Raw genomic sequence first — 72,089 nt, 5'->3', positions numbered from 1 at the left:
ACTATTACACCAGAAAACTAGGCTGTCACAGGTAGATGACACATTTTACCTCTGCAACATCTGTATATATCTAAATCAAAAATGACAATGTCAAATCTGAAAAAAAGCTATTTATTTCCAAATAAATTTGAATTGGAATTCACGGGGCATTTCACTTATCTTTACAGTAACTCGGTGTTGACAATGGTGAGTGATACTTTTTGAATCATTTAAATAATAGTGTTAGTGGAAACAGGAAATATCAAAAAGTGACAGAAGAGGACAGCATTGCAAGAGGGCCTTTAAAATGATAAATGTGACTTATGATCTTAACTGAATGATCAGCCTTTTTCCACGTGGAATATTACTGTAATTAGTGATTAAAAAGAGCTATTCTACCCAACGCTCTTTAAAATGTAAAAATCATATAATTCAAATATATTATATTACCACTGTGCCAACGAAGAAAGACTAATGTCTTTGGTTTTTTAAATAACACTGCTGTGTGTTTAAATAAAATTGACTTTTTCTTAAATCAGAGTTAACATTTTTTTTCATGTAACCGCTGCACTGTAACACTTGAAATATCACCAGAAATTCTGGTAGTAAAATCAACTATATTGCCTTTAAAACGTGAAAATATCAGATTCTCATTCCCGTGTCAAAGAACAATTTATAATATGGTTGATCATCGCCATCTAGTGGCTGTAGTTGACAATGTATTCCACAGTTATATTTGGGGTTTGTATAACGTGAATGATCGAACAAACGGTTATGGAGGCATTTACAATTCCATTCTAAACAGTAAGGCTGAAAATGAAACAATGTGGGTCATATCCAAGTATAACTGAGATCAAACAAGATATAAAAGAAAGCTATATAACCAAGGAATTTTCTTGTGACATCCAGCTAACTACCAGCATGGAATTCAGATAAAATAGTTTTCACTCCTATATAAACACACATAATGGAGATTTTGTACATCTCTCTTAAGATATCAAAAGACAAATTAGGAGTACAATCAAATACTTGAGCTGAGCAGACACAAAGAATGAAATCTGTATAGAACCATTAAGGAAAACAGCTGGACTGAGGCTCAGAGGGTTTTTTTGTTGATCAGATGAGGCTGGTTGGGGTCCCATTCAATGGTGATGATGCTATGCTCTGAAAAGCACGGTGGAATTAGATGATTGTCTCCTCATCTTTGTGCTTTGCATGTTATTGCTTGGGTAGATGCAAGTTCCTCACATCCATATGAACATTAGTCCAGAGGAGGATCTGATGCAGGTTTATGGATCCATGGGGTAGTAACCCCTGCATAAATACCTGATAACATATACAAGGTCACTATGTAGCTCTTATAAACAGTTGGTATGTGGTTTGCACTAAACAATACCACTTTCTTATAGGGAGTGAGGGTTAAGAATGAAAAATAAACTGTATGTTTCACAGTTTGTGTGTGTGTGTGTGTGTGTGTGTGCGTGCGCACGTGTGTGTGTGTTTCTTTTTTCTCTATCCATGCTAGCGTCCATGAGTGCAGACTTGCATGAGACTGCTACTTCAATGACTGTTTCCATTAGAGCAGGAAATTCAGCCATTGATTGGTTTCTCCACATCTTCCACTTGCACTGTGGTCATCTCCTCATGGGTGCCCTCTTCCCCAGGTACCTGGGAGAGAGAGAGAGAGAAAGAGAGAGAGAGAGAGAGAGAGTGTATAAAAAGAGAGAATAAAAAAACAGAAAGACGGAGAGCAACGCAGAAAGAGAAGCAGCGAGACAAAGCAAAGAGAAAAGGAGAAGGGGGATTGACAGAGATAGAGCAGAGATGGCAGACAGTATGGAGAGATGGGCATGTAGGTAAATTTAAATTATTTTATAAGTTAATTTAAGAATTAAAAGTAATATTAGGTTCCTGTGAATATAAAATAAATGGAAAATAGCTCATCCTCACACATTATGGAGTTGCTAATTCATATCTTGATGCGCAATGCATTCATTTCCCAGTCTGAATGTTAAAAACAGTGTTGCCCCATTCTGTTCTTAGCAGAGCCACAGTTCAACAAATAACTTACCTCAGCATTGACCAAAATCTGTTACATACATTTAATTAAGGTAGCAGTTGATTGAATTAAGTGCTCTAGCTTTCGAGTAGAAGACTTCTGTGGTGATGTTGGTATGTGAAGGAGATGGGCAATGAAGTTCAGAGCTAGTTGAAGCACTCTTCAACCTCAGACACCAGTACATATTGCAAAACCTGCTTAAGGTTTGCCAGCTGAACATACTTCTCAAACAAACCAATGGATCCATCAAATTCTCATTGCTCCTCTACTTGTGATCAGGACAGCAGCAGCATCTGCAGGTGGTATTTTACCTTTGTCATTCAATTCTACTAAACACTATCATGAACTTGAAGGTTCTGCTGTTCCTGTTGCTGTGGTCTGGTTACACCTGTGTAAATGCGCTTGACTCCAAGACCTCTGATAAAGCTGTTTTTGTATTAACATATTTGTGTTTATAGGATTCAGATATTGTAAATGTTATTTTTCCTTTTTTGGATATTTATTTGGGGCCTTTGTGAAATCCAGGTTGAGACAAGCTCATCTTTGATACCTGAATAGATAAATCAAAGGTATTGAAAAGGACACACCTCCCAGTAGATCGAATCCTCAAAGCAGTTGGTGTCCGGTGGAGCGCCATAGATGGGCAGCCTTAGAATGAACCCTGTGGAACAGAAATAGTAATAACAACATCAACAATAATAACAATGCAACAATTGGTTGTTTTTATATGGCACTGCTCAAAGATCTCAAAACTCCATATTGTGCAGCTGCCACCTGGGTGATGGACAGCAGCCATTTTCCATCAGAAGATTCACAAACACATCAGCTGAGGTTCAGAGGGAGGGACTCTTACTTTGCAGTAAGAGCCATGGGATTTTTAAAGGCCACAGTGAGTCTTAACGTTTCATCAAATCGACAGTGTCTCCTACTGCAGTGTATTTGCTCTAGCGCTGGACCATCAGCCTTCTGTTATGTTCAGAGATAAGACTGCCTCCTACTGGCCCAGCAATGTCCAGCAGCAACCTGGGCTTCCCAAGAGATATCTAACCCAAGTCCTGACAGAGCCAAGCCTAACTTACTTTCAACCATTGGGCAGGAGAAAGTTTTAGGGTGGTGTGGCTGAAGAGCATAGCTGAATAGCAGATAGCTGAATGCATACAACACAGGGGTATGTGGAGGCATGCACCACCTGTGTGTATTTTTGCATTCAAGAAAATACAACCAAAGGGCTGGAACCTTATTGCAAGGGGAAGGTTTTTATTGTGCATGAATTTTGTATGATGTAACTTTGTGTTCAGTCATGACCTCCGTACACTGATGATATGTTACCTTCCATTCACAGGTATGTCTTTGCTGGGTGACTTCCAATAATTAATGGGTCAATCCAGGAATCCACTGTATTTGATACCTACCTACAATCAGACCCCCTAACAGGGCAATGCCCAGGGTCACAGCCAGGGAGATGGCCTGACGCACTCCCTGGAAGGAAGCGGTGATATCGCCGGAGCTGACATCTGGGAACACATCCTTCATCCTGCAACAGAGCACATAGATCTGTCTTTACTCTACACACAGACATTTCTGATAGCCCTGACCAGCACTCTAGTCATTTTTAGATGTCATTTTACATTACGTTTTTAGATGTCAGTCCAAAGCTGTTCTGGTAGCTACCTGAAATTCATTTCCCTTCATGCTGGTTTGTCATAGCACAGAGTGGACGACAGTAATGAAGAACTATGAAGCAATACCCATTAAGATTTTGAAGAATGGAACATAGCTTTGGTGGCTATATTTAGTGTGTGCTTGCAATTTGTAGAGGGCTTACAGAAAGAACTTGAAAGATGACAAATAAAGGCTGTGGTGACAGCATGGAGTACTCACCCCTCTCCATAGACCTCCTCTGTAGCCAGAGCAGCAGTGATTGCACCCACAATGGCGCCCAGGACCCCTGGCATTCCATGCAGGTTGTGTACACCACAGGTGTCCTGAATATGGAGCTTGCTCTCAAGGATTGGCTGAACAGAGGAGGTGAGGGAAAAGCAGAGTTATACATTATGGTAGCAGTGTATACATGTGTGTGTATGTGCTTGGTGTGTGAGCCTGTGTGTTTCATGTTCTGAGACTCTAAGAAAATCAATATAAGATGATGCTTTGAGCACCTGTAAATGTACCATTCCTTTCGCTCGCTTTGACTGAGGTAGTTTTGCACAGTAATTGCACTGTGGTTGTGGTGAAGATCAGAGAAAAAGCGGGTTCATGCTGCTCACCGAGAGGTACTTGAAACCAAGGGTGGAGATGGTCCCGGCCAGAAAGCCCACAATCATGGAGCCAAAGGGAGTCAGCATCATCTCACCTGCTGTGCCCACTGCCACACCTCCTGCCAGAGCAGCATTCTGGATGTGCACCTGCATGGGCCAGAGTGGGATTTTCATTAGCATATTTCACCACTTAATTATGATGTTGAATCAATGCCCTAAACATGCCTGCAAAATCTTGCAGCACAACAGTCATTAACTCAATGAAAATGGCTATAAAACGTACAAATAATTAAGCTGTGTATATGTATGTAAGTATGACCCTTTTTTCTTTGTGTGCGGTGTAGGTTTTGATTTTTATGACTTTCTTACTGACATAGAATGCTCCAGGATGCACAACTTTTATGTCCTTTTCACAGTTCATATTACTCCTCTGTCGAAATACCATTAACTCACGTCTTTCAACAGTAAAAAATGTCACTGAACAAAAAAGTTATGGCTAATGTCAGCTCTCATATGGCTAATGTCAACTCTCATAAGTGATGGAAATTGGAAATCTGTGCCACGTGTGATATGCTGAGATAACTCTGGGAAAAGGGCTTTAATGTACAATCCTGACAAAAAAATGTTTAAATCATTCTGTTAACTGCTGTCTGGTAGACATGTCATTAAAACATTTGTTTTGTTCACCATGTTCTCATGTATTGGTCCATACAGAACGGCCACGACTGACAAACGGCACCCTCTGGAAGACTATGACGCAAGCCTCTCAACATACCAATCTTGCATTCTGTGATTACTAAATTCCACCCTCCACACCTCCTTACCATATCCAGCTTGCCATCATGGCTGACCAGGGAGGAGAAGGCGTAGGTGGCCAGTGTGCAGGCGGCCAGGGAGTAGTAGGTGTTCATGGCAGTGCGGTGCTGGTCGTCACCATGTTCTGTGATGGCCGAGTTGAAGCTGGGCCAGAACATCCACAGGTAGATTGTACCTGTGCAGAAATACGAACAATAACATCTGGATTTCAGAAATAATTTACTCCATCAAAGGCGGTTATCTGCAGGGAGTATGAAGGATCTGTATCAAGGCCAATTTGGAAGGACAAAATAAGAGGCACTTCAAATTCATAAAAAAACATATCAAGGTTCTCTCAGCACACATGTTAAATTGGTGGGGTTATATAGCATATCACAATGCTGTGCCGTGGGATAAACACTGATTATCCCACGGCACTGATTAACTGATTGTAATGATTTTTATAATTCAATAATTATTGACCATGACACAAATTATACCCTTACTCTAGCTTTGGTTACTAAAACTAAAGGTGACTCCAGACAAACAGCAAGCACAAGCGAGGGGAGCGGTCAGCTCCCATTCAAAATTTGCATCTTACCAATCATGGCGAAGAGATCAGAGTGATAGACGGAGCAGTTTTTGTGTTGGCTCTTGCTCAGCTGGGGACGGTAGAGCACACGGGCTACCACCAGCCCAAAGTAGGCCCCAAATGTGTGGATGGTCATGGAACCGCCTGCATCCCTTGCCTGGTGAAGAAACCCATTTAGCGATCCATAGTTTATTTAACAATATTTCAAATCTTTCACCCTGACTTCTACACGTGTTAGCTTAGGAGGAGGGAACACAACATAAACAGGTATTCTGAGAATGGCAGAGGTCCAGAAAAGGAATTAGTTAAGACTGTCAGTTACTTCACTAAGAAAGAGACAAAGCTGGTCAGCGTAGTGGCAATGCTAATTACTTTGTGCCAGCACTAAGTGATTCACAAGTATGCGCTGGTGTGTTCTGGTTGGTAATATGCATGTGCTCTCACACTCACCCCTAGGGCAGTGAGGAGGATGAACTCATTGACAGCAAACAGAGTCACTTCAAACACGGCCATCAACAGCAGCTGTACAGGGCTGGTCTTCCCCAGCACTGCCCCGAAGGAGATCAGAACAGAACCAGTGCAGAAATCTGCGTTGATCATGCTGCAAGAAAGACATATTGCTTCATTTCATTTATAACCTTCGCTCAGTATTCCCTCTGCTGTTCAGTATTTATCAGCTACAAAAAGATCAGGTTTCCTTTATATCCCCATTGCAGTCAATTCGTTTATGCAGTAATTTACGCAAAATTTAATCAGGTTGTTTCTTCTGCAGGCATGTATGTTAATGTTTTTTTGTGCATACTTCACTTCTTTCACTATCCTTAAAGCACCAGTGTATCCACTTCGACAAATACATGGTTGTCAACACACTGTTCAACACCACTGTGGGCTATAAAAAATGTGTGTACACCATGTACAGAATATCAGGGCTGACTAAATGCACAATGTATTGTTTTGTTGTTCCAGTCCCTTTGCACACAAATGAGTGCATATTTGTGCACTCATGCCAGTATCTCAGTTCTCGACTCCGACGTGGAGCATGTCTGTGTGAATGCATGTGTGGGTCGTTTGTGTGTGTGTGTGTGCGCGCGCGCGTGTGTGTATGTGTGTGTGTGTGTGTGTGTGTGTGTGTGTGTGTGTGTGTGTGTGTGTGTGTGTGTGCGCGCGTGTATGTATGTGCACGCGTGTGTGTGTGCGTGTGTGTGTGTGTGTATCTCACCTCTCCACACCAATATGGATCTTTCCCCCATGCATGCCATGGAAGAAGCCCTGCATCAGCGTGGCCCACTGTAGGGAGAAGGCCGCAATCAGGAAGTTGAATCCCACGCTGCTGAAACCATAACGCTGCAGGAACGTCATCAGGAAGCCGAAGCCAATGAAGATCATCACATGCACGTCCTGAAAGCCTGCGGACATGGGGGGGAGAGGGGACTTTAAGTATTCTTTAGTAAGGGACTTCAAGTAAGCATTCCTCCCAAAAATATGTCATTGTTTCACCTTACGATGTGTACTGTTTAAAGATGTATCACTTTACACTTCATACTTGCGCTGGGACCATTTAGTCAACTGGTTTTACTTAGAGCACCTTATCTGGAACACCTGTTAAAAGGTACAGCTATGATGTGTCATTAAATCTCATTACCACTGTGAATTTGGTGTCACAAACACTTCTCAACACTGCTGTTCTAAACTATTTGGAAATGATAATTTCATATTTTGCCATTTCTGTGATTTTGAGAGTCAAATCCAGCAGCTGATATGCTGTCATAATTGTACTGCATATGGTTAAATGGTTAGGGCTTGGGAACTTCACATGGCCTACATTGGGTGAAACAGAGGGGTGTGCTGTCGCATTGACTCTAGTCAGTTTTCCTGTCTCTTGTTCACTCAGGCAGTCAGTCTGTGGCTGGCCTATTAGATGCATTTATGCCCTCTCAATCCTGATAGTGAACAATCTCCCTCTGTGCTTAGGCCTGGCAACAGGCCGTTGGCACAAAGGCATAGAGGTTACCAGCCAGGCTCCCTGCTGACCAACTGTCCCAGATATCCTGTACCTTCCCTCTAACATACCTACGCTCAAAGACACTTATTACACACACACACACATGTGGATGCAAACACACACACACACAATCATACACATACACACACACGCATGCACACACGCACACACACGCACACACACACACACACACACACACACACACACACACACACACACACACATACACACACACACACACACACACACACATACACTCATTTATTTACATTAACAACACTTAAAACTTGGCCAAGATCCAATTAAGGGACTGTTGAGAAAATTAAATAATTAACCAAGCTAATAAATCATCTCTTGGAAAAAATCCAGGCACCAAATCAGGTTCTTGAGGGAAAAAAAACATACAAATATAAAAAATGTAGTCCATCATCTCCATGGAAATATATCTTTCTTCTTAATGACAACAACCCAGAAGCTAATCTGATATCTTCCAAATGCATAATGCCAATAAGGGCCCCTGAGACAGTACAGAAGTACACTATACTCTGAAGATTGTGTGTTCTGACTGCTATCTCATCTCAGTCCAACTTCCAGACATTATTTTACCCTCATGCCAGCCATGTGTGTAGATACAGAGTGACTCCATTTTATCAAATTGCATCTCAAAATCTGTTCATTTCCCATACATTTCACTATAAGACTTTTCATAATATCCAGTGCAGGTGCAGACCTCTTTTTTTTACAATGGAACATACATTATTGTTTAAAAGACACTATCTTCTTAAAATTCACAGTTCTGCAGTCATCAAAACATTCTAACATATGCAAAACTGCACATCAGAGTTATATCTGATACTGTACAGTTACTTAAGAACGAACCTAGACAGCCAGGTGGGTACAGCTTCACCACGGATGCCCAAGTTACATGTCAAGACTCATTTCAGCCTGTTTCTTGTCGGAACATTACATCAGTAGTTTATGGAGAGGATCTTTCTTTTCCTCTTTCGTGTCAGTGTTAGTGAGGGGAAGGGTTGTGGGGAGTTGGGGGGGGGGGAGGTGCTTAAGCAACCCCTCCGGGCATAAAACCAGTTCCATCCTGAACCACCTGCCCTGTGGTATTAAGTATGCTATTACAAAACACACTAATCAAAACCAAACCCTTCATGTCAGCACATCCTCATTAATGGAATGAATGCATTCGACTCTGACTAAATGATCATGTGCGTACTATATCCTATAACATTACTTTCTGCTAAAAGGTAGTAAAGTCGGGTTAAACATTACCAGAGTGGTTGCATCTTATAGACCTTTGACCTCCTTGCAGTGGTAGCAATGTGGTCTGAACTACCGTGTTTGGACTTGGCGTTGTACCATTCTGCATTTGATTTCTCCAAACCACAACAGCAGAGTTCACAATAAGTATTTTGGGCAAGAGCCAAATGAAAAATATATGAGCGTCATACATCCCCACTCATCCACTCCCAAGACTATACTGATAACGGAGTACCTTCTGTACATACAGGGCCTGAAGCAATCCCTATACAAATGATGACATAAACAACACTGCATTAGAAGAACAGGTACAGAGTGGGGGAAAAAAAAAACTTGTGTCACTGGTCAGGTTGTTTGGCTCAGTCTCATTTATTTTTCTTTCATTCAGATCTCGTTTGGCTCCCTCATTGCTCCCTGTTAGCCGTTCTCACACTGTCAGAGGGAGGGAAGCCCCTATTCTCAAACCAGGCTGTGCCAAGTGGACCGTGCTGATGCACACGCAAGCATTCCTCTCTCAGATTCCCATGCTGGGCCCACCGTTTCACCCCACGGGCTCTGCACAGCACCTGCGTGACAGCAGGGATGCCTGCAAGTAAAATCTCTCGGTGCAGGGAGGGATTCCAACAGGTAGGTGCAGAGCAGGTGGACTTTCAACAGGGATTGCAGGAAGACACACCCACTCATGCCTGGGCTCTGCATCTCATTTGAGCTTCTTCTTAAGGTGGAACTCCAATAATGCAGGGACCAAGTTCACACAGCAGCATTTTCATTTGTTTTACTATGTAGGACTTAATTAACCAGACATCAGTCAGAGAATATGTTCAGATCTTTTTTCCCCAGAGTAAACCTTGCACTCACAAAGGAGGCACGGTCACCTTGTCTTAATTAACCTGCAGTTATAGCTTGTGGCATTGACCATACAGCAACTGAAACTGCTTTCAAGTATTTTATTCTGATCACATCACAGCCAGCCACACTTCACTGCAACTGAGGTACTCTAGGCTATGTTCTAAAGAATGGATGCGAGTTTATTGTACAATCGTCATCTGTCATGTATTTCTAATTGGAGCTTGAAAAGAATAAAGCTATTGAAATGAACTCTAGTTAGGGAAGAAGTTTAGTTTTGATATATCAACTATGAACGAGCCCCTCTAGGGCTGATTTAGGGAGTCAAACTAAACTCTTTCCCAGGCTTTTGTTCAGTCATACAGTCGCCCGTGGTGCCTTTATAAGATGACAGTGTGGTGAAATTCATAGCAAGTGTAATTAGCTCCATTGAAAAGCCTTCAGTAAGTCTGCCTTGCAGCCACAGAAGCTGCATAAGTGAAAAAGAGAACAGCATCTGAGGAGGATAACTGAGTTCCTACAGAGCTCCTTCTGTCTAGGGGGTGTCGGTTTCGCCTCCTAGAAAGGTACCCCAGGTCATCCCTCACAATGTCAAATAGGAAAATCCTGCTCAACCGCTGTGCAAATCCATCACCGTGTGTTCAGGACAAGTTATTTGTGCCCATCCTGGACCTTTCCATAAAAGAAATGTCTGTGGTCTGAAGATTGCATCAAAAAACATTTTAGTAGGAAGTTTCATCTGATAGACAGGGGAGATGGCGCCGGAATATTTGAATTTCTGTTTAACACTAGCCATTCCCCCGGCTACAACAGGTTGAAGGCTATGACATATATTTGTACAGGAAAGAGACACACACATCATTACATTATTGCCTATGGGCTGTCAAACCTGTTCCTCTCCAACGCTGTCTTTTTGGATTAACTACCACACAGACACAATACGTCAGAAAGTGCATGTTAGTTCCTGCTTAAAACTATACTGTTGAGCTGTTCTGTGTGCAAGACTACATTAAAGAGTTGCTTACTCATCAAAGAACACTTCTAATCTTTTACAGTTTTAAAACTGGAAAAAAACTAGGGACAGAGGCACATTTTCAGAATCCCAATTCACAACTGCAGCATAGATCTAATATGATATTCACATGAATTAAAATGTTTCACATTTCTGTTTCTTGCGTCATCAAAACAACGTCCACACGATCATAAAGCCACCCAAATCCTCCTAACAGTTATTTAACTTCAAACATCATGTCCTTCTGCTAGATTTATGCTTCTGCCTTCAGAAAACTACAACTAAAATTAAAAAAAAAAATCACTGAATAAAGAAGAGAGAATCACTGAATAAAGAACTATTTCGTCCAGAAAACGGCCGTACAGGACAGGACTGAGCTATGTCTAAAACAACCTGTCAGCCCCATCTTTTGCCACTCCAAGTTACTGCAATGCAGTCACAGCCCACACCATAAAGCTTCTGGGGTCCCAGCCATGAAGACAGCCCAATCCCTCCACCCTCCCTCACCCAGCCCACCCTAGCAGACCCCCCCGGGTCACTCACTGGGGTAGCGGAAGTAGAATTCATTCTCGTAGTTGGATTCATTGTGCTTTTCCATATTCTCGTGCCAGTGCTTGGCATCGGTATCATCATCATACTGCACCAGGGTGGCAAACAGGATGATGAGGATAACCTCCAGAATGATGCAGGTTATGGGCAGCTTCAGCCGCAAGTTGGTCTTGTAGTCAGTCATGGTGTTCTCCTCTTCTCTGGCCTAGTTCTCGGAACCCAACTCAGCTCCAGGGAGCAGGAGACACTTCTCAACTCCGGAGAGTGTTTGTGCGTGGACCCCAGCAATCCGGTTCGTCTGTTGTTTTGTGTTGTGTTCCTCAAGTGCACACCCCACCCCTCCCTGCTCCACCAATCCATTGCAGCAAGTCCATCCGAACTCCTCCCCCCTAAAGCCTGTTTTCTTTAAGGTGGTCTGGAGATCACTGGAGGATTTTCAACTGGTTGAAAATGACAAACCCTCGTTTCTTAGCTTTGTAAAATCTAAATGTATCAGTCTTAGTTCTTAGCAGTACTTTTCATTATTTAATCAAATTCTCTGTTGATAGTAGTGTCTAAAATGTTCTAATAAAGAACCTGTCTGTACATTAAGGATCATGTTAATTTGGTCTTGCTCAGAACACTAAAGAGCACCACAGGTTAAGAGGCCAGAGGTCAAAGATCTATCTGCTGTGAACCTGGAAATGCTGTCTTCATTGATGCTGAAGCTTACGTTAAGTATAAATTCATATTAACAGCAAATGTGGTCTGTTTTGTTTTTGTCATAATTTAATTACCTTACTCTGTCATAACTACTACTGTTCAAAAGTAGTCTTATATGCATAGCATTCAATTGGAATCAAACTCCTAGTCAGGTATGTAATGTCTCTTCTATAAGGTCTCTGGTCATCTGGTCTCTGGTGTAAGTATGATTGACATCTAACCTCAGGCCAGTCCCATACAATACAACCCAGTGTCTTAATCATCAATTCATACGCTACATGCTGTTATAAAACCATTTCTTCTTTGACCACTTGTTCTTTAAGGTACATGTACATTTAAAGGTGCCGGGGGTCTTTTTTGCAAAAAATGTCTGCACTGTGGTATACCTAAGTATTTACTAAGTATTTAATTAAATGGAGGTATGAAACACTAAGAAAGTCAGTTTTCCTTACATTGCTAATACATGTTTACATGGGACAGTGCATTGACGAAAACACTTACCCTGGGATTATTTTTAATATATAAATTTGGGTGCCTTTTATGGGTAGGCCCACATATGCATAATTTACTGTAGCATGATGCATGTTGGGAAGTAATTGCTGACTCTGGATCTAAGGCTTGGCTCACTAATCAACTGGGCTGAAATTTTCTCCTTGAGTGGGCTGCTAGGTAATGCTGTTACTTATGTCTGACCTCTTTGACCTCTATTTTAAACAGTCTTTATTCATTGAAATGTGTTGCATTGCAAGTCTACGCAATGTTAACATGCACAGTGATAATCTCTAATACATTTTTCCCATACAATTACGATTTAAAATGTACTTCAAATGTACCTCAGATTAGAATTTTTGTTACACGAAAAGTCAATAAGTATTTGCAAATTATCTTCAAGGGAAGTTGCACAGAACACACAAAAAGTCAGTTACCCTGTATAGGATGGATTTATGAATCTTACATCCATCCAGACACTTTCTCTGGGTTATATTTTCTCACAGAACCACACTGTGTGCTTTTGAGATGTATGCTTTTATAGAATAGAATATGTTATAGAATAGAATATTGAACAACTGTTCCAGTAGATTTTACAGTGACATAACAGTACAATATTTACATATTACACACACACACACACATACACAGGCACACACACACGCACACACACTCACACACACACTCACGAATACGTGTGTTTGTTTATGATATCAGGCAACAGTAAAACAAACCTCAGCTACCCCTATGCACACCCAAGTAACTGCTTATTCATTCTGCTCATCGTACTGTATAAGAAACAAAAATGTAATACTTGCTTTCATTTTAACTCAGAGTTAAAGACAAAGCATGCTCCAGTTGAACTTAGGCCTTTGTCTGACCTTGAACTTTAAGTCCACTTTTGGGCCTCTAAACATGTAGTCATAGATTTTTCAAGATCTTTCTTTTGATTGGTTACTAAGACCACTAGGTACAAAGCATGAAATCTTCAAAAACATCACATTTGTTGTAGGATTCCTTGAATCAGGACGTGTAATAATGGCAGCAAACTGGTTGACGTCATCCGTAACCCCTGATAACTGTCAATAACCCCTTTATATATCATTATTAACTGGTTTCAAGATTCAAGATTCAAGAGATTTTGTTGCCATTTGCACAGGTACAGGACAGTACAAGTACATTGGAATTTTTTGTGCGTGGCTCCCTGAATCAGAAGAAAGGCAAATTAAACAAAAAAATAGCAGCAAAATATGAAATAAGTTATAAAAAAAGAAACACCTGTATATATATATATATATATATATATATATATATATATATATATATATATATATATATATATATATATATATAATACACACTATAATAAATAAATACGCACTGTACACACTATATACAAATACACACTATGCATTATTGCAGGGGAAAAAAATAGATTAAATTATTGCATTACTTGAATTGAGGAATGTTGCACAAACCAAGACAAAAAACAATAGAGAAAACAATTGAAAAAGAACAACAGACTTGGGGGACTCTGTCTGACAGAGACTCGGAGAGTGGGAGGGGGTGAGGTAGTTGAGTGTTCAAGAAACCCAGACCATGAGGTGCAAGTGGGTGAGGAGTTAATTGTCCATGGTGTGAGTAAGGTGGTATTTCCTTCCTGACTTCATGTCCTTAGCAATCAGTCTGACAATTGCTGGAAAAAGGCTGTTGTGGAGGCATGTCTTGTGAGTGGTGATGCTCTCTCAAGTTGTACCCTGAGTTCTTCCACCTGAGCAGAGAATGAGCTGGATGGTGATGATCACTGAGGATACTCTGTGCTTTTCCCCTGCAGCGCTGTGTGTAGAATGTGTCCATGGAGGGGAGGTCAGTGCCGATGATCCTCTCTGCAGTCTTGATGACTCGTTGAAGAGATTTCCTCTCAGCCTGGGTGGTATTTCCAAACCACACAGTGATGCCGCTGGTGAGAACACTCCCAACGAGTCCTCTGTAGGCCTGGATGAGGGGCTGACATCTGAGTCTGGCCTTCGTCAGCAGCCTTATGATGTAGAGCTGCTGCTGTGCTTTTTTCACTGTTGTCACAGTGTTTATGGCCCAGCTCAGGTTTTTTGACACATGAAGGCCTAGAAACTTGTGACTGTCAGCCTGCTCCACCTCAGTCCCTTTGATAGTGAGAGGCTGCAGAGGGGAGGCTCTCCTTCTGAAGTCCAGAATGAGTTCTCTGGTTTTCTGTATTTTGACAACAAGGTCATTGTCTTCTCCATAGATAATGATTTTGTTAACCTGCTCCCTGTATGATGACTCGTCCCCACCCTTGATGAGTCCAAGGATGGTTGTGTCATCTGCATATTTAAGAATGATGTGGTTGTTCTGAGTGAATACACAGTCATAGGTATACAGGGCATAGAGTTTGGGGCTGAGACAGCAGCATTGGGGGGTTCCTGTGCTGACTGTGAGCTCAGCAGAGACCTTGTTACCCATCCTTACCACCTGTGGTCTGTCTGTGAGGAAGTCCAAAATCCAGTTACAGGTGGGTGTTGGCACTCCAAGGTCTGCCAATTTCACAGTCAGCTTCATTGGCTGGATTGTGTTGAAGGCGGAGCTGTAATCCAGAAAGAGCATTTGTGCGTATGTTCCATTAGTGTCCAGGTGTTCCAGTGTAGAGTGAAGCGCCAGGGCCACCGCGTCGTCCGCTGATCTGTTTGGGCAGTAGGCAAACTGTAGGGGGTCCACCGTTTCTGGAACCACAGCATTTATGTATTGGAGAACCAGCTTCTCAAATGCCCTTTGTAACTGAATCACAGAGAATGATCTGAGAGTGAGAAATGAATAGGGAGATGTTTTGGTTTATGGTCTGCTCTAGTGACATCCATCAGCCATTCTCCTCACGCAGTATCTCCAGCGATCTGACAGCAGAGGCCCCCCGCTTGTTTTTCCTGGATCCCCAGCCAGATAGTGAATGTGTGGAATTTGCTTTTAAAGTATTTGACCGTAAACCTTCAGTTGAAATAGTGGCTTTGCCTGCGATCAGGGAAGGAGGCCAGCAGGACAGGTTCCGGCACATCTGCAGCCCTGTGAAGTGTGGAGAAAGACATCACTCACCATTACACCTTATCTACCTGTGCAGTAGGTCTCTACATTCAGAGGGACAGAAAATGCAAGAATCTTGCTATGGTTTGGGGAATCTCAACTATTGCTGCTTCGATCCATAGGTACCACACAATGCGTGAAGCTGCGGCTTGTTTAGGTGCCAGGTGGCCTTGAACCTTGAAATACTACACAGAGGCTTTTTTTAGTCATGAGTGGAGGGGATCTAGTTCTTTTCCATTTCGGGGAGCATGGAGGAAGTATTGGTCTGCCTGAAGTCCACATGATGAGAGAGGTCTATTATAGAGAGGCCAGTACTCCAGGGTTACTGCCGATGCCTAAGGGTGCAGAGTTATTGTGTGGCTATTTAACTGACAAATTCAAATATCTCACCCAGTTACACATAGTAGCACAACAGGTATGGAGGAAGCTGTGCAACAATACCAACACCCCAGCAATTAATCATGGTTACTGCTGGCCTTATTCCTTACTTTGTAAAAAGGCTTAAATATGATTTAGTGAAGACACACTCGTCTAACATATTACACCTGAAAGTGCATATAGGACGAAGGAATCTATAGTCAACATGGGGAACAATGTGCACATAAAGATCAACAAGATCTAAGCATCAGTTGACTGCAAGTACCCTTACAGTCCTAAAAGGCATGGAATTCATCTCACTGTGAGCAACATGTCCTGTCATGTTGCACATTCAGTGGGACTCTCTCACTCCTTCCCCTGATTGCAGAAGGAGGTCACAAAGGTAGTTTTAAGTCACAAGTTCATCGAGACTCATTGAGGTTTCAGCTACTACACTGATCACACTAGGGATAGTGCCATGAAGATAATCAGACATGTTGTAAAGCACAAGCCTCAGGACCAATCTCATCTAATTGACCGCAGGTGCCCAGATTCGTGACTTACACCGGCCAGCCTTCAAAATGGTGATTTATGGGTGCATTTTTTTTTAATCATACAGATATGAAACATGTACATAAAGCACAGTACAGTGTATAAAAGCACTGAACCTTCAACTGAACTTCACTTTTCATCTGAATAGTATTCACCAGTCATTTAATGATAAATGACTGAAATGTCCATATATCTATATATTTTAAAAGTAAACAGGCCATTTCTTGTCAAATAGCTCTCCTTTGAGAGATGTGAGTTGTGAGTTGCCCCAAGATACATCTGCCCTTAAGGTCAATATCACTGAATCTCTCAGACAAAAAGCCAGGGTGGCCTTGCTTATATCATATTCTCCAGAAAGAACAATTTTAGTAATAATTTTACACACAATTGATGCAATTCAATCCTGGTTCTTTACTTTTTTACCCATAAGGCTGAAGGTCTTCTTGGTACCAAATGGTTGTGAAGTTTACTGCTTCAAACCCTCTTTGGGGCACACACTAATCATTGTATGGCAACCTACAGTGAAAGCGTAACCAAAGATCAGAGCTGTCAGGTGTAATGTCTGTTTGTGCTCTGTCACCAGGTGATTGCTGTGGGAGGTATGTTGCATTATAACAGGTGCATTGTACACAGGAAGACTGATTGGTCTGTGATACAATGATTCTTAAAGACCTATGAGATGCCTTAAGTCTCTGTCATTCCACCTGAGACAGTCAGGCGTAGCATCAGCACACGCGGCACCATGTGCAAATATATCATGTGATGCTTAAACGCAATCTCTGTTGCCATCTCTGTTACCAAGATTCTTTCAAGAGATTTTATTTATCCTCCATACGAAGAGCTGTTGGCTGTTTGGGGTCCACTTCAGAAATTTTTGTAGCACAAAATTCCCAGAACAAAAGCTTTGATTTGGATTATGCCTTCAGTAATCTACAGAATCACCCACAGATTCATCCAGATTCATCCTTAAACACAAAAAATTTTCAAACCATGCTCATGCAATAAACATTGTATTGTCATATTATTATTACAGGATATTAGGAAGAGCCAGGAAATCAGAACAGACAAAAATATTTTGTCTGAAGGATTTTAATTGGAGGATATTATATTTATAAGCATAGTGCTGGAGTTAATCCCTCAGCACGGGCATCCACAGTGCACAGTTTACAGTAATGCTGAATTGTGGCCCAGGAGCCCAAAGTGTGACCCAAAGTGACCAAGTGCAAGTATCTAAGGTACTGTATTCACATTTCACAGTAATGATCACAGGTGACAATTCCTGTGCTGACTATGCACAAATAGAAGATGAAATATAAAATAGTTTCAAAAATGGTTAATGTTACAGATTTGGTATGATTTGTTATGAGATATGAATTATAATAATATATTATTAAACATGTAATTATTAAAAGTGCATTTGCTGCCAGCTAGAATTAACAAAACATTTGCAGAATACTGTGTAAACTGATCTCAACTCAAACAGCATAAACTGGAAAATACACATCCCAGAGATAAGAGGCAAAGGCGAGACTTTTATACGGGGGGTAGCACTTGAGACAGTGCCATCCTCAACTATCAGCCGTGAAATTTCTGCCTCGCAAATATGCGTGCAGAGGTTCAATGTGAAGGGCGTCCTTGTCACTTGATCTCCCCGCTGTCTCCTGGGCACCACAGATAAGACAATCTGGCAATCACATGGTGCTGCCGGGACATGAGGTGGCTGCCGTTGAGGGGGACGGGAGGTGGGGGGTAGGTTCAACTGTGGGACGCACCTTGAAACAGAAGCAGCTACTGGAGGTGCGGAACCTGATTCAAAGTGATAAGCACAAGCCAGGGCCTGTGTATTATGTAAGAAGAGATAACAAATCTCTGAAGACACTTCAAACTTGGCACAAGTACGTGAATATGTGGCTTCAATAGGGGGGGCAGTTGTGTTGAGTGATGTCAGTTTTTAATGTAAGCTTGTGCTACTGAAAAAAGGTGACTGACAAAATCTCTGAAGAGATTTTTCCAGGAATTTGGTTGTAGGGATGTCGTTGGTTTGTGAATGGGGTATTTGGAGGGATTAGGAGTTGTGTAGAGTTAATAGCATTGCATTCCTGACAGTGTGTTGGAGGGCTGGTCAGGTGTAGAGTGTGAACATGGCTGGTATGAAGAGTGGCCCAGTATGGCTGCAGGGAGGGAGATAAGTCTACATTCCGGGGGGGAAGATCGTTATCTAAGGCACGAATGTCACATGGGAGAGACATGTGACCCAATCACAATGACTGATAGATGAATGTGATTTTTGCCTCCCTTAAAATGGAAGAGTTAGAGATAAGTGTACTTGGAAATAACAGGCCATGAGTCATAAAATCTAGCAGTCTGAAAGAGTATACAGGCGGGTTACCATTTGCCTGTGATTTTCAGTCTGTTACAGTTCAAGGAAGTTCAAACTTTAAGCATTCTTATTTGTAAACCTTGAATTATACCCCAGCATTGACCCTGTGGTCATGATAACATTTCACACGTTTTCACGTCCATGCAAACTTTGGATAAAATTAAGTTACATATTACAACTCCAGATCCACATATATATGAGTGTGTGTGTGTGTGTGTGTGTGTGTGTGTGTATGTATAACTTCAGTTATCCATAATTTGTAGTGTCTTGTTCTCTACAATGTATTACCATGTAAAAAGCATGTAAAATTGAATTTGAATCAAGTCAAATACATGGAAGGACATAACTGGTTATTCAAAGTCACCCCTAGGCATTCTTAGCTCATGCAATAGCTACTGTTAAATCACAGGTGTCCTGAAGTCTGTTTTGTCATTATAGGTTTTTCAGTGTATTGAATCTGGAACTTGATTTCAAATTCCGTCAACCCTTTTGAAAAAAGTTTTGCCTGATAATACAACAACTGTTTACAGAGCTGCATAAAAGTAAACAAGCAACAAGAGAATTTCTCGAAAATCACAATGGGGAAGTAAAAGGGTTTTGAAATCATTTTATATGTTACATTTGAGAGGCAAAACATCTGACAAAACCTAAAAAACAATGAAAAAGACAATAGCATTGCAAAGAGATGGACTCTATAAGGTTCTTGTCAGGGTCTGGTGAAATTTTTCACCTATCCATTCACACAACAAGGCAAGTTCCTGTGGACACCAGGAGCTTTAGTAACAGCATTTCAAATGTATATTTCACGGTAGTTTGAGATTATTCAGTTTTCAAAAAATTGTAATATTATGAATAATGTCCAGCTAAAATGTTCCCTTAAAAGAAATGGAGGGTAAGATGTGATGACAAAGACAATACTAAATGTTCAGTCACGCAGAGAAAGCCACTGGCATGTTTAACAAAGTACCATGCCACCACTGACTACCTTGTAGCAGCAGCAGTCCTCGGCAAAAGGCAAAAAAGACTAATGGTAGGCAATTCACATATAGTGTGCCATATCTCTCTCATTCATTCTTCTGTATGTCTCTCTATGTACAATATACATGACAGAAAACACTATCATAATCTAGCTATGTAACAGAGTTTTGAAATAGTTCCACAACCTGGTCTAATTTCAAGAAACTAGCCTGCTCTTACCCTCAGAAACATTTGGCAGTCAGAGAGATTCACCCAGTCATTTTGCCACAGGTATGCGCAACACTGTAGAGGCCTAGCTATGTGTTCTAAGGGAAGTGTAGCAGTACAGTATTAGATATCCTGCTGCCAGGTGCCCAATTCATCAGCTTAGTCACAAGAGCACAGAAACAGATCTCTGTTGGTGTTATATCTGTACTGACAAACTGGTTAAACCACCTGGTTTCTCATGCGTCTATGTAGGTGTATGTGTATTTATTTGCATTAAACATTTCAAATTAATATTTGTTAAATAAAAAGATAATTAAAAGTAAATTAATTATTTTAAAAAAGAAGAGAGTATTGGATGGGGTATTCCTAGCTGTTGCACATTAGATGACAGTGTTTACTCATGTTAATAGAACTACTGTTCTAGCCGTCTCTGTTCATGCTTAACTGGTGGTGATCTGGTGCTGATCGTCATGCTTGTTTCCACCACAAACTCCCATATGATGATGGCCATGACACTGGGTACGCTGTATGCTGGGTGGACAGTTACAGTACCAGCAACTAATGATTTCGATTGAGTTTGCCACTCACTCTTCCTCTCACATTGCTCTAATGTGTGTCTTCATACTTTATTAGCTAACTAGTAAGCCAGCAAGCTTACTTTCAAAACTGCCACTTCTAGGCAGGGAGAGGTTGGTCTGGTCTTTACAAGCTCAGTCCAGTATTACAAGTCTCTACTTATCTATTACGCCCAAGGGCTCCAAGCCACTGTACCAGGGGATCGTTTTGCTAACACCTAATTGTTCCATGGGTTCTGTTATTCAGAGAAGTTGATTCCTCCAGTTGATACAGGAGTTCCCTTTGTAGCAGAGGTGTAGATGCTTGTGTTTTACCTGTGGGAGCAACCTTGACTCTGCTACCCAGCAAGCCCAGGCAAGGCTACCACAAGCAGATAATGTAGCTCTGATGAAGCTCCACATAGCTCCTGCTAATATATTTGGACCCTCAAAATGCTGAGATGCTGCACAGAAAGTAAAGCGAACTAGGTGGACTGGGACAAGTTTTTTCCCAAGGTGGTGAATCCAGCCCGAGTAGCGCCATATCTTGTATCAGATAAACTTGTGATGCCCTGTTTGTGAAATTCATAGCGATATGGACCAAACCACCAAACCAAAGTGTGTAGGTCAAAAGCTCTGCTCATTGTATGCTATGAGATTGAGCTCCAGGGTAAGATTCTTTCCTGGAAAGCAGTTACCCCCCCCCCCCCCCCGGATTGTGGTTGTGACCCAGTTCGCATACTAGTGGGCTGGCCTGGTTTGATTGCACATTTTGTCAAGAGTGTGGCAGCTTTGCTCTGCGTTGTACCATTCATATAGGTATGTGCTGCAGCTATGTGGTCCATGTCACCCACATTTTCCAGATTCTACTGTGTGAATATGGCCCCCTGCCTTGTGAGGATGCATTGTAAGGGCATATGTCAAGAACATGTCTGTTTCTATGTCTGTCCAGGTGAAGTAAAATTGTGAGCAGGCTGGGAGTCTTGGATAGTTCCTGTTTGACTTTCAGTCCCCTATCAGTCTGTGCAAAGTTTGTTTTCTCCAAGCAACAGCACCTCATGCCTCATGAATGTATGCTTCAGGGCATACCCGTTCCGTATGAAGCTGTTTATAGTACATATTTTATCTCAGGGGTCATGCCTAAGTACCAGAAATGTTCTAGTAATTACACTGCACTAATGGTTAAGCTATCAGAAATCACATCTAAACTTAAGTCAATGATCATTCCTTTTGTTTTAGAGATGCTGAGTGCACTATTCATGACAGTATGAGAAGGAGTCCTGGAAGTGAAGAATCTAGTGAACCAAAGCATTTTTACGTCATCAGGAGTTTATGAAAGCACAAACCTCTCCCCTTTTGGTCCTTCCTGTTCTCTCCAGCTCTGTCTGCATGAAAGATGCTCAGCCAGGATTCACAGAATGACATTATCCAAGCTTGCTTACACGTAAAACAGAATTTAGCATAAGGTCCATCCCACTTATTCTCAAGGGACTGTACATTTACCAGTACAATCAATGGCTAAGGGGGCTTCTAAGGACACCTCTTAAGTCTGCACCTCCCCCTCTTCTGGATGTATGCTGGCATGTTGAGTAAGGTTAAGCTTTGTATAAACAGTATATAAGTCCACCAGGTGAGCCATCAATGACCGTTCCAGCAATTATCATGATCAGAGTACTTTGCTGGTTGATCCAGGCAAGACTAACATATAACTAAACAAGCAAACCAATAAGGGAGACCAGGCATGTGGCAACAGGGTGAGCAGGTGAACTTAATTGTCACAAAAGAGCAACAGTTTGTTTGCACTTCACTTCAAAATATGTTGTGGCACACATTGTTCATGAACCTAGCTCAGTTCCTGAGAGCCCACACGTAGTTAATGGTCCATATATTATGCCACCTTTAACTCTGACATGTTAAGACAGCAGGTAATGGGTAGGCTAATATCCTCTTCCTCATTACATTCATGCACACACAATGTAAGGTTTCTCAAGTACCCTTGTCTTCTGTGTGAAAGACAGCCACTGGAGTCTCACGCCACAGAGCTTCGTCAAGAGCAATTGGAGGCAATATGCATGTCCAGGGTCATTTAAAGAATGATCACTTCTACACTGATCTGCATTGGATATTTCTGTTTTTAATTAACACTAGCAAAAGCCCTTAGAAATGATTATCAGTTTAATTTGTTGTTCTTCAATAGCAAAGTAGCACTGAATGCATCATACCAAGACAAGGCACCACTTTAGCCAACCTTTTTTTTTAATCTGAACAAAAGTAATAATGAGAAATTCACAGAGATGATACATATGAATAATAAAAGAATAAAACACAGTTTAAATACAGTTGATGAAGAAACTGTGGAAACAAAAATTCTAAACGCAGGGCACACTCCAGAGTAACCTTCATGTGGCCTGTCATGGTCCCGGCTCTCAGAGACAAACTGTCACTAACCTCAGGAAAATTTACAGAAGAAATATTTACAGATGCAATGACCAACAAGCCATTTACATTACATGGAAATGTTTACACATATCCGGGAGCAGTGTTTTGACCTGTTAATACAAATCCATGTAATAGACACAGATATTTAAAAAAATCTAATTCATCCCTAAAGAGACAGGAAGAAGAAACGCTTTGAGCCATGCAAGAAAGCAGTGACCTCTTTGACTAAACTACAAAACCATTTCTAGCAAGAACATTCATTCTGTACACCATCCAAGCCAGTTAGCACAGACTACTCAAAGGTAATCTTGATTGCAGTAAAAGATAATCTGGAGTGTAGCTGCAACTGGAATCCCAACACAACCTGTGGACAGTCTGTAATTAAAAATCAAAAATTAAAAGATTAAAAAGCTGTTACTTACACACTATAATTCTATAAGGCTTGCATAATTTTCTAATGGTATTTAGCTAATATAACAGGCACTAATTTCACATCCACCCAACCAACTTGGCAAGCCAAGTTTTCATTTAAATAGCTATGTTTTTATGTATCTTACTGAAAGTTCTTATTTCTTCTACTCTGTATTTGTTTCTTGTTTTCAAATTAGTATGTGTTAATCTTGATTAAATATACATTTTATATCACAGATTCTGATATTGTATCCCAGCTTATAAAAGTTAAAAAGCCCTTGTTAGCCCATCAGTACTGTACAAACATGAGCGTGGGATGAGGACAACATCTGAGTCCTTATTAGAAACCTAGTGTTGATACCACAAGCAGCGCTGTTTTTGTCTTTACCTGACCTTGGAATGCTGGAAAACAGTTTCTCTTTGTGGTTTGAAGACTTTGAGATATTTCATTATCCGTTGTCCACTGTCACTGTTGGCAAGCAAGTTTGTCAGAAAATATTACAAGCGCTATCTACCTGAGATCCACCTCAAGTTGCCTGAGGCCTTCACATAGCGTGACAGAGTGACCTTACCCCCCGTTGCACCTATGGAAATCTATCATTATCTGTCTGTCAGACTGACATGCGAAAGAATAAATCTACATACATTCAGGGTTCACCAGTAAGATCAGAGAGATTATTCATCTGGATTTATTGCACGTTAGATGTGACATATATCTGAATACATGTAGCTAGAGAGTGTAGCAGCTCAAGATCCAAATATAATGTTCTCATATTTTATTTCAGTTTACCTGCATTAAATATGTGTAAATATTAATCCAATGAATTTGTGTCATAACTTTTATTTTGAGGTGAACTTGTTCCTGACTTTGAAAATGGTCATTGGCCGGTGGCTAATGAGCCACACCCGCATAATTACCCTGTCATTAAATGCAGGTGTGTCGCTGCAGAGCTGACAGAGTTGAGTCTTGATGAGATGGTAATGTTCCCTTTTCTTCCGGGTTCACTGAAGTGAATGGCACACAGACCCTTTTCTTCCACTTCGGCATCAGTCTGTGGGGGAAACAACACACTAGAGGAACCCACATAGGTGGGTCCAGTGGCATACTGCCCAGAGTGGAAAAATGCATGAATTCCACAACGCATACCAGTGTTTTCAATAATGAACTTGACATGAACTATTTAACACCTGTTAGTTACTACAACTGGACATATGAACCATTTCAGAGAAAAAATATAAAACTTATCAACAAGAGAAAAAAATCTGAAACATATAGCGGTGGAAGTCTGACACTGGAGCACAAGGGGCTGGAGTTTTCTAACTAAAAAGGGGAGAAAACCTTGTGCACAACATGAATAAGGTTCTGATAATGGCAAGTAGAAGGTTCAAAATTAGAAAGCTACTTGAATGGAAGGCTAAGTGTTGCACACTCCTCAAACAAGAAAGATAGCCCTTTTTTGACCAGTAGATCTTCATTTTAAATGAAAAGAGACTTGTGGAGGTGCAAACAAAGTGTTTCACGTTGCACCTCGGCAGACATCAGTTTGGGTGTGGGATCTGTTATGCTTCCGTGAGATTTGATTGCATATTACTGCCATGAACAGAAATACAGGCATTGCATGCAAAAGCAAGCCTATAACTTGATATTGTTTTCTTTGGATGTAGCACATGTTCACATCTGCATAGTTACTCAGCAAGTAAGTAGCAAACTGGTCAGTAAACATTCACACAAAATAAGGCTTGAGGGAATCCCCTTCGAAATAATTTTGTTAACCCACAGAAATATTTTTGTGACAAGCTGTGTTTGCTGCAAACTGCATTGAGCAAATTCATTTTTGAAGTTGCCCTTTCCTTGCTTCACCTCAAAGATCTTAAGGTTGTTTTTTTTTCTTGCTCAGCCTACAGTCTGTCATGTCATAAATATTCCATTTTAACCACAAGTAGGGGGTCACAGACAGCTGAAAAGCTTATAAAAGATAAGAATTGAAATATCCTTAAACATGAAGTCGGGTCAAAAATTAATAGTGAATAAGATTTTGTGATGTTTATCAGGTCTTGAATATATGATTGAATATTTCACACCATAGCCTGTAACCCAAGAACTTGACATTCCTGCTCCAGTCAGTGGCCATAAAGTGTACTGAAATCCTTAGTCCCAGATCATTTTTGAATGGGAATTCAGTAGCAAGAACTCATTTGTTCAGCAGAGATACAAGATGTTCATGAAGATATGAATTACTGCAAATGAAAGTACACTTCCCAAACTAAATAAGATAATATAATAAAACATATAGCATACACAATCTCGTGTATAAACATTTTGTTAAGAACACACATTACTAAAATGCACTGATAATGTGTGAATTTAGGTGTCACAGGGGAGGGCATGCACAATTGAAGATGACCAAGATATAACTAATTATCATTTCCTTTGCTAATGTGACTGGGATATAACCTACTGATATCACAATCAATATTGCCTGTAGCTTTGAGGACACCACAGACCAATCCAGCAGATACTGAAAGTTTACATCATGACTTTGCGTGAATTCACAGGTTCATCTGATCTACTGCTCGTAGTATCGGACTTTTGTACTTCAGTCATGTTTCTATAATGCTGGACAGATATAATTGTATCTCTTGTATTGATCTCAGTGAAATGGTTCACAAAAATGGTCTACATTCGCATCATTATAAACATTCTTTCCACCAAGGAAGCCACACCAATATCCACTAGAGGGCTGCATTACATTGCCATACGTACTTGTGATTGAACTCTGATACTTCCGGTTAACACAACCACTTAACAACCTCATTCAACTGATCACTGTATTGATTAAACCAGATCCTGCTTTTTAATTCTGACAGCATTAGCAGTATGAAAAGAATTAGAAAAACCTGCAGGATTTCAAACCTCTACTAATGTTTAAGTAGGTGTAATGCAAATAGCTATGGAGTAAATCTAGTGCTTGAACAATTACATAAAATGGACAGTGACTCTAAACCTTCTCACACCTCAGATATACCCTGCATTTTGTTAAAAAAATAAACAAAAGAAGCTTTTATCTGCCTGGAAATGCTAAACGACACTACCTCTAGAATTACATGAAATGTGAAAACTCATCTGTCACAGTAAGTTCCCACTGTGACAGTAAATATTAAAAAAACAGGTTATAACCTCAAACCCACCAGTCACGTCAAGATTCTGGCAGTGAGCCTATATGGGCATGTTTCTATTTGATATGAATGTTTTCATACTCAACTGACATTACAAAAAAACCCAAACACCCTTATTTATTATATATGATCTCTTGAAGCATCTGATAATGCACGCTCATGTTTGCCATTACTACGTGAGAAAAAGCACTTCATTTCAAAGCCTATATATGTTACTGGTATTAATGTTATTTAGGGATGAAAATTTTGATTAGATTAGTATATGATCCCAAGATTGAATAATAACTAAATCATGCACCATCATCTATAATACATAAAGTGCTTAATCAAATCACTTATAATATTATTTTCATTACTTTCTGAGAAGAAGCATTTAATTTTCCTTATATACCATTATTGTGATGGATGAGCATTTGATTTAATTCAATATTGTTATTCTATGCCATGAAACTGACCCCTATATTTTTCTTTCAAGCTCTGTATGAAGCTCTAATAAGAAATCTGCATTCACTAACCTTTTAATCCTGGCCAATTCCTAATTTAAAAATCTTTGAATTAGCTGTCTGAATTAGTTTTTTATGCATGCGTCTTAATCTCTTCTTAATACATTCACAGAATGTATGTAATCTCCATCTATAACATGTAAGGCATGATATCATTCTATATGATGTATGTTTTCAACTGTTGGCAGTATTGTAATCTGAAATAAACAAATAGGTAGTAGCTGAAGCTTTGGAAATAACATACTTACATGTACTTATAAATAGAACAAAAGATTTCTTTACTGATACACTTTGTCAGGTACAGCTTTTGAACATAACTTCACAATGAAAATTCCATTGTTCTTTTTCTTTTCCTATCTACAAAATATCCTACAAATACTACAAATTGGCATGTGAACATGAGAGCTCTAAAGTGAAAAAGTTTCTTAATAACTATCAAATTAACTGATCATTAACATTTGTGGCATTATTCAAAGGTCAACATTTGTGCAAAGATTGAACAATAAAAAGGTAATGAATTTTGATATTGTTCAGACTGTATGGTCCTATTCAAAATACTACCAAAACGTCAAAGTTTCATCTGTTTTTCCATGATGTGGAGAGAGTAAATAGGAAGCAGTGAGAGTCAGAGAGCGGGAGGGAGAAGGGGCAGTTGTCACCTAGACGTGCCCTTATGAATGCTAATTGCTGTCCCCACAGGGCGAGAATGAATCCCATTGATAGGGCTGCACAATGGAGAAGGGACACAGGGAAGACAGTGGAATTCCATTATTTGATTTTACTTGAAACATTTTTTTCTCCTTGTGTTTGTGTGCATGCTGCCCTCGTTGAGGAAAAGGAGATTGTAGCTCTTACAATGTGGGCATTGTGTTTAGGTTGCCCAGTAAGAGGAAACCACATCTCATGCAGTCTCCTCTTCATAGAACATGGTGCAAGATGGAACAAAAGCTGGTCAAAACTAAAAATGTTTGCTTTTCCGTGTGTCATAATATTGGCATAATGCCTTGACTCTATAGGGTACTGCACCTTATCACACAGAGGTGTAATTCAATGCAGCTTGACTTTGAACAAACAAAAAACAATTTTCCCTTTACTGCAAAAACCAGTTTCTCCAGTCTTCTATGACAAGTGACAACCATGCTCAGAGAGTAACAGTGTTATATACTGACAGCATGGTTTTATGTTAATCATTTATAATGTCGTTATTATGTTGTCCACAATTTTCATTAAAATTATTTTTGTGTGACTTTAACGGGCAATAACATTCTCAATAAAAGGCAAATAAAATGTGACCACATTATATGTACTGCTGTACAACACAAAAATGTATTCAACATTTGTCATGTTGTTTGAGAAATTATGCATTGCAATTAAGTAATATTATTATGTAATGCAATTAAGTATTTCTCAAAATGGATATGCCTAAATTATCCTGTTCACACTTGGAAATTTTATATGGAACAATACAGTAAGATCTAGCAGACAGTAAACACATTACATTTACATTACACTGCAGTCATTTAGCAGACGCTCTCATCCAGAGAGACTTACATAGGTTACAATTTTTACATGCTATCCAAGTACCTTGCCCAAGGGTACCTCAGCAGATTAAGTTTTAATATGTACTAGCACACGAACCACATGTGGCGCCTCCAACTGCTTTGATTTAAGTAAAAGCATTCTTTGCTGCAGTGACATTTTTCAGAAAAGTATGGAAAGGCTCAAATTTGTGATACCCAAGCTGTTGCTAACAATATAGTGAACTGACTCTGTTCTTACTCATTGTAAGGACGTTGATTCTGGGTCATCTGATTTTTTTACGTGTGCACATCATTTTGTTAAATTTGGTTTGTTCTGCTGTCTGCAATCCTGTTTTGGAAGTGAGCCCCTGTAGGATTGCTGTATGCAATCCTGTTCCTGGTTATTGTAGGCAAATGGCATGGCCAGTTTCAAAACCCGGCCGTAGGGCCCAGCTTGCGCTCAAAAACAACGCCTTGCCAGTTGAGCCACCTGGGACCATCATCATCCTCAATCATGACAAAAGAGTCATTTCAATGACTTCAGGTTTAACTACAGTATGAAAACCAAATATCCAATTGACTATTCCAGTCGGTCACGCTGCATTCCACCATCGTTCAACTGGCATTCAACCAATGCCATCTCACTCTGCATCAGAGGATAAAGCAGCTTATGTGTCTCTTAAAGTCTGACAACACCACCGTCTTTTTTCCCCATTTGCTGTTTATTCATTTCCCACTATCCCCTGCCCTCATATTGAGCTGCAGAGGAAAGAGGCAGCAGGCGTGAACAATGGATGGCTGTCACTATCTAATTAACATCTGGAACATAGAGGAGACAAGGCTGTTTACTCGTCTCCCGGCCTGGGACACATGAGAACTGACTAGAGCCCACAGTAAGCAAGAAGGAGTGAGAGAGATACAGAGAGAGGGAGAGAGAGATAGAGCAACCCACTGCTCAGAAAGAAGGCTGCTGCCTTTTGAAATTGTCTGTGTCCTGCACACTCCATCACCAGCCCCATCACCAGGAACTGAACATGTTTGGATGAACAATCACTGCTTTCAAAGAAAGAGGAGTTCAGAGCAACATTGTCCACATCAACTTCAGCAGGTTAGAGCTTCTTTCATTTCAACAGTATGAGCACATCTCTAGGGATGCAATTGTTGTTGAATGAGTAATCGTGAGATCTGTGAAGTTAGCATAAAAGGAAACTTGTTACAGGAGCATTTGCTGTGAGCTCTGTAGGAATGGTCAAATTGAGCTATATGATGAAATCACTGAACATTGGTGGAGTGGAATGGATATTTCTGCTGTGAAAATATTAACATAATTGTAGAAATGTGAACTATAGCCATACCTGCTGACCAGGATGAAGAGAGGGAGGTGTATCACTGTTCTTCAGATGTAGACATCTCCATGACAGAGCTGCTCTCATAGCTGGAAATCTGTAGAGAAAAACAGACAGAACAAGTGAAACTCTCTGTGGTGCTTGTCTATGAAAGTTGTGCAGCATCAAAGACGAATGAGCTATAATGGAAACACAACCACTGGACTTTATAAAAAAGATTGGCTTGATGTATCTTCTTTCAGGGGTATGGACATGATTATTATAAAGATGCAATGACTTAGAACTCAATTTGATTATTTTATTATTCTAAAATTGTATACACCTAACTTGAGAAAGGGTCATTTTCATGTAACAAAACTTTCTACACAAATCTAACTTTCATGTAACGTGTAAATAGCACCATCACTGGTCTTGATAAAAGTCTAACTATAAAGATGGTTATGTGTCTAATGTTATGTCTTCATTATACGGACGGAGAGGGTGGACTTGTGTGTCCCGTCCCATCATGCACAGCGCAGCTGCCATGCTGTTTGCTGCCACCTGCTTCACGTGGGCATCAGCTGTATTTCAGCATCAAAAACAGGGTGAGTTAGTCTGTCAGTCAGTCAGTCTGGCTGTGGAGCGGTTTGCCTACCTTTGTGTTTATAAATGCCTCTTTTTCCATATGCCGCTCATTGATTATTTTATCTGACATTAACATACAGAATATATACAGTATGTTGCTATTAAATGAACAACATTCATCATTTTTAATAATCCAAGAAGATTTCACCACCAGCATATCACCGCAACTGAAAAGCACTTACTCTTCAAAAGGACATTTTAACTAGTAATTCACAAGGAGAAAGGGGGGGAGTTTACACATTAACTTCTTATAAACAAGTTACCCACAGCTTTATTACTAAAACCATTGACACAAGTTAACAACTCAATTAGCCTGAGGTAATTAGGGTTCATTTGTAAAGAAAGCGCAAATAGTATGTAACCTAAACTCTTCCACTTATGTTTGTCACACCCCAACTTAGCAAGTGTCTGTGAATTGCTCCCACACAGTAGGGGTTAGCCTGGAGTTCTCTCATATTGGCCATACCTCAACCAGCTCCTCCCAAATCAGTCAGTGTCGGGCTTTCACACTATTCAGAACTTGACTGGATGATATAAATCTTAATAATACAATCTCTGAATGATACAAATGTTAATAATACAGTCTCTGGGTGATACAAGTCTTAATAATACAGTCTCCTCTGGCTGCTAATGGATTCTAAAAATGCACGATGATACTGAAGTCACAGGCAAAGGAATACTACCCTGTCCAGTCAGCTTGGTTACTATTATCAGCTGCTTTGATTTAAGTAAAACCAGTGACCACATTTGTCAGAAATGTCCATAAAGGCTCAAATTGGAGACACCCACACTACCACTAAGTGTGGGCTGCATCCTGATTTTTCTTGATTTTCAGACTATTTGGTTCTGGGTCATCAGATTTTTCATGTGTGTGCATAATACTCACCAAGTGACAAAAGAATCACTTCAGTTATACAGAATAAAATTGACTTTTCAGGTAGACTGTACCATCTCATTAAGTGAGAAAGCAGCTTTGAATTTTGGCTGGAAAGACTGAAACAACCACACTAATCAGACACACACACACAGGAAGCAATTTAAAGACTGTATTCTTTCCCAATATAAATCACCTTGGTCATACAGAGTCTTTAAATTCATGACTTGTTTTGTGGGTAGGTGTGTATTTGTAGGCCACGAATAGTTTCAAAGACTCTGAGGATGTATGAATATCTGACATGACTTCCTCTGAATACACTTTTTGAGTTTTTTTTTTGTCCTAATTAACTGAATTGCAGTGCAGAAAAAACTACGGTACCTTCTTGAGCCACCCGTCTATGCTGAAATAACCGCACCTCGAGGATCAAACATCACTCTTCCATGTTTGCTGCAAGCCAAACCTCCCCGGTACAAGGTGAAGTGGACAAAGGTGGAACCTCTTCACCAAGGAGTTGAAAACATTGTGCTCATCACAAATGGACACGCGCAGAAGGGCTACGGCTTGTTGGGTCCCAGAGCATCGCTACGCCGGGCACATGCGCTAGACGCCTCTCTGCGCATCAGCAACCTGGACCTGGAGGATGATGGCAGATACCGCTGTGAGCTTGTCAATGGAATCGAAGATGAGAGTGTTATCCTTACCTTAAGGATAGAAGGTAGAATGTACCCGCACAATGACAAAAATCACCGTATTTCATAGTACACATGTTCTGGCAAACAGGAATTTTACTTTCACACTAAGTATGTGTACAGTTAACAAATAGTGCCATTTTTTAAATAAAAAACTTTTGTTAATTTTAGTTACAAATTTTACCAATGTTCCTTCCAGGGCTTGTGTTTCCTTATCAAAGTAGTAATGGCCGCTACAAATTCACCTACCAGGAAGCCAAAGAGGCTTGCAATGGACAGGATGCTACTCTAGCAACATATCAGCAGCTGTACAGAGGTGAGGTAGTAGGTTCTTTTCAATTAAGAACCGGATTCTGACCAAGAAAACAACAAATTCATTGAGTGAGTTTTTATTTGTAACCCAGAATGTACAGTGGAATTGTAGAAGAGAAGTGTAATCTACCACAATTTGGTCAGTTTTGCCATTTCAAAATACTTAATCCAAACAAAATTACCTGGATCCTTTAGTCCTGAAATTTAACACAATTTGATGATCTGGATTATTTTATATTCATGCCTAATGTCAATACATGCCTAATATCAATATCAAAAATCAATATCAGTATCAAAAATGTTGAGGGTCAGACTCCCATTGGCTGGTGGGAAGCATATGGCGGAGACTTTGGATACAGTGTATCTATGCACTGCATTAGTTATACATTTGTTTTCCTACCTTAATGAATAAATACCTCAAAAATGATACCTGAAGTCATCTGCCACTTGCTTAACTCAGTTATACTGAATAAAATTTGCCATCCTTAAGATTTTGTCCTTTGTGTTCTTTCAGTGCATTATACAAAAGTTTTGTGTACAGTAGGCCTGGTGGCCATTAGTGATGCCAAAGTAATTCACCCCTGTAACCAGAGTTCACAGGTGGACTTTCAAAATTACTTTATATTCATAGAGCATGTGCTTGTTAAGAAACAGATATATAAGGCACCCTGTTGTGTGAAGCCAACTGTATATTGTTATATGGGAGCCATCGAGAGTTACAAAGAGGTTGGAAAGACTGCAGGGTTTTATTTTTTACTACTTAGTTTAGCAAAAAGAACATCTGGGAAATCCCATTGGGTTCAGATGCTAAAATAATAATTCAACGGGCTAAGTTATTTAAGGTAATAGAGGAAACACTGGGTCCATTTCAACTGATTTGGAGGAGCGTCTCTTCAGTGTGTTAGGTCAAGTGGGCAAATTTTCCAGTTGTGAGTTGTGTCACATTAATATGAACACATACTGAGTGGCCGACTTATTTTTTAAACGTGAATGTATTTACATGTTGGCAGTATAAGCCTTTTATCCTTGAGTAGCTTGCCGTGTTTGTGCACTGAGCCATGTCAAAACTTGGAGCAGAAGACCTGTTTTTGTAATTGTGTTTATGCTGTGGTGTTTGGGGGGTTTCTGGGTGATGAGAATTCGTTTAATTCTTTGTTATGTAAATCATGTGATAAAATAATATGAAATTTAAGTTCCTCAAAAAGCAGCCAAGCAAATGTACACAAACTAGCATCCATGCACTGAATGAAATTAATCTTGTCAATCAACTGTGCTCTAGGAGAGATCCTCTTTAATTTTCCCAGTGTTTAATAATGTCCTACATGAGAGTAATTTAAGAAATTATGATACTAATGATGTTCTCTGAATTCAATAGCCTGGACAGAGGGACTGGACTGGTGTAATGCGGGATGGCTGAACGATGGCACAGTCCATTACCCCATACTGCACCCGCGGGCACAATGCGGGGGGGAAGAACTCCGACCTGGAATTCGCAGCTATGGACCCAAAGACAGGAGTCGAGACTACTATGATGCCTTCTGCTTCACTTCTACAACTGCAGGTCAGTCAGTACTCTGCTGATTGACAGGTGTTGTTAATCCTTAGGGGCTCAGCAATGTTTGGTGCTATTGTCAAATCTCAGGATTTTGCCTGTCACACCAGTGCCAGTTCATTCATTGAAAAAAAAAACCTAAGTTCAAAAAGGAGACTGGCAGAGTAGAGGTAGTAGCCAAAGAAGTGTTTAAAGTCTCGAAAGGAGTTAATTTTCATGCCAAATGCATGCAATGATGAGTTACAATATGCAAATACTGAGCAATTATTACTAACTGTTGTTGGAAACTGTGATGGGCTACAATGTTTGTGTATGGATTTTAATTCAATATTGAAACAGCCTGAACTTTATGTTTGATGAAAAGAATTTTAGGCAGTGTGAAGAGTGGGTCGGCTCTTACTCTGGAACAATGCAGCTAACATGACTTAACTCTTACTGATTGTGTTGGGTAATAATTCCTTTTCTGGAATAATTTAAGATATTGCAGACAGAGAAACAATCAATCAATAAATCAATCAAATTTTATTATGGTATTATGGATATAAGGTAGTATCAGGAATTATTCTGCCTTTGTCCACACCAAGTGAATAAAAATAATATGTAATACATGATTATTAATTAATTTATTTAAAATTAATTATTACAGATTGTGTCGGGTAGTAATTCCCTTTTATGAAGTAATTTAGGCTATTACACACAGACAAATCAATCAATCAATTTATAAATTAATCATATTTTGCTATAGTGTATTTATACTAGTGAAACTGTCACAACGTGCTGAACATATTGTGTTTTCCAGCAGAATTCGAAAACCAGAAAACCCAGGACCAACTGGGTAAAAATGGGAAATTATTCTTTGTCCTGGAGAAAAGGCTGTCAGCTGACTCTTGGAAAACAGTTGAATTTTGAGACAAGAATGGCATAGGCAAGGCAGGATGTGAGTGGGACCTTCAGTCAAACAGTGCCCAGGGCAGGGACATAATGAGTTTTGAAATGCAGCAATGGTCCAAGCATTTGGTCTGTTGAGGCTAGGTAAATGTTCATAACCAGGAGGCAGGACTGCAGGAGCACTTGTTGAGAGAATGGAAAGAGGGACAGAGAGGAAGAGAGAGGTGAGAGAGATTAGTGATTAGAATAGGATGACTGTGCAATTTGAGTGTGGTGTTTTATGGGGCAGTGCATTTTGTAGCCTCAGCAAAGATAACTTATGGTAGTATACAAAAGGAGGAGGTGAGGAATAAGATTATCACCAGTGGGCATGAGGATGATCCAAGACTCTCCCACACTGACCTGCTGAAAACACAGGGCAATCCTATTAGAAATGAGGGAATAGCAAGTACAATTCATAGCGCCAGGAATATGCTATTGCTAAGCGCTACCCCTGATCTCAGCACCCAATTTGACTATAAACTCTAATGTGAGATTATAAGATAGAGATAGAGATAGAGATAGAGAGATATAAGATAGAGACTAAGATTTTAAGATAGACTTAAAAATTGAGATTGTATCTGATTCCCGGGCCACCTCTTGTAAACAAAGCAATCTAAGGAGGGTTGATAGGGACTAATTACTGTTACAAATAGGACTTAAAAGTTCAAGACTTACAAATGAACAGAATTAGAAATTAATCTGATAATTTACCGGTAGCCAGTGAAGAGATGCTAGTACTAGTGAAATATGGCCATTTGTGTTTTTGCTGAGATTCTATAAGTAGTGTTTTGAGCAGAATTTCTGGGATTTACAGTGGCATTTGATCATTGTAATAAAACTGTATCATAGTAGTCCAGTCTAGATGCAGATCCTTTTTAAAAGGACCTTTAGAAGGCAGCTGTAGCAATTTGATCACTTATTGGATTCATTTATTATGCAAGTTATGCAATGCAATTATAATTTTTTATGCAATCAATTATTGTGCAACTCCTTTCAGAGATACTCAGTAAATCAGCCAGACCGTGGCAAGCCAGGAGCAGGACTGCCAACCCCTGTTATATAGTATTTTATCACAGTAATGAAAGAGACAAAAGTAGGAGCAGAAAGTGACTGTGTGCCTCTTTTTTCCTTCCTTTCTCAGGGAATGTGTTTTTTGTTGGGGGGCAGCTTAGCTTTCCCAAAGCACTGGAGGCTTGCAGGGAGAAGGGGGCAGAGCTTGCCCGAGTTGGGCAGCTCTATTCGGCCTGGCGCTTCAGAGGCTTAGACCACTGTGACGGAGGCTGGCTGCATGACGGCAGCGTGCGCTTCCCTATCACCACTCCCAGGAAGCGCTGTGGAGGCCTGCCCGATCCGGGGGTGCGCAATTTTGGCTTCCCTAACAAGACCCAGCGTCTCTACGGGGCTTACTGTTACAGGTAGTGGAGCCCTCACTCACTCTTCAGAAGAAGACAGCAGAACACAGAATGCTTGGATTGACCAAGATCAAGGCTGACTTTTTTGCTTGTAAACTTAAGGATAACTGCATCTACAACTAAACAGCTTCAACCTTTCAGCCTATTGTTACCACGCTGATGTGTATATGCAATGTCACTTGTCATGACAAGAGAAGTGTCTGTCCTGGAATGTGTTGCCAGATAGTATCAAGATTACATACCATAACAGGAAAGCTGTGCAGCGAGGCAGAACTGAAGTTTAGTGGGGTGTTTTCTCAGTTTTTATGCCGTTTCTGACAAATCCCAACTTTCTAAAGACTGGTAGACTGGAATCCCTGAACAAGACAAAATGAAACAATGACATATGAAGGATGCATAACTTTTAACTCATGTTTTGCTTATGTGATGTATATAATAACAAATGCGGTACAATTACTTCATCTTAAATATGTTAATTCTCGATATAAGCATGGAAAAAGTGCATATGTATGAGGAATTGAGGTTTTTGTTCATCATGAATTAATGGATTTTGCCATTCTAGAGAAGGGATATGCCAGGAGAGACATTTACCATCATGTGTTTCCATGTAGCCATTAGTTTGTACCTAGGTTTGCCCTCAAATTATCTGTTGGGTAATGATGATGCAATTGTCTCTCAGGTACAGAGAGCCAGGGAAAGGGGTCTAAATGGAGGCATATGGAAAGCAAGAGTCTGAAAAAATTCCACGTTGTGTCCCAGAAATGCAGTGTTGTCTTCTATGTTGCTGTCTCCTCCATATGAACCTCCTCAATTAAAATATGTCATAATGGAAAATGACTGTGATATACAAAACTGCACATCATATGTACCAGTGATGTGTTAGCTGGCAGCAGGTTATAAAGGCTTTGGCCATAGGTTTCAGTAGGAGACAGAATTCACTATGGTTGTGATCCAAATCTATTACTTTTATAACCATTTGCTATGTTATAAAAGGTGATCTAACAAATGAATGCACCATAGAACATGCACCATAGAACTAGTTAATCAAGCTGGTAGCATGCTACATTGCTTCTGAAAACAGACTCTTGGTGGGAGCTTGCATTGAGTCCCCAGGGTGTCTCGGTCAGACCAGCAGTAGTCTGCTGTTATTGTTTTGTTATTCAAACGGGTTCACTGATATTCCCTGTACTTCTGAGGAGAGAGGCATCAATGTGAGACTGAATGCTCAGTGCTACAGGAATGAGAGATTGAGATCAAACCTTACAGCAAAGACAAAATACAGGCCCTAACATTGACATCAAAGGCCCCTATACTGTATTTTGGAACAATCAGTAAATGGAGTGCTTGCAAAGAAATGTCTGCTCTTCACAGGAAATAAAATGAAAACAATTCCTCACAAGCTGACAAACCAAAAGAACTGTAAAGGGATGATACTGTTCAAAAAACCCTTAATGGTGCAGTTAAATGTCAGCGGACTCCAATATGAAAGACAACTGAATGGTATAATAGTCCATATTGTTCATGAAATATACCCACCATTATACACATGACCCAATATGCTGAAACTGAATTTAAGTCAAAAGTGAATAAAAATTCAATTGTTCCTGGAAAGCCACGTAACACCTGAATTGTATGTAGTAAATATGTAATTGACAAGGTAAAATAAGCTCCAACCATTTTAGCAATGAAAATTTGGTTTTGGAAAAATCCTTTCAGTGGTTCTTCAATTTAAAGAGTGTAAACAAATTTGACTTGTTTGAATCTTGAACCCAGTCTTGTATCATCTGCATTTCATACTGTTGACAAAGGGGACATCATAGATACCAGGTGGCCCCCATACATGCCGCAGTGCTGCTTGTAGAAATATTTATAACAGAAGCAATTGAACTACTTCTTCCTCACACTGCTCCAGGTCTGCTCTCAGTACACAGAGAGGGGGAGAGAGAGAGAGAGAGATAGAGAGAGAGAAAGAGAGAGAGAGAGAGAGAGAGAGAGAAAGAAAGAGAGAGAGAGAGAGAGAGAGAGAGAGAGAAAGATGGAAAGAGCATGGACAAGAAGAAACAGACAAATTAATACAAAGTGAGAAATAGACAGAGAGAGAGAGAGAAGACATGGATAGAAATAAACAGAATACTACTACTAAATAAACTGCCCAGCCATTGCAGCAGCAAATCCAAGGTGCACTGCAAATGTACCTTTATTTTTTCAGTATGTAAAACTGAAATCAATTAACTGTTATTTTTTGTTTTGGTATTTTCTTTCAGTCAGTATGTAAAAATAAATGTGAATGAATGGCAATGTCCTTGTTTGACTTTGGTGTCATGTTGCATACATGTAAGAGCAGGAATGTGGTTTTGAAAGAAGCTTAAAAAAATAGAGCACATAGGGATATATAGAAGGGACAAAGGGCACAGAAGAAGAATGTATGGACAGATAAAAAGATGTTTTTGTTGTATGGTGGAGTTCATGTCTGTGATGTCTATGTTTGTGTGTCATCAATAATGATAGTACCCCTAGAGGTTGCTGAGCCTCTCACTTCAGAGAGCAGAGGAACAGTCCTCTACACTACTGCGGTGACATCCCACTTAATTTCAATGACCCATCTTTCACTTTCCCTCAGTTAGCACCTCACACCCACTGTGTCAATCAAGCATTTAACACCGGACTGGAATGTCTATTAACACTTCCCTTGTCTCTTTTCCGTTCTTTACATTTTAGCATAATTGTTAGTTACAGCAATTCTGTATTATTAAATAAGGTCAAAAACATACAACTATGTGCAGTCCTCTAGAAATGTGCCCCCATTGGCACAGGGGTTCTCCAGACAGGCATGTGAAACTCAGTAAGAGGGGACAGTACTGCTATCACCTACAATCCTTGCTTTTCATGCTGTCACCAAAATGTTTACTAGGCATTGTGAAATTTCTGAAGGAAATTAAACAAAAATGGTCACAATATTCTCAGTGGAGCCATGTCTGCGGCCTCACCTTAAAACATCAAGTAAGTTGTTGTGATCCACTCAATGATATGTAATTAGCCGTTTTATTGATGCAATTAACGAAGAGATACAAACGTCATGCCAAACAAACTGCCCAATGTGCCAGGATCATTGGACAGTAATAGTGATGCATTTTCCTTAAAAGAATCCAAGCAGAGCTGAACAAGAACAGAACAGATAGAAAACACAGGTGACTTTCTTTCTATTTGTTTTTTCATGTTATTTTGCAAAAAAATAACAAGACATCAGTAGCCACATTTTAAAAATCTATTGGTGATAAATGATGAAGGTATAGAATTAACTTGTACTATTTGTTATACTGGTATTCATACAGCTATATAATGCTGCTGTTTTCAATAATTCAAACAGTGTGGGAGTCTTTCTTTTCTTTTGACAATATGTAATACCGATACCACTTCCAAAATCTCTCTCCTCCTAAATTATCTTGCCAGTGGTAATCAGTAATAGAGCGCTCTCTAGTGTTATTTCAGGTCCAATACACACATCCGACACTGCATTCCATTAATTTGCTGGGACCTTTTTAAAATTAAGCCTTAATTGAGGTATAGACAGACATTATGTCAGTAGAAATCAGTGCCTCAGTACTGGGTTCAGGTTCACCTTCCCCTCCTTGTCATTGGAAGCAGGGCCAATGTCCGTTAGGATGGTTGCAGTGGTGGCTATATTGTCTCCCACAGATATTGCTATGTGTGTGGGAGGTTTTGTTTGGGTAGTTTGGGTATAGGAAACCTAGGATCCCCCACTTCAAACACTCCTGTCCTCCCTGGATGTGGTCTCATGAAGCACCACTGAAGCGGAATACAGTATATCTGTCAATTCACTCAAACCCTCCTGCTCCACCAGTCTGAGAGTGTGCTGGTCTTAATAACACAATTGGATCAGTTATTGCACTAAATCAATGCAGACAGTGTACGGGATTTTGTTATGCATTTAACAAAATGCAGTCATATGTTAATATGTTTTATGCATGAACAACAAATAAGGTATGTTATGATGGACATTTTGTTTGATGCAGAAACAATCTAAGAACGTCTTCTACGGAGAAGCATGCACAGACTAAGTACACATCTAATCTATCTACACATCTAATTTTGATACATCATTTATTCTAGGGTAGGTGTCATATAAGTTATTCAAAATTTAATACAAAAATAGCAAAATTCTTTATTCTAAATGACAACATGTATGAACCATTTCATCACAGGGAGGCTTGGAATCAAATCCATTACTGCAACACAGAAAGTGCACTTCAGTGCAGATGACCTAACACACACAAAAAAAAGAAAAATAAAAAATAAATCATTTGTATGTCCCTGTTATCATTTGCATCAGTACTACATTTAATATTAAGTTTCACTCATTGTCATTTATGCATAAAAAATACCTTAACTGTTCAAGACATGATCTAGGTATTAGTCACACTTTGTAAATGCCTTTTCAAGTAACAGATATTGTTTCTTGGTGATGAGGCCTTCATTTTCAACCACACACATATTCAAACACACAAAACAACTGATCATTTTAAAACAAAATGCTTTACACAAAAAAGATGCATGACCAAAATTTGGCAACCATTCTTTGTTTAAACATGTCCATACGATTTGGACTCAAGCTGCTTTTGCATGTCAAAGAGCACTTAATTTTTTAAATTATATTATACAGTTTTTCCATCTACATTACTGGTCATTTTAGATGCTCAAGAAATACTCTTAAATTTCATGGTTCCACAGCTGTGTTTGCAATTTTTTAGATTACTTATGTTGGATTACTACTTCCATCATTCCTCACACTTCTATGGTTTTTCAACCGAATGAATTTTCTGGTGGTTTTTTAGAGTAGATGAATGAGTGAAACACTTCTGACACTTTGCACACTTGTATGGTTTTTCACCTGAATGAACTCGCTGGTGTTCCTTTAAATGGGACGCCCGAGAAAAGCCCTTCTTACACTGGGCACATACATGTGGTTTTTCACCTGAATGACGTTTTGTGTGTTCTTTTAATGTAGATGAACTAGTAAAACACTTGTCACACAAAGTACACTTAAATGGTTTATCACCCAAATGCATTCTCTGGTGTTCCTTAAAATGTGATGTATGTATAAAGCACTTCCCACACTGGACACAGCTATATGGTTTCTCATCTGAATGGGTTATCTGGTGTTGTTTTAGAGTCGATGCATGATGAAAGCCTTTCCCACACATAGTACATTTATATGGTCTTTCATCTGAATGTATTCTCTGGTGTTCTTTTAGACCATAAACACGCTGAAAACACCTCCCACACACAGTGCACTTGTGCGGTTTTTCACCCGAGTGAATTTTCTGATGGCGTCTTAAATCATTCACCTGTTTGAAAATCTTCCCACAATCGTTACAGTTGTATGGTTTTTCACTAGAATGACTCATCATGTGTCGTGTAAAATATGATTTCTGACGAAAATCCTTCCCGCATTGGGTACACTTGTATATCATTCCATTTACATGAATTCTCTGGTGTTGCTTTAAATACGTTCTCTGAGCAAAACCCTTTCCACAATCTGAACACACATATGGTTTTTTTCCTGAATGAAGGATTTGATGTTCTTTTAACAGAAATGTGTAACTGAAACCCTTCCCACAGTGGTTACATTTATAAGGTTTTTCACTAGAATGAGTCCTTTCGTGTTGCCTGCGAGTAGAGGCATGCTTATAACACCTGTCACACTTGGTACACTTAAATGTTTTTTCTCCTGAATGAGATATCTGGTGCTGTGCTAAAGTAGATCCATGGCTAAAAGACTTCCCACATTGGGTACACATGTATGGTTTTTCACCTGAGTGAATCTTCTGGTGTTGATTTAAATCAGACACCCGCCTAAAAGACTTCTCACATTGGGAGCACTTGTGTGGTCTTTCACTAGAGTGAACTTTTTGGTGATCTTTGCATTTAGATGCCCAATTAAACTGCTTCCCACACTGGGTACACTTGTATGGTTTGTCATCTAAATGAATTTTCTGGTGTCGTTTTAAAGATGATTCTTTAATGAAAACCTTTTGACACTGAGCACAGTTGTACGTTTTGTCACCAGCTACACACTCCTGGGCAAAGCTGCTCTGATTACTTGATTCTTGTTGATTTAAGTCACTTTCCAATATCTGCATGTCATGAGCAACATTTTCATAACATGGATTTCGATCTCCTGCACATTTCTGTTGTTGATTCTTGGTGCTGTCGTTAGCCCCGCCATCATTCATTACAGTATTTGTGTCCACAGTCACTGAAGTTTCATTAGTTTCACATTTCTTCTGATGAAAAATAACTTGTGGATGATTAGAATAATCCAAATCATAGTCCTGTTCTGCCTTTATGTACTCTTGTTCATCAGCCTCTTGTTTAATTTTGTCAGGATGCTGATGAGTTACATCTCCAAGCTCTGTACAGACTGGATGCTGCATCATGGGATCTCCAGAGTGGGTGGAGCCCAGATCAGTCTCTAGTTTTATTAGCATCGTGGTTTGGTGATGTACGTGACTAACCCTAGTGCACGGTGTATCACCCACTGGTCCCAGAGAGTCACTTCTTTGTGTAGAGCACTCCATCTCTGGCTCTATAATGTGTATTCCATTGTGCTAATTTCCTCTTATCTCACTCTGATCCTTTGCTGCTCAGTACTTTCTGATATTATTTTTCTTAGCGTCCTGTTTTCAACTCCTGGAGGGTGTCTCTCCTACAAGGAAAAAAAGGGAGGAAATCAGCCTTAAGTTAACTGTTGATATCTTATACATACTTACAGTTGTATTGATGCAGGCTAATAGGATAAAAGTATGACCATATGGTTACAAACATGCTACACAGTAAATGATCAAAGTCTTAGCTATTCCTTTCATTCCAGCCACCCGTGAGCCAACTGCAAATTGTAATGAACACAAAGGAACACAGCTTTTAGATGCATTCAGCTTTCAAGGTTCAAATATCTTGATGTGGTGTGATTAAATTGCTATCAGTATTTCCCTTTGCAAAGAAGAGACGGGAGGAATTACTTCGGCTGCGACTTAATTGTAAACACTATACACCTACAAACCAACGGCAATAATTTTCCCTGCTTCCTCCTACTTGAGGCGACTCGCGGTTGAGTTCACAGCTGAAACGAATTAAGTCAATACTCCTGCGGTATTATGTGAATAATGACCAATAAAATGATGAATTTACAATTCACCCCGTGCATATTCTGTTTGCCACAATGCGAACACTGTATACTTCTTTCCAGTCTCCTATATAGGGCCTTGAATATTTAAGGCAATAAACATAATAGCCTACGTTGTAAATCAGTGACTTCACCAATCGATAGCTTGGAGTGGTTAGTGATGGGCTGCATTATTTATTATATCAAGTATTAAATAAATGGGAAATAAATAAATGGTTGGTAACTGTTCCTGAGTGATTCCCTTTCCGTATACATTTTGGACTCTGCCCAACTAACACAACAAGTGACGTTTAAGGAAGCGACATCATGGACACAATCTGATCAAATTCAACTTCAGTTTTGTTTGGTGCAAAAGAATCATTCTCAGGTATAAAAAATTATACGTACTGTTGTTACGATCTCGAAGTTAACTCACGTGAACACACGGGGGATGAAGTTCACCCCTCAAGTTCTGCATGAAACTGCTCCTGATGCGACTCAATCACAAGTGAGTTTCGTATGTAAATACCCTTACCTGCTAGCTTGCTTGCCACTCCAACATACCTAAGTGCCGTACCAAAGAAAACAGGATTTTCCGGATAACAGTGTCATGTGTAAACCACACAGGAGATCCTTACTCGATAATGCTCATAAACTCATAAAATGTTTTAAACCTAAACTGAATATCTTATACACTGTACACATGTATCCAACCTGCTGAGGTTAACAGCTGCTTACATGTGTTTGACGCTCTTGCGGGCGCCACCAATCCGAACTCCTTCAACGTTAGCTAGCTAGTCCCTAGGTATAATGATTAACACCAGCAGTGTTTGTAAAACCTACTGTTCCGTAAGTTGGTGCACTGTTGTACATGGAAATAGATCCACCTCATATTTTAAAGAGAATATTAAGCTTACCTTTAGACGAAGAATACCATAGTAAACCATGGCCACCATGTGGAATAAGGAACTTCAAAGTCTGCACACAATCTGCTAACTGATCACGATCATTAGTGTAGAGCAGACGCTGCACAGATCCACTGATTATTATTACGTATAGATAAGGTAATGTTATTGTTTGTATCCGTTGTCAGGACATACTTAAAATAAAGTCAGTTGATCTGCGCAGTGATTGTACGAAAGTAGAGCCCAGGAATAGGCAGTTTTCTTTGCGTCAAATGCCGCACACCTGGGTCCTAAAGCCCATCAACAACAGCGTTGAAGACAAGAAGAGCGGTTTTATGCAGGTTTACCCTTTCGAGTCGTGTGAAATGTGTGGTGCATCTTGTATGTTAAAATTCTCCGCAACTGAAGTTGTGAAACACAATCCAAGCAAATATGCACTGATATACATACACACCTTGAATTTAATCAGTCATGGTAAAATGTTTACAATCGTATATTGTGTTAAAATTGTGCAGTAGGAGAGACTAGTACAATGCGGGATGGGTGAATGATGGGACATGTCCATGACATGGCCAGTCCATGACCCCATACTGCACCCACAGGCTCAATGTGGAGAGGAGAAACTCCATCCTGGTGTTCGCAGCTATAGACCTTAAGACAGGACTCAGGACTACAATGATGCCTTCTGCTTCACTTCTACAACTGCAGGTCAATCAGTACTCTGCTGATTGACAGCTGGCATTGGTCCAGTGGGTCAATAATGTTTGCTGGTATTTTGCATGTCCCACTGGGAACCAGCTCATTTACTAGGTACTAAGGTACTAAGTTTTACATTTCAAAAAATAAGAGACTGGCAGTAGGGTAGCTATAGCTAAAAGTGTTTGTCTAAAAAGTAGCTGACTTTTCTATGGTACATGTAGGAGCATGTGAAGACAAGTACTGTAAGGTATAATATGTGGAAACTGAACTACTATTGCTAATGGTTGTTGGAAACTGTTGGGTGATAGTATTAATAACTAGACTGGAGAAGATCAATCTGTGGGTATTCCATGTCCTACTATTACTTACCTCAGAGTCTTTAAGGTTGACAATTAGTTACAAGCTATCAAAAGAGAAACAGATGGTGTGCAAAAGGTGTATCGGAAATCTATCTGCTTCACATATGAGTTTGATACATCACTGCTGACTATTACAGATTGTGTTGGGTATTAATTCATTTTGCCAGAGCAACTTAGCAACTAACTTAAATCAAACTTGTTACAGTGAATTTTTACAATGGAACGTATCAGAAAGCACTGAACATGTTGTTTTCCAGAGAAATATAAAAACCAGTAAACCAAGGGTTATTTGTGAAAAAAGGGAAATTATTCACTGTTCCCAGGAAAAGGCAGTCAATGAACTTGTGGAAAGCAGTGGAATATTAACACTGAAATGGCAGCTTGGCAGCCGAGAGATGGTATGGTTGGCTCAGACAGGATGTGAGGGGATCGTCTGTCAAACAGCAGCCAGGGCAAGGGCATCACAAGTTTTACAGTGTAATTGTGGCCCAGGCACCTTGTCCATTGAAGCAAGGTAAATTCTAATAAGGGATGGGGTTGCAGGAGTACTTATTACCTGAATGGCAAGAGGGACAGAGAGAGATAGAGAGAAAAAGAGGGAGGTAGTGGTTAGAATAGATTCACTAGGCAATTTCGGTGCAGTGTTTGATTGGGCAGTGCAAGAGTTTTTAGCCTCAGCAGACAGAGAGAAATATATTGAATTTAACAGAACATAAGTACATGTGCAAAGTGCAAGTGTAGATGTTTTGGCTTAGAAGCCATCTTCAGTGCCTTGTGTAAAATTAACAAAAAACATACATCTTCTGGGACCAGCCAAATGACAAATCACTTTGCAAGATACACCTGCTTGTAGTCATTCAGTGAAGTTTTACAATTTATCGTACTTGGACTTACTTTGGAATGACTGGAACCCAATAAACAAGAAACAGGTGTTTTCAATTGTTTTATGAAGCCATTTGGCCTGCAGAAACACTGCAAAAGCAGTCACATACCAATACTCAGACAAAAAGTATCATCGCATTTTAAATATTCACAGAATATAATGAAAACTTAGAACTTTAGACAGCTAACATTAGCTGGCTATCTTGATGTGTTAAGGGCTTCTATGGGCACTACCAATCCAAACTTGTTCATGGTTAGTTAGCTACACAGTTACTTGGTATAATACCAGGAACACAACTGTTGTTACAAAAACAATTGGTGGGTTGCTGTATGTGCACATATATTGGCTTCATATTCAAGCAGAATACTAAGCCCACCTTTTACACAAATCATGCTGCTATAAACCATAGACACAAAGTGAAATGAAGAGCTCCTGCTCCCTTGGTGAATTTAAAATTTCTGCTCTGATATCTTCATCAGGGCCTCTGCGTCCACTCTGCCGAGTAGGACCCTTACATCAGCTCTACTCATATGAAAAGCCCATTTAGCAAATCAATCTGCGGCTTAATTCCTCCCTACATGAGATGGTACCAAGAGGAAGGACATATTGATACCTGGAGTTTATAAAAAAGTACAAACACTTAATTTGTCAAATCCATCTAGCATGCACTCATACGTAGTTAAGGTAAAATGAGGAGCTTCAGACTACAGATAAAATTATGTGTGCTAACTGCTTGTTAGACGTTGTGCAAACACTGTAATCCAATCATTATTGAGTATATATGCAGTAACAGAATTATTCAATTTTCCATCACCACATCCTTATGCTATAAAAATCAGTTATCTGCAGTAGTTTCATGAAAGCAATGCCCAGGAACAAGAAGTCTGCTCTCTGCTTGATGCTCCGTCTGGGTCCTAAAGACTACTTTCTGACAAAAACCCATACTTTGAAAATTGGAAGACCCATATTACAAAAGTCTACCACTTACATTATCCTATTATAACCAGATATTCAGCTTCTTTCATATTACAGCAATACAGTCTTAGCTAGGAGAATCCGGCACATTCACAGGACACAACAGACAAGACTGCTAAAAGACACATTGTCTTAAAAACCAGCAACTTCATTCATTCTGTTAGAAAAACGGCTTTTATTTGTGTATTTATTTATTTACGCATGTAGCAATGTAGCAAGTGGTAAATAGGAGGCACCATGTACCATATGGTACCCAATGACTTTCATTTCCTTGATAACATCTTATTGCATAGCAAACCATCAGTGTATTTCAGTTTGCTCGGTAGGGAAATAATACTACTGTAAAAACAAAACAAATAATAAAAGAATATAGTTTCTAGTCAGACATTCCTGCTTCTATGTGAGCTACATGAATTAGGTGGTGTCTATGAGCACTGCTCAGCCTTGATTTAGCACAGTTGTGTGACTAGCACATGTAGCACGTTTTGAACATTATATTTCAGTTTGATAGATCTATCAACACTAACATATGTCTGAGGTGAAATGAAAAAATCAAACCCCAAAAATAAATGACTAAATAAGACAAAAAGTGCTTGACAGACGCATCATATGAGCTGTGGGATTTCAGCTTGTGTTTTGGGCTTTATTTTTTATTCATAGAAAGGGGGACAATTCAGAGGACTGCTGTAAAACATTAATACATGAAAATGTACTATTTGTATATCATATATTGTAATGCCAGGGTCTTAAATATATTGGATCACTTGTTATTTGAAGGTAAAGATTAAACTGAAGGTTTCTAATACATACTTGAGTTGTACCTTGTTTTGTTTTCATTTTATTTGAGAGATTATTCTCAAAAATAATAAAAAGAGTTGAGTTAAAACTACCCCATTGCTTTTATATTTATTAATTAAACTTGCAGTGTAATTCTACAAAATGTGGTTACACCACAAAGCTTGCCATTAGAAATTTGTCAAAAAGAGAAGATGTTAACTACAATATCATTTAAATAGGACACAGACATATGGCTAAGAATATTTTCAGTAAATATTTACAGTACAAAAGTCTGGATAACTTTGAATTGAATCGATGGAATCCTAACAGAAATGACATTTAATTTATAATGATGTATTTAAAGTAGAGATTACTTCAGATAATGCTCTGAGGTCACAAGCTATTGCCAATCACAGTACGAGGCCATCTCTTGGTATCAGTGGGCCTTTCTCATGGTATATCATCATTCATCATTTACATGTACATCTGGGCCCAGAAAAACACATCATCCAAAAATGTCAGAGACCTGAACAATTAAGCACCAGACTGGAGAAGAACTGTATAAATGCCACTAACCCTGGGAAAACAATAGATTTAGAGAAAAGGCTGGTCAAAGGTAGATATGTCCATTCTTGGAAGACATTTTTCAGGGATCTCCAAGTTATGATTGTATAGTACATTGTTCTTCACTTTTAACAAATGGTGTAAGCAGATGATGCTTTTTAGTTACTTGCACAACTTAATTTATTTCAGTGCTCCCATAAAACTCATAATTTTGTGAATAATAACAAAGTAACATTTACTTCAATTCATAATTCAAATTTAGGAACAAACCACTATATGATGGGACTGAATTTTCCACCAGACTTGAGATTTAAATGAATGATCACATCAGTGCACTGTATTTAGTTACTTTTTATATTAAAAATCCCAAATCTGAAATTGAAAAACCACTGTTGATCATGTTTACATGTGCCCTTACACTCAGGTATCAATGTTTTTTTTAAAAAGCTAGTTGCACAAACTGCTCATTTTGGAGTGAAATATAATCTGAATAAGGCATTAGTCTGAGTGTGATGATTCTGAATGGGAGTGAGTGTACTATTAATACTTCACTTCATAGATGAATAGTAGTCATGCAAACATTATAAAAATTTAAATTGTACAATTGTGCACAGTGACACAATCCTCAAATTTCAAGATCTTGTCATCTCTTGTTCTGAATGTACAGGAATGATCAAAATACTTTACAAATTATTTATATTTGCAAAAAAAAAAAAGATTTCTGTCCTGTCTTTTTGTTTGTAGATTTTGCATTTTCGTATGTGATATGTACATATTTTTCATTTCTGTCTGGTGGTTGTCAATAGAATATTGATTAAAAAAATACCATATAAACAGGCTTTTTATGAATGCATATATGAAATGCACATATTCAAAATTCTTAAATGCTCAGAATATTGCTTGTATGTAAATGTAGTCAAGGAAAACAGATGTGTTTTGGAAAATAGGTGGTGACAAGAAGGTTGGATATACTGTGGCTCTTAGATAATAGTTTGTAAATATGAATCCAACTTTGACGGAAGGAGGTGGAATTGTCTATAAAAAGGGTATGGGACACAGAAATGGAGGGATATGGAAAGTAATGGATTTAGAAATTCCACTTAATGTCCCAGAACTGTGGTGTTGCCTTCTCTGTGGCTGTGTCCTCCATGGCCATCTCCTCGGTAGCGGGCGCTGTGACCTGCTGATCTGCTGTGTTCACTGGGGATGGGGAGCACAACAGTTACACGGAGTCAGAACCAATGTATCCACCATGATCAGCTACTTTCTGACTCTCTTCTGTTCTTCTTTAACAACTCATTGAATTCATTAGATGTCTAAGGCCTGCCCCTGTCAACATCTATCACACACGCTCTCACCAGAAATGCAGGCAATCTGAGGCTCCTCCCACTGGCCGTTGGGCAGGCAACTGATGACGGGGTAGTGCCTCTGAAGGAAGCCCTCTCTGCAGTAGTAGCGCACCCTCGAGTTGGTCTCGTAGTATGGCCGGGGCTTACCAAACATCAGGGCGTGGGGGATTACAGGGGGGCGACCACAGAGTGCTACACAGAAAGATCAAGGCCTTAGTGTGAGGCCTTATAAATGGAGCACAAACCATTTGTCTGCATGGTAAATCCAGACCATTGAGAAGACAGAGTCCAATATGCAATAGTGACAATCCAGATTCCCACACTCTTGTACACCATATTATCTTTCTGCTGGGAGATAGAGTTTTCAAAAGACATTTTAGGGAAATAGTTGTAAGCTGTGGACGCATTGCAGGACTGGGACAAAACAAATAGATCTGGGGTTTAGAACACCCTCTTAAATCAGTATGTTTAGAGTTTGGTTTGTACTAATATTACCCAAGAACCTTATGGCTTGTTTCCTTTAAAGGGGGAGAGCAATACTCACAGGTGCCTTTCTTGCAGGTGTAGGAGAGGTGATAGTTGCATGGCACATCACTCCAGCGCCCATCATCATACCACACCATCACCACACAGTTCTCCCCTGACAAGAAGTAGCTGTCAGGCTGTCCACGATACCAGTTCTCATACAACTGGAAAGAAGGAGAGGGTCAGCATTGGACCAGTTCTTTAAACAGCCAGAGAAACTCTGGACTTTCAGTAACTTTCAGTAATGGGCACAGATTCAGTATGATTGTGATCCATATCTATCATTGTTGTAACTATGCACTGTGCATATGCACTACGTTATAAAAAGTGTTTTGTTAAATAAAGGCCTAAGGTATACAATAATGCACCTTAGACCTAGTTAATCAAGTATTAGTTGGCAGCATGTTGCATTGAATTTGAAAACAGAGTCTTGGTGGGAGACAAAACTCACCAGAGGGTTTCCGTCAGACCAGCGGAAGTCTCCTTCTATTACTCTATCATTCAAACCGGTCCACTGATATTCCCTGTACTTATCTGAGGAGAGAGGCATCGCTGTGAGACTGAATGCTCAGTACTGCAGGCATGAGAGATTGAGATCAATCCTTATAGCTGACACAAAATACAGACCCTAGCATCACATCAGTAAATGGAGTGCTTGCAAAGAAATGTCTGCTGTAAAAAAGAAAATGAAAAAAAATCCTCATAACCTGGGAAACCAAAAGAATTGTGAAGGGATGATTATGTTATAATAACTCTTAATAGCTCAGATAAATGTCAGCTGAAACCAGACATGAGGAAAAAAACTGAATGGTAAACACATCATTATAAGCATGACTCAATACTGTAGGTATAAGGTGAAAGTGATAAAAAGCTAAATTGTTTCTAGAAAACTTCAATTGTATGTCATATGTAATTGACCATTTAAAAAAGAATAAATGACAACCACTTTCTGAGGATTTTTTTTTTTTGAAAAATCCTAATTTTAGGCCATTCTTTGATTTAATTAATGTAATCAAAAGCCTTGACTTGTTTGAATCTTGAACCCAGTCTTGTATCATCTGTGTTTCATACTGTTGACAAAGTGCTGCTCCTCGGGGGACATCACAGATACCAGGTGGCCCCCATACATGCGGCAGTGCTGCTCTGCCACCTCCCAGGCCTGTCGCTTGTAGAAATGTTTATAACAGAAGCCATTGAACTTCTCCCAGCCTTCATCACACTGCTCCAGGTCTGCTCTCAGTACAGAGGAAGAGGGGGAGAAAGAGAGAGAGCGAGAGAGAGAGAGCGAGAGAGAGGGGGAGAGAGAGAGAGAGAGAGAGAAAGAAGAGAGAGAGAAGACATCAAAGGAATACTTTGAATGTTTCTTCATTTCTTCAGTATATGTAAAACTGAAACCAATTCAGTGTTTTTTTCTTGTTTTGTTTCTTTCTTCATTTAGTACAGATTAAAAAGGAGAATGAATGGCAACGTCCTTGTTTGACTGTGGTGTCATGTTGCATACATGTGAGAGCAAGCATGCGGATTTGAAGGAGACTATAATATATTGAGCAGAGGGATACTAAAGGGACATAAGGCACAGAAGAAATATGGACAGAGAAATAGACATGGTAGATGAACTGAGTGTTGAAAGTAGATGAAAAGTGTGCTGCTGGAGGAAAATACACATTTTTGAAATAGAATGACGACAGTGATAGGCTCACATTATCAATCGCTGAACCTCTCACTTAAAACAGAATGGATAGCAGCCCACTTCACCCCTGCAGTGACACCCCATTTACTGACCAAGCATGGCTACATCAACATTGTCTTTCACTTTCCCTAGCACCTAGCATTAGCACCTCACACCTACTGTCAGGCAAGCTTTTCAAAACAGATGATTATTGGCACCTATAGCATTAACATTTCCCTTACCTCTTTGAAACCTGATGTTGAAAAAAAATATCTCATCTCATCTAAAAAGAATTGTTTAGTTACAGCATTTCTGTATTATTAAAGTCAAATTATAGTCAATTCCTTGTATGTGTACAACCATACCAACCACCAAACTACCAAAAGACTGATTTTGAAATATGACTTAAAAACATACAAAGGCAATGCTGATGACTTGTCACAGACTGTAAAATAACTGCATGCATCTGCTGGGATTACTGACAAACTGTGACTGTAGCGTCCTGTCTGTCATGAGAAACAACACATAGCTTGTTTTCGAGAGGTTAATCTCCTACCTGTCTGACAGTGGTCTCCTCCATAGCTGGGCAGACAGAGGCACTTGGTGGATGTTCCATCCTCCATACATGTGCCCCCATTGGCACACGGGTTCTGCAGGCAGGCATCTGAAACACAGCAACAGAGGGCAGTGGTGACACCTAATTTGAATTTTCAGTTTATGCTGTTTAATTTGTAATTGCACTTATTACCTGTAATACAAAGAATGGAGCTTGTTTAATTTGCACTCATTTTAATTTGCACTGACAATGAAGCTTGTTCAGTTTGCACCATTACATAAGCACCCCTTCTTGCAGCAGTGACAAACCCAGTAAACATTTTGAACATTATAAACATGTTATACATTTTATCATAGCTAGATCAATTAATTGTGTTTTATTTCCTAGCAAACTGCAAAACGGTCAATTTTATTTTGATTATTATTTAAATTTGTTGTTGACTTGCATATTCATGTATTTAAATTTGTTGTTGGTTTTTTTTAACAACATTTTTGTTTTTTGTTAAAACTGAGTTTAAATGGCCTACAACTGTTTTCCCTGAAGTGGAACAGAACTGTAGTATATTAACTTCTTCCAGCACTTCCCATTTCAAGAAAGTGTTTCAACATACCAACCATTTCAAAAGTAAATCACGGCAGAGTATGCATCATCATACAGGAAACAGTGTGGCAAATAAATCTATTAATGCATCATTACAAGATTCAAGTCTTATTTCTACATTAAACTTTCAGCTTTCATATTAGTTTGTGCAGACTATTGACTATTCTTCCCTATTGATAGTTAATTTGACAGCTGTTGGAGAACTTGGTAAAGGTTAACCTCCAAGGTCACTATGATAGATGAAGCCATGGTTTTATGTATTATGAATAGGAATGTAGCTTTTGACCAGTAGAGGGAGATATTTGATAATTGATCATATTTCCTGCTGGCTACACTGTCTTTATCCCATCTTTGGAATATGCAATATGGGTATTGCTTCCAAAATGTATCTCCTTACAATTTACCTTATCAGTAGTACACCGCAGTATATTTCCCTCCTGTGTAGTTTCAGGTACATCTGACAGTACAGACAACTGATACTGTTTTCCATTCATTTGCTGGGAGTTTACTACCAGCTTGCTGTGCAAGTAAGATTTTGAAGTAAAGCCTTAATTGATGCATAGACAGACACTGAGTGAACAGAAACAAGAGTGTTGGGTAATGGGGATGGTGGGGTGCCGTTGTACTTCATTTTCTAGTTCAGTAATAACTAGAGAATGGTTGGTTAAACAGTTGCAGACATTACCTGAGATAAGCCCTGTCCTGCCCACTACCCCTCTTCCATTCGTCACAGGTACAGCTGTTGTGGAGTCAGGGATCTGGTCCCCACTGTACTCAAGGTCAGAGCGGGACTCCTGCACCCCTGTGGGGGAGGGGTGTGTGTTCCAGTCTGAGGTCTGGGACTCATCAGGTAGAAGAGTTACATCCAGTCCTGTGGATGGTGCCTCAGTACTGGGCTCAGGTTCTCCCTCCTCTTCTTTGTCATCAGAAGTGGAGTCAACATCCACTAGGGTTGCGGCAGTGGTGGCTTCATTGGTTCCCATGGTGAAATTATCGGGTGTGATTGAGGTTTCATTTGGGTGCAGGACATCTGGAGAGTCAATGACAGCTGAACCATCTCCAGAACCTGAATGCTCTTCTGTGCCCGAACCAGAACCTGATTCTCCAGAGAGCTCAAAGAGATCTCCAGATGAGCTCCCAGACTCCCCACTATGACCACTCCCTGATTCCTCACCTGCTCCGCTGCTGTCCTGCCTGGAGGGGGAATACAGCACAACAGCCGTTTTACCCTCCTGCTCCACCAGCCTTTTCTCATCAAAGCCAGAGGGTACACTGGTCTCCAAATTTTTGGAGGTGATGGCCTCCACCTCCACTGGCCAGCGGGCAGAGGTAGGGCCGAACAGAGTGAAGGGTACGGGGGTCATTAGAGTGACAGATATTTCCTCGTTGCCACCGGATGCTTCACTTGACCCACTCTCCAAGGGCACAGAGGTTGTGCTTTCTATCTTAATGTCAGAGACTTGCATTTCCACTGTCGATCCCACAGCCTCCTGCTCCACATCATGTGTAGGTGTGGAGGCATCCGGCAGCACAGTGCCAAACTGGTCCTGGTGGGAGTCAGCACCTGTCAGATCAGATTACATCCACAGCATTATCCCTACATAAAGCTGTATCTAAAGCTTTTGGGTGAAAAAGTCCAGTAGGCAGTACAAATCAACTTAAAGGTTCACTGAAAGTTTAGATCAACAACACCACCAGATTTAGACATGAGACCTAAGAACAGTAAGAGAATTACCTTCTCAAAGACAAAGATGACCAAACACCATTTGTCTATTTATGTAGAGTCAATGAACTCTGTATAGAAATGATTCAGTCTTTGCCTGGTTTTTGACAGATTTTGTCAATGGTCCTTTCAAACAAATCAAGACAAAGTATTTGTAGGAATTCCTGCAGACCCATCTGCCTGGGAAATGTGGACCTGGTCCAAAGCTATGGAAGAGGCTGTATCCACAGGGTCAGAGGAAACCGGGTCCCCATACCCCACTGTGGTGTACATATCTGACTCAGTGGACTGACCTGAGTGATCTTGGTCTTCGTGTGAAAGGAGAGTGGAAACAGAGGTTCCCTCTGTTCCTCCCACTCCGTTATCTTCAAGCCTCCTCCCAGATTCCAACTTTTTCCGGTAGTTTTTGTGGTATTTGTCTTCTGGCACAGGCAATCCTGTATCTCCTATGGACAGGTGGTCCTGGCTAATGAACACAGGGGTGATGATGTAGGGCATGGTGGACTGCATTGCTGCCTTTTCTCCATGGGATTGCCTATCAAAAACCTTCACGGATTCCAGAGAACCCTTTCTCTCACTCTCCACGTGCTCCATGACCTGGCCCAGGCTAATCTCTTCCACGGGGTCCGTCAGGGTCACTATATTCTGGTCCCCGTCCCCTGGCTCTGTGGACCAGTGTTCCAAGGGTGCATCAGTGTGGGAATTCCCATTGCCTGTAAAGGTACAGGAAACTTCACTCAGAAAGACACTATTCTGGAAAGGGGATATTCCTTATACTCCTGCACTACCCACATGAATCCATTACCTACATAAACTTTCCCAGCTCTGAGAATTAATTAGAGCAAGAGTACACAACCCTAGTCCTGGCGTGCTGGAAGTGTTTCTGCTTTTTTTTCATTCCATGTTCTTATTCACGTAATTAGGTAAGTTACTGCGCTCAATTAGTGCAGACAGTGTTCTGGACACGCCGCACTTCTAACCAAATGCACAGTCACCTGCATTCATTTAACACAATAACTGATCCAACCTTGTGATTAAAACCAATAATCCCTCCAGAATACCAGTGCCAGGGTTGCCCATGCCTAGTGTAGAGTCCTGGAACACCTGCAGAGCTACAGCCATCCAGAACCCAAACTGGAGCTATAAGTGGCATGGAACAATAGATAAAAACACACCTGCAACTATTCACTAACATTTAATCTATTAGTCTTTCCTTTGTCTTCTCACCTCTGAAACAGTAGGCACCATGGCGACTGTGGGGCTCAGGGAAACCAGTCTGGTTACTGTGACTGTATATGGTCTTGACTCCTGGTTCGGATCCTCCACAGCGCTCCCTCGGGGTGACTATGGGGTAGCGGACGCTACCATCTGCCAGCCAGCCAGGGCTGCAGTAGTCCATGCCTTCACTCCAGGCCGCATACAGCTCACCGGTAGTAGCCAGACGCGCCCCCGCTTGCTGGCAGACAGCCGTGGCTTCTTCCAGGGTGAGGCTCAGAGGGTTGTAGAACACCTCGCCTACAGACACAGGCAGGCAAGCAGTCAGCTGACATTAACTTGGTCTTCTGTTTAATATGCCGTATTATAATGTTATTACATACATAATTTCATTTTATCTCATCCAAGTTGGTTTCTATTTATTAAGTTAGAACTAAATACAACTATTTTTTCCCTCCGAGGTGTTGATTGATTGTGATTAAAACCTACAAAAAGAAAGCCTGGTGGTTTCTCAAGCTTTTGCTGTGGCATATTGTGACAAATACAAACAGTTACAGTTGAAGCCTTATGTTGTACAGTAATAGCTTTATGTTGCCTTATGTTGTACAGTAATAGCTTAAGGTTACATGTCCCATCCCACATGTTACAATCCCATTGTGGCAATGTTTTCCACAGTGGTACTACATATGAAGTGTGGCACTACTGTTTTTGTATCTCTGCAGCTAATTTCCTAACCCTATTAAATGAAGATGTTTCACCAGCACAGATTTTTATCCAGGTTTTATCATCTGATATAGTGCAATAAACCAAGATTCATGGCTTCCAATGTTCTTTGAAAGCCATTTTCTTCCATTTCATTTTATTCATTTCCACAATGACATGCTTCAGCATACTGAGGCAACCTATTGATTCCATGAAATACAAAAAGTGCTTATGTAATGTAGGTCTGGTAATTTATGTGCTTGTTGATGCCAGGGTTTTCTACTAGTGTTACAGACCACCTGGAATGATCCCCTTACCTTCAATGTCATCCACATAGCAGTACACATCAAATAGCGTCTCAGGATCCTGTATCCCATAGTTCCTCACTCCTGGGTACCCATCCATGTCCCCAAAGCATCCCTCTCGTGGCATCTGTATGGGGTATCTGTGAACCAAAACATAGCTATTAGTGTGTGTGTGTGTGTGTGTGTGTGTGTGTGTGTGTTGCCTTGGTGTGCAGGAAAAAACGTGCCATGGTGCTTTTGGTGAACAGCGTGTACCTTTTCACTAGAAGGAACTGATTTTACAGAACTGTGTGAATTAAATTGTTCCGCCACATTCACTCAAGTGTCAACTAATATTATGACAGTCTCAGTCTGCAGGAATGAAACTCTGCAGAAGGTGAGCACTGTGCATGTATGTGTGAGGGAGAAGACTGTGCAAACCCTTAGGGAAAATGGCACAGCAGGTCTGGACCTCAGATGGGTATGAGGTAGTCCCCTCACCTCATCACTCCCATCACTCTGTTGTGAAATTAAAGTAATCATCTTTCATATGAGATCTTTTCAGATTTTATGTCTTATAGAATTTATTTGCTACCCACATTTAGTCGAGCATCCCACTGCCTTGCACTCACCTGACAGTCTGGTCAGAGAGCCAGCCGGCATCACACTGCTCGTAGCCGCTGTGGTAGGCTGCCAGGAGCTGCTCCGGTGTGGCCATGGAGGCTCCAATTTCTTCACAGGCCCACCGGGCCTCCAAAAACGTGAAAGCATATCGGCTAGAGGCGTGCCGGTAGTGGAACACCACACCTGTCCACACACCCACAGTCATGTTGGTATTCAGCATATGAACTAAGATTGTATTTATAATAATTGTAATACAGTATTTAGCTGATTATATGATAAAGAAAATGTTTTAAAAGCATTTCAGGGAGGAAGTGAGACTCCTGTCATTGAGAAAAGCATGATAATCCATTCTTTGTATACAACATGTACTATGTGATGTATTTATTAAGAAAACACATTCATCCATTCATTATGGTATGCATTGTATGTTTGGACATTCTTTAATATGAAAGTAAGATGCATATCAATAGTTCATTTGATTGCATGTAGGGCATAATACCCTACAATTTATTATTTCAGCTATTACAATGAATCAAGATGTCTGTGCATTGACTCCTTTCTGGTCATTGAAAGAATAATATTAAATCACAACTGTTACTGCTCACTGCATGAGCTGCTTATCACATTTATTGCTTGCTGTGTGAACTGTTTATCACCCCTGAACCATAGTTGTGTAGAAGACCTGATGTCCCCCCTGTCTCCATGACATCACCGCTTTCATTACCTTTGACTTTAACCTGAATGAGGTCACGGGCATCCTCCAGGCCCTGCTGCACCTCGCAGACATAGAAGCCGGTGTCGTTGGAGCGCAGGCTGTCTAGCCGCAGAGTGAGGTCAGCGGGGGACGTGTCGTAATTGGGCAGCGACGCCCGCTCTTTATATGCTTCGCTAACCTTCACCCTGTCCCCCTGGGCCACCAGGACCTCTGTGTCCCGGCCTGATGAGACCATGCTCCACTTCACCCGAGGCAGGGAGAGGACGGTGTCGGGGCCCTGCGGAGAGGGTGAGGGGGGCGGCCGGGAAAGGGACACCAGACAGGGCAGGGTGAGGGAGCCGCCCAGGACAGCTGACACAGCTGACGCGGGGATGGTGACTTGCAGTAGTCTTGTGTCATCTAGGAAGAATAGGCAAAAAAGAAGGGACGGGTCAAGAAGGTAAGAACTGGACCTCAGTTTGACTTCAAACGAATGAATAAAGTAAAGCAACAGCAGGAGAATATAGTTTGGGTTGTTCTGACCCAGTGAAATAGAGCTGAACCCATAGGATCCGGGTGAATTAATTACATATAGTATATTTGTATATTTAAATCCAAAGAAATAATTCAAACATATATAAGGTGTGCTTTGATAATTATCTGAAAGGGATGTTCTTATACACAGCTGTATATTAATAGCACTATATTTAATCCAAAAGAGATAAGTTTATTAATGAATGTGCACTTTCACCTGCTATAGGTTTTATGATGTAATTATCAATATAAATGACTGGTTTCCTGCTAAAACTGACCTGTGGTGATTTCAATTCTGTCAGTTCTGTCACAAGTTTATCAAAGTACAGGACATAATTAATTTGATCATTAGTACTCCTTAAAAACTGAGTACATACATTATGTGGTTAGCTGTAATGTCAAGGGTCAGATATTGTTCTTTCATGCCTGATGTTAGAGGATTTTATATCAGGTTCATATAGTATCAGTGTGTAAGTTTTTGTGTGTAGGATAAATGAAGAGCTTGCAAAGCAACTTCTTTCTATTACTTTATTTAAGTAAATGGACGTATAGTTGCCTGTTTCACCAGTGTCCTGCTGACAGGCCATATGAATCTTGCTAAGGATGCTTTTTCAATGTTAGACTATGAAAACTGCAGTATCAGGTCAATACCCATCCGAAATACTGAAAACTGGCATTACACTACTGCCAAGGGTAACTGAATTAATGATCAGTTTCATTCAAAATTTAAATAGCTGAATGTTCCAAAAATATCTCATGGAATAAAGTGAATTTTGGGAAGTGACAGGAAGTGTCCACTTATGTCCACAAATTTCCAGGAAGTGACAACTTATGTCTTCAAGTATTCATCAAAATCTTGATCAAAATTTTGCCCGGTAATACTTTTTGCACCAACAACTTACTGTCGATGTAAGCTTGAGTGTCCATTTATACGACCCTCCATTCCAGTGACCTGTCCATCAATATTCATACTTTAGTGGGTAGAGAAAATAACAGGCTTATCATACCTTACATTATATGGACACAATTCCAATCCAATGAGGAATTTCTAGAACCCATGGTGGTATTTTGTACTGCTGTGATGTTAACACTGTTGGACTTCAGTTAACAGTATGTTCAAATCCCATATGCAACACTGTTGCTGTGCCATGGAGTATGACATTTAACCTTGATTGCTCCTGTAAAAACCCAGCTGTGTAAATAGGCTCTGAAATTCACATGTCAGATGTCCTGACATGTGAAAGGATCTGAACTGTCCTCTGAAAGTTCACGAGGAGAGGTAAAGGCAGCAACGCACCTGGTCCTGGCTCAGAACTGGACTGGGAAGCCAGTATGAGTGGACAGACGGCACACAGCAGCAGCAGCAGTAGTGGCATTTCTGATCCGCTGAGGTAAGGGCTACATTAAACACAACATTAGTGACATTAAAAAATTAATTACGACGTGTCGGATAAATGTGGTCCTATTTATGACCAAAAATGACAGAAAAGCATAGAGATGGGTTAAAGAGAGGGAAACATAGTGTGAGAGTGGGACAGACAGAAGAAAAAAGGAAGAAGAAAGGAATGTGACAAGAGATAAGAGAGGCACAAGGAGAACTGGAACTGAATCAATCAAGAGTCAACAGTCAACACTCAACACAGGAAAAACACATTATGATTTTAAAAAATCCCATTTCACTTGATTTACAACCAAAACCGGGAAAGCACACCTGCTACTGCCTTTGCCTGTGTAAATGAAAAACAGAGGCTCATATAGCTGGCAGTTGCTCCATAATTGTATTACATTTTAAAATGTATTTGTACAAATATCGAAGACTTCAAGGACAACCTGACTACTTTCATGCCACTACTGCAATCTGAAGCTGAACTTGAGATGCTTAACAAATCAATTATCTATTCAAACAGTAAGAAATTCAGTAAAGCATGGGGAAGTACATTACTTGCAAGAAACCTAGTGTGCACTGAGCTCCCATCAAATGGGTTAAAGGTCCTAAAAATAACAATCATGCACCAAACTATTAAACTTTTAGAATTCACAGCAAAGCCTAGGGTGCCAGTGACAGACTCACCATGGTGTGGAGTGAAAAATTAGGAATAGAAAAAAGTGTGAGGCACAAAAAACTCATAAAAATCATAGAAGAAGAAAACAAAGGATCTGACATTTCTCTGAATCTGAATGTGTATGTGTGTGTGTGTGTGTGTGTGTGTGTGTGTGTGTGTGTGTTTCCACAGTTTTATCCAGCTGGCCTGAGTCAGTCTTTTTGTGGTGTTCTTGTTGTGTGAGGAGAATTCTGATTACCTCTGTTTCCTTGGATGTCAGATACACAAGCCCACCTTCCAAATTGGGCCAGCTGACCATTCACACATCTCCCTCCCAACACAGACACTCTCTGTCACCCCCGAACAAAGATGCAAAGACAGAACTACATATGAATGATTGGCTGGAGGAACTACAAATTTACAGTTTGGTGCAAGGCAAAGTAAAAAAAAAACTCCATTACCAAGGCAGAAAGTGAGAAAGTGTAAAACGTGAAATGAAAGGTCTCTTTTTGCTTCTCTGTCTGTTAGGAGAACGAATGACAGTGATTCTTTTCACATATTCTTTTTAAAGATGAGTTCATAACAAAAATTAATGGAATAAAATTGATTTGATTCATAAAACATTCATCTCTATGGGAACTATACAGCTAAATATGCATAGAAAGAATACCTGGAAAATAACTATATATTCATAACTTGAGATAGCATATGTAATTTCCACTGATGGAATTAATAATGAAAATTCTTATATATAGAACCCTCCCTACACTAGAATTAGCTTTGCATTTTCCAAATGAATGTTTCCAACAGTAATTCTGTAACTGGATATTCTGCTCATTTTAATTGAAAAAAAGGAAATTTGTCCAAAGACATGGACCATTACAAGAGCCAATTCTGGGACAGAGTTTATATGGTACAAGCATGTAGCATGCAAAGTACACTCAACCAAGCTGATGAGCACATACATATTAGGGGTTAGTTTACATTTTCACAAACTAGCACACTTTACCATAACTATGAATTTGAGTGTGTGTTTGGGAAGTGGGGGGGTGTGTGTGCACAAAACCAGGGTTTGAGACTTGAGGTGAATAGTTTCATTTTTCAAATATTGACCTGACCATTGATTTTAACAATTATGCTGTTTGATATTTATTAATAATTTCTGTATACACACAAAAGTATATGGCAGAGCAGGGTTAAGGAAATTTTTAGTTCTGATAATTTTCAGAGATTTACCAGGGAAATGATTTTGACCAAAGAAGAGTTTTGGAGTGCTTGCCAATGTGAGGTCATAACATGCCAAAGAATACATATGATGTGGAAATAAAGCCTGGGTGCAAAAGTTCCACATGTCTTTGGCATCTCTCCAATATCTGACTTACAGTAGGTTACAGTACCCAGTCCTGGGAGAATTCAGGGGTTTGATTGGGGCTGCCTGCCTCCAAATTCACTACAGAAAGACTGGGAAAAATCAGACAGACAAAACACAAGGAAATCCCTGTCATGTACAACCAAAAATACTTAATAAACTGTGATAAATACTTCTAGAAAGTCTTTTTTTATCTTGTCAACAACACTGCAATTTCTGCTATAGAGAGTAATAAGGGAATATTGACATAAGTAGTTTTGATCTGGGTTTCTTCTCCCCTTCCATACGAGTCTCTGTGCATGGCATATGTCCACGGCCACATTTCCATAAACCAAGGGGAAAAGAGAGAACCAGGAAGGCGCAGCCCGGCAACCACAGAAGTGCTTAAGCAGGCATCATCACAGAGGCCTGCTGTTGGGAATACCAATGACTTCACCTTGAGACACCGCAGAGAAGGGAGCTGACAGACCTGAATGATGGAAAAGGTCAAATTATGCTGGTTGGATGCAGAGTGGGCAGGGCACCGGCACTGCCATCCTCTGTGTTAACGCGAATGTCTTAATGCTGCCCTGATCTTTTTTTTTTTTTTTTTTTGGCTGATATAATCTGCTCTCGTTTCTCTCCGGCAGCAGAAAATGAGACAGTGAGCTCATTCCACTGGCCAACACAGCCCTTCCTGCCTCTCGGACTTGTTCACACTGGCCAACTTGTCATTCTGCTCTCCACTTCCCTTCCAACCGGCTTGGACCCCGTGTTTGCCATGCTCTGTATGTGGTCAAAGAAATCTCTTGCCCTCCCGCCCCCTCCTTCCTCTGATACACGCAAACCCTTAGATTCCCGCTTCTCCTAACCTCAGTCGACTCTGTCCGCCCATCACCAGGGGCAACACACTCACCCTTACAGATGCAAAACCAAGAGGAAATTGCCGGGGGTAGAGAGGGCGCAATGTGACGAGCACTGACAGAGAATTACTAGGTTGAGGCTGATTCAGAGAGATGCCCTGATGGGGTGCATGCAGAAGAGGCCTGGATGACGAAGTTACTTCTCTGTGGCTGAAACACTGAGTCACGGAGAGACTTGGCCCAATTTCACTCTCTGCCTCAGGCTGATGAGGTGAAAAAAAAAACCTTCAGCTGCTGAAGTCTTCAAGAGCTCATGGCGACTGAACTTCAGCAAGGGTAAAGACATAAGATCTTATAAGAGTTTTAAATGCCCATTTATTGAGAAATTTATTTTGTGTCATACATACGAGTTTAAAAAAGTTACCATAGGCCTATATCAAAACTATTAATCCATGATCACAATCAAACACAGAGGCAGTATGTTCATGAGATTCATTGTCCTGCATACACATACAAATTGTATGGACCTACATACAAACACCACACTCTATAAGAAATTCAGTCCCACTGATAGCCCATCAGTCCACCCTTTTTTAATGGCCTCTCAGTGCGGCACTTCAGATTCATACCAAACAGTAGCACTGGCTCCTAAGAGACACCAACTCATTTTTATCAAATCAGCCTCGAGCTGGTTCATTCAGTTTGGACTGTAACCCTATAAGAGGGAATTGGGTATTTATGAAAGATCTAAATGTATTTCAGCTAGAGCATGTGAAGCAGTACAGAGGGAAGTAAACAGACAGATATGTATTCTAGATTGGCAAACAAACAGTAAAACAGAAAAGAATACAATTACAATCCATGGATTAAGCTCCTCTTGGCCTGAATCTATTTCACAGGTGGATAAAGGGAGTGATTAAATGCTCAGGGACAGATCACACCCCTTACACTTTTCCACTCTTCCCTGGTTCTGCACTCAAACATTTGTAGCATTTGTAAGAGACACCACCTATGAATGGTGCACTGTTGTAGCCTCTCTAGCAAACCTATGTCGTCACTTCATCTCCACTCAGAGTTCTGGACTTAAAGTTCTGGACTTCAAGTTATGCAATGTTTGCTCTGCTTCCCTAGATGGGAACTAATTAATACTTCACCTGGACACATCGATCTATCCAGGGGCTGTCAAAAAGCAACTTTTGATTCACGCTAATCGATTTTTCTGTCCATGTGTGGCAGAACTGTGCATTTACCTGGGTAATATGGTCTATTCAAGAAGCCTCACATCAGGCCACCCTTGGAAGGTGGACTGGGTTCGGAATGAAGAGTTACACATAGCATCATGGGCTCTTAAATCAAACACCTAGTTAAATTTAGCAATACAAAGTATTGCTTAATTGCAAAGTAGCATGGCAAAGTGGCAAGCAAATCTAGTGCAAATAGATCTAATCTAGTTTACAATAAACATTAAGCCAGATGGATATATTATTCACTGCATAGGAAAGGGAAGGAGAATTTTCACTGTCATTTTATTCACACTAGGGTCTTTTCTATGTGTTTACTTCCTGGCTACAATTGCCTACAAATTGCAGACCATTGGAAAACAGAACTATTGATTATCTATTGTCACAGATAAATTGATGCAGGAGGAATCTGTCAAGTTCAACTGTCTTTCCACTCTGTGCCAGCAGTTACACTGGTTGTTAATTATGTACCACCACATGAGAGGCTGAGTGAAAAAGGGGTAGACATCTGTCATACTTCAGAGGCTGACTGCATCTCAAGATAATGTAAGGGAAAAGCAAGTTACTTTTCAAATGAGCCCATGTCCATAGGGCCCTTCGATCCATGGGTCACCCAGGCTGATGAAGCCATGCCATCAGAAAATGCCCTTAGCCATCTGTACAACCGGATACTTCCTGCTGCAATTCAAATTAAGTGCCTCACATGAGGGTACAACAGCAGTTCTCAGTTTGAAAAAAAAAACAAACATCACCATAATAATAAGCAAACCCAAAAGGTGATTACAACCCTATAATGCAGATGCATACTGTACACTGCTCTTTCATCACCTGGAGTTTACTTCTATTGCATGAGTTCAGGTTAAAAACAGAGGCCAGACCAACAGCTCAATTACAGACTGGATGAACTTCGAACCAGTATGTGCCCGGGTCTGGGCTGGGTAGTGGTGAATCAGACATGATTGATGGAGTTTCCCCCTTGCTACTGCAGCCTAAAAATCTAATCTACTGCCTGTTCCAGACAGAACAATAATGGGTCCTGGGAAGACTTTTGGGACTGCTTTGCTGGGGGGTTTCGGCTAATACTGACAAAAACAAGAGTTCAGCTTCAGAGCCAGCGAGAGGCTTTTGAAGAGAGTGAAATTAAGGTCAGTGCTTTTTTCTCCTAAGTACTGATTTTATCCTTACATTTTGACAGACCTCGAGCTACATTTAAAGTGCCATACCTTGATTGTGCGATGAAACAGGGTCACTCCATGTGAAATCAAAATGTCATCTAATGTCGACCCTTTTCAGAGCTCTCCAAAAGTTGGCTCAAACGATTATCTTGCCAAAGGGACTGCTCAAGCTCATTGCAATTTGAAGTAATTTTATGGATAAGCCTGAAATAATCTTTTGGGATATTTGTGGCTACCCAAAGAAACTGGGTAAATTTAAGAAATTGTATATTTTATCCATAAATATTATGGCCAATCTGATCTTTCATTAAAGCTAGTTAGATCAATGTATTATTCTCCTTTCATTTATCCTTCTCCTTTCATATGTAAAGTGTAAGAAACATTCATATCTGAAACATCATATTTGATTTATTTCATTTCATTTGGAAATAAGCATATGTAATGTTTAAAACCATGTTTTAATGAAATGTTAAAAATGTAAAATTAATGTCAAGTACACAATTTACATATTTGATTTAGGGAATGATGAGGTTTCAATATTAGAATAAAACAGGGCTGGTATGGCATCAAAGTTGATTCACTGAGAGTAGAGCAGACAGACAGTAGGATTAAGATAAAGAGAATGTAAGCATGGGAGAGCAGCTAAATTTTCACCCCACCTGTGAGGTCAACACTTGAAGTAGCCTGTATATCTGAAGAGCCTGTTCTGCAACTAATCTATTGCATTTTATATCTATGACACTTTGCTGTCACAATTTGACAGTTATTGCCCTAACCACCTGCTCACAAAACCTAAAAAGCAATCCTAAACCTAAAAAGCAGTTCACACACAGGCCAGTAGGTAACTAGAAAGAGTCCTAACTTTTCACTGCCACGCTGTGGCCCATTCTTTTATTCTAGCCAACCCATTGAAGATGGTGCCACGTTCAGAAGTAGGATTGACTCAATAATTCAAAACTCTGCTTCGTGCAGGTGAAAACATTCAGGGGAGGATGGATTACCTGCCCAAACAGACAGACTCTTACAATTTTCATCAAGAGATTCTGCATCCTCAGCATCAAAAGTTGTAAGTCTCCCTCACAGGACATGTATGATACTAATGTACCATACAAATGCCTCAATGTCACCTTCATGATTAACAGTATTAGTATCTGGTGTAAATCACAGCAGCTCTACAGCCATGCTGTCTATTGTATGGAGTTTGTCCCTTAAAAGACAAGAATCTGTAACCACTGCTCACATACATCACATACACACACACACACACACACACATACTGAGCAGCTTTCAACAGGAAACTCGGTGTGCTTGCCAGGGAATCCAGATATGCAGCACTGAACTACATTTTAAAAACTAAATGTGGGTGTTGATATCATCATCCATAATGGAATCAATAAAAATTAACTGAAATGCTAGGGATAAAACTGGTTAACACTTGCGCCGTTCATCTTGGTTATATTCCTTTGTCATATAATTTGTATTTAGAATAAATAAATATTTCAATATGAATGAAAACGTATTGCTAGAATCCCGACCCTTATCAAATAAGTAAAAAAAAAACACTGGAAACCTAAAAAGACAATAGTTTATGAAATTTAACACCAAACGGTTATATATGTTGCAATACCTATGTAGTTGTAATATGTACTTGTGTAGTTTATGTGCCTGCTTAACATCAGAAAAATACTGGAAGGAAATATAGAAAATGCACTGTTTTGTCCACATGAGCGAAGACGTGAATGCCTTTTGCACCATTATCAGAAGCTGCTTTCTCTGAGCATAATTTAGGCTCGGCGGATACCACCCAAGACAACGCTCAAACAGTATATGTTCTGTCTCAAATGTAACCTCTGATCAGGAGCAAGCAGGTTTATTGACTAAGACCAATTGTCCCTGATGCAGTTGCATTCTGTTCTTATATTTGTGTATAACAGCATAACATTTTATTTGACTGTGCACGCAAATTTGGTTTGAAGTTATTCGAAGAGCTCAAACTTGTATAAAATAAAGATTCTCTCAAGAGAACCAATTATTTATACCTCTATCGTACAATTGACAAATACCGCCTATGGTGCGTACAGACTGATTGAGGTGGAACCAGCGCATCGGAATCTGAAGCATGTATTACGTGTTTCATCAGAATATTCGTAAAAAGTTGCTATTTCTACAGCACAGTTTGGTTCAGATAGAATTAAAATGAAAAGCAGCATGCATTTACACGATTGATCAATTTCACTTTAAGATACACCAAATATAGATTGAACTGTATTTTATTCATACTTTATTCAGGTATGTATTCAGACTTGAGCAGCGGAAACATAAGGAAAATAGTATTACTCTGTTAGTTGTGCGTAAATGCCCTAGCAGTATCATACAGAGAAGCTTTAAAGTATTGTGATATTCAGTAAGAGACAAAGGTAATGAAAACACACATTACACCTACCGCTTTCTTCAGGAACAACTGAATACTAATGTTATCCTTCTTAGTTTGCGTGTGTCCTTCGTTGTTTATTGGACAGGTGTATTCTTCTCCGCGCCCCGCTGGATAAATGGATGCTGCTAAATGTGGTGTCAATAAAGGGCTGTCCCAAATCAAATATCCTTAGAAAGGTTAACAAAGACTTGTGTTCCGTCCGTCTATGAATAAGGTAAGGGAGAGAGACTGAGAGACGAGGGAAATCTCGCAGGGGGGGAAAAAACTTGAACAGCCCACTTTCTCCCTTCAGCAAAAAAAGTCTTTCTTATTTGTCTTACGTGTGGATTGAAGGCAAGAGAAATGGGAAGGCGGTGAAAAAACGCGAGGCGTAATCCAGTCTCTCTGAATCTATTCATAACGCAACATCAGTTGTGCTTGATTAAAAAGGGTCAGACAAGGCAGAGTGAGTAATGGTTTGCTTCAAGCAATTTCAGGTCAAACGGCTCGGGGAGAAAATACTGAAAGGATACCAATAAAAGAAAAAATAGAAAGCGTAAGGGAAGAGAAACTGAGCATTCCAATACGTGCGTAAGGACATTCGCGAGCAAGTTGCTGATGCTGCGGGGAAGAGACTCACACTTTCACATCCGCTATAAAGCGCTGTCCACCGGTATCTGTATTAGAATCTACTGTCGAGAGATGTAGAAATATTAATTTAAAAATGAAAACAGCATGCTTTCGTTTGCAATAGTGCAGTGTGGATCAGAGCATCGCTGCGAACACTCCCAAAGTGAGGATGTTTAATATTTTTTGGACGAACGATTTGTGTTTAAACGCACGAATCCGTTCCCATTTTAATGTGCATACCGCAGAAGCTTTAAAACAAATTATTAAAGGTTCTTTTTCCGTCTACAATATGGACTTGCTTTCATTGGATTATAACGTTTTAAAAATAATATTTAACAAGTTCACTCACAAGTTTAATATTCTCCTGGCCAACCACTTCTTTAAGATTGCTCGAAGTTCACCATTTATTGTCTAAATTATTCTAGGTAGTGAGTTAGGCCTACAGTTTCATAATGTATAAAATGTATGAAATCATGCTGACATAAGTGTACAATGACCAGACACAGAATATTACCTTGCTTCTTTCCAATCAAACATGCAGGTAAAGCGACATAATGAAAAGGTGTATTGGGGGGGGGGGGGGGGGGGGGGTCCACTTCTTTCAGACACTCATTGGCGCTGGCTTATTCGGTGCTTTCAGTTAAATAGCAAATTTAAAGGATGTTACATTTATGTAACGGGTTGATTGAGGCAAAGCTGAAAGTTAGTGGACGTGGTCGTTCTCCATCAATCACGTATAGCATGTACCTACAAATCAGACACCAAATTACAGTAGGTATCAATGAGATACAATGCCAAATCATCGCTTCACCTATTGTTATTCTCCAGGATTGCTCTGTAGTCAAGCCTACAGAAAAACAAATCAAAACAAAAACGAGCTCTTCTGGGGCAAATCATGCCAGAATAGCAGGATAGATTGGTAGATTCTTTATTCTTTATTCTGAAATTAAGCTTGTTAAGATAATTTTCTCAAGACTGGTGCTTCACATCCTGCTATAGTGACCAAGATGGTAATAGCCCTGATTAACCTTGATAACTCCATGGTGCACATTAATACTTACGTATGATAAAATAGTCTACCTTTACACTTCAAAGTGAAATTAATTCGGTTCACACTAAACCTCTGTGTAAAACATAGTTACCCCATCCCTTTGATGCTTCCAGGAAAATGACAATCTGATAGACTAAGCAACCAGTCCTTTCCACGCCATTAGGTCAAAAATTCAGGATGATGGTGCTCTATGCCTGCATTTCATATCTGTCAAGAGATAATGCACAGAAGCAGCTTTCAGTATTCACCAAACAGCATAAGACAGTGGTCAAGGGCAGAATGGGAGCATTCTGTCCAAACAATGAATAACTTGACTTGACAAAGGCAACTAAGAAAGGCAGTGGCCCCTTACGGCAAGTAAAACTTAAGTGTGTTATTTTACACACTGAGTACCTCCTAGATCTCAGCACTTTACTTACCCACACTTGAACACTACCTCCACCCTGCACTGACAACTAAAAACAATACTGTACATCACACAATACAGAATTCCAAAATCCATGAGACAGGTAAGACAGTAGTGTGTGAAAACATGTTATGAAGGAGGGGCCCACTCAACGTCATCATAGTATCGCATTTGTTTACGAGGATGGGGGATCTTTTTGCGCCTTCCAATCACCTCCCACATTGAGATCATGTGTCACTCTTAGCACCAAAAGAACCTTTCTCCATTGCGTATGCAGTTTGATAAAAGTTTACCATCAGAATAATTACTACAAAAATCAACCATCAGCCAAACTGAATAACATCTGTGTTAAATGTGGGCCTATGGTGGAGGATATACACTCCATTAATTATGTAGAACCCAGACATCTTGTTAGCATGCTAAAAACACAGAGGAATTTGATTTATGTCTGTGGGCCAAGCCAAATCTGGCTACAAGGGAAGTAATTCCACTCAGAGAGGTGTCAGGACACAAGAGCAGTCCGGCAGTGGTGATGAAGAATGGTCAGTGGTAAGGAGGGAAAGTGAATACTGCTTTGTACATACTCCCTCCCCCTGAGAGTCATAACTAAGTGTCAGGGCGGAGAGGAATTTAACATATAAGCATGGGAAGGACAGTCAACACCAGCGCTGGAACGTTTGTGGGATCTGATATCAGAGTTTAGACTAGTGTCTGAAAGGTGGGGATTAGGACTATGCCAAGGGTGTGCTGAGATTATTATAGCTCATTTATTATAAGCTACGAAGGAGGATGTTCCTCACACGACCAGTGCGTGGCTGGCACTGAGGCAGAGTTGGCATGGGGTGGATTCTCAAACAGTACCCTCTCAAACGTGGTAGTCCACAGTAGCAAGTAGGTGTAATGTTCTGGATTTATCCTGAATGCTGTCAGTCCTGTTAGCTCTGAGGATGGTATTACTGTAGTTGGGTCAGTCAAAAAAATTGTAGTTCATGAGCAGAAGGAACACAGAGATCTTGTGAAGAGACCAAGCTGACCCTGGTACCAAAATAGACTATGTAACTAAAAACAAATACATTGTTTCTAACAAATAAGGTTCTTGTTCTCTCTTCCTAAGATGCCCATTTTGAATATAAATTTTGCCAAATCACTTGTAAATAGGCATTTGCATCCCTTTTCCCAGTGACCAAAGACAGTCAATTTTCTTAACTGCCTTACACTGTACATTAATGAAAATACTGGAAAAATGTTAATTGTTTAAAACGAATATTCCATTCATTTAGGTGTAAATATATCTCAGAAGAGCTATTTAGGTGTAAAGATAACCTGAAAGACTGTCAGTGGTCCTGAACGGTTCACTCAGCAAGGTCCTAGTCTTGCGTGCAGGTTGAGCCCTAAGGATCAAGTTTGGAAAAGGCCATCTCTTTTGCACACAGTGACCAGGAGCCCACAGCAGCAAAACAAACTGCCTTTGTTCAGCTGGGTGTAGGGGTGGGTGGGTCAGGCAGAATTTTCCTGTCCCATCACTCTGAGGCATCCTGTGATTCGTTGGTAGTACAGATGATGCCAAACAGCCATGGCTGCATGCGAGTGTGCTGGACTATTGCATTTGACTTGCTTCAGTGCTCCTGTACAACG

At 40.1% G+C, this 72,089-nt stretch overlaps 4 protein-coding genes across 5 annotated transcripts in view; 1 reads left to right on the top strand and 3 right to left on the bottom strand.

The window, feature by feature from the left end:
- The window catches only part of rhbg (Rh family B glycoprotein), an 11,803-nt gene extending 130 nt beyond the window's left edge, over positions 1-11,673 (bottom strand). The window contains exons 1-10 of the mRNA XM_036538440.1: positions 11,359-11,673; positions 6,903-7,089; positions 6,134-6,284; positions 5,693-5,840; positions 5,121-5,287; positions 4,306-4,443; positions 3,920-4,053; positions 3,451-3,572; positions 2,626-2,699; positions 1-1,647 (exon numbers count right to left, since the gene is read on the bottom strand). The exon at positions 1-1,647 is cut by the window's left edge and continues 130 nt beyond it. Coding sequence (XP_036394333.1) covers positions 1,570-1,647; positions 2,626-2,699; positions 3,451-3,572; positions 3,920-4,053; positions 4,306-4,443; positions 5,121-5,287; positions 5,693-5,840; positions 6,134-6,284; positions 6,903-7,089; positions 11,359-11,548 — 1,389 coding nt within the window. The 5' untranslated portion in view covers positions 11,549-11,673 and the 3' untranslated portion in view covers positions 1-1,569. The remainder of the gene's footprint in view (positions 1,648-2,625; positions 2,700-3,450; positions 3,573-3,919; positions 4,054-4,305; positions 4,444-5,120; positions 5,288-5,692; positions 5,841-6,133; positions 6,285-6,902; positions 7,090-11,358) is intronic.
- A 17,943-nt stretch (positions 11,674-29,616) lies between these two features.
- hapln2 (hyaluronan and proteoglycan link protein 2) lies at positions 29,617-36,906 on the top strand. 2 transcript variants are annotated; one of them, XM_036539060.1, is made up of 6 exons: positions 29,617-29,831; positions 30,547-30,653; positions 31,929-32,285; positions 32,459-32,575; positions 33,947-34,132; positions 36,195-36,906. In XM_036539060.1, exons 2-6 carry the CDS (start codon positions 30,575-30,577, stop codon positions 36,470-36,472), a joined length of 1,017 nt encoding a protein of 338 aa, XP_036394953.1. In that variant the 5' UTR covers positions 29,617-29,831; positions 30,547-30,574; the 3' UTR covers positions 36,473-36,906. The 2 variants fall into 2 exon arrangements, with proteins under 2 accessions (XP_036394953.1, XP_036394952.1); XM_036539059.1 differs by having other exon boundaries at positions 30,541-30,653.
- A 2,695-nt stretch (positions 36,907-39,601) lies between these two features.
- Positions 39,602-44,749, bottom strand: LOC118784454 (zinc finger protein 501-like). The gene is made up of 4 exons (XM_036538690.1): positions 44,566-44,749; positions 41,947-43,192; positions 41,543-41,877; positions 39,602-39,621 (listed from the first exon to the last, which is right to left on the bottom strand). Exons 2-4 carry the CDS (start codon positions 43,062-43,064, stop codon positions 39,602-39,604), a joined length of 1,473 nt encoding a protein of 490 aa, XP_036394583.1. The 5' UTR covers positions 43,065-43,192; positions 44,566-44,749.
- A 4,795-nt stretch (positions 44,750-49,544) lies between these two features.
- On the bottom strand, positions 49,545-68,958 carry bcan (brevican). The gene is made up of 14 exons (XM_036538933.1): positions 68,398-68,958; positions 60,583-60,683; positions 58,782-59,171; positions 58,066-58,240; positions 57,467-57,594; positions 56,460-56,747; positions 55,526-55,945; positions 54,195-55,073; positions 52,910-53,017; positions 51,756-51,914; positions 51,136-51,218; positions 50,704-50,848; positions 50,169-50,351; positions 49,545-50,010 (listed from the first exon to the last, which is right to left on the bottom strand). The coding sequence occupies exons 2-14, from the start codon at positions 60,659-60,661 to the stop codon at positions 49,898-49,900; spliced, it is 3,150 nt and encodes a 1,049-aa protein (XP_036394826.1). The 5' UTR covers positions 60,662-60,683; positions 68,398-68,958; the 3' UTR covers positions 49,545-49,897.
- Between the last annotated feature and the right edge of the window lie 3,131 nt (positions 68,959-72,089).

Source organism: Megalops cyprinoides, chromosome 10 (assembly GCF_013368585.1).
Source record: "Megalops cyprinoides isolate fMegCyp1 chromosome 10, fMegCyp1.pri, whole genome shotgun sequence".
Taxonomy (NCBI): Eukaryota; Metazoa; Chordata; class Actinopteri; order Elopiformes; family Megalopidae; genus Megalops; species Megalops cyprinoides.
This window is presented reverse-complemented; position numbering and strand designations above follow the sequence as displayed.

What these genes read in the sequence shown, in the direction of transcription:
- hapln2 (XM_036539060.1), top strand. Translation starts at nt 30,575, where the DNA reads ATGCACAGCGCAGCTGCCATGCTGTTTGCTGCCACCTGCTTCACGTGG. An exon ending in CCTTACCTTAAGGATAGAAG is followed by an intron (nt 32,286 to 32,458) that starts GTAGAATGTACC and finishes TGTTCCTTCCAG; the next exon opens with GGCTTGTGTTTCCTTATCAA. An exon ending in ATATCAGCAGCTGTACAGAG is followed by an intron (nt 32,576 to 33,946) that starts GTGAGGTAGTAG and finishes TGAATTCAATAG; the next exon opens with CCTGGACAGAGGGACTGGAC.
- LOC118784454 (XM_036538690.1), bottom strand. Translation starts at nt 43,064, where the DNA reads ATGGAGTGCTCTACACAAAGAAGTGACTCTCTGGGACCAGTGGGTGAT. An exon ending in GTAAATGGAATGATATACAA is followed by an intron (nt 41,878 to 41,946) that starts GTGTACCCAATG and finishes GAGTCATTCTAG; the next exon opens with TGAAAAACCATACAACTGTA. An exon ending in ACACCAGAGAATGCATTTGG is followed by an intron (nt 39,622 to 41,542) that starts GTGATAAACCAT and finishes GTTCTTGTTCAG; the next exon opens with CTCTGCTTGGATTCTTTTAA.
- bcan (XM_036538933.1), bottom strand. Translation starts at nt 60,661, where the DNA reads ATGCCACTACTGCTGCTGCTGCTGTGTGCCGTCTGTCCACTCATACTG. An exon ending in CAGTTCTGAGCCAGGACCAG is followed by an intron (nt 59,172 to 60,582) that starts GTGCGTTGCTGC and finishes TATTCTTCCTAG; the next exon opens with ATGACACAAGACTACTGCAA. An exon ending in TCAGATTGCCTGCATTTCTG is followed by an intron (nt 50,011 to 50,168) that starts GTGAGAGCGTGT and finishes CCCCATCCCCAG; the next exon opens with TGAACACAGCAGATCAGCAG.